The following is a 72,089-nucleotide window of genomic DNA, read 5'->3' as shown; positions in this document are numbered from 1 at the left end:
ACCAGCTCCTACCCTCCAGGAGTTTCTGTTTTGTCAGAGAAGAACAATAAATACTGTACTTAGATACAAAATATGTACAGAAAGAATACAAGATAATTTGGGGGGGGGGAGAGGAGGAGCAAAGCAGAAGGCATCCAGTGTAGGCCCAGCGGGAGGTTTGCTGAAATGCCACTAATGGCAGCTGCAGAAATAGACTTTCCAGGCTCAGCCGAGCTTTCTGAGATCCAAGGTGTCATCTCTGGAGCTGTGCTTCTGTGTAATCCTGATGCGATTGACAGTCTCCCTAATGCAGGGGGGGAGATTAATTGGAGGCACTTCATTATCAGTCACGTCAGTGACTGCCGGGCTTAGGAGGAGAAAAGCCACCTCGTCTTCCAGTCTCCTTTTATTCTCTTCTCTTTTCTAACAAGCCTTTATCTAAATGCAAATGGGATTCTGGCTTTCTGATTAGGACATTATACAGTCATCCATTCCCGAAAACCACAATTAGCGGCTGATTTTATTTCTGACTCAACATTTCTTTGTTTAGAAAGTTCGTTTGTTGTGTGATGCTCCCGGCCCGCCCGAGCGGGAGCTGCTCTTTAGATGTGTGGGGAGCATAGCCAATTTTTCTTAGACTGAAGGGTGTTGGCTTTCTACTACAGGGAGGGGTGAGGGTGTGATATTCTAGCCTCAGATGGGTTTTTTTCCTCTAAAATATGTCGTGAAGCTAAATATGGCAATGTTTGGAAGGAGGAGACGTTCTTTGTTTTGTTGTTATTTTTTAGGGGAGACAGCTTGAGTGACAAGGCACGGGGCAAATAATATATTTAAAACTTTGATGATTTGTATTCTAAACTTAACAAATGCCAAATAAAACCAGCATCTCCACATATGAAGCCCAACAGATTAGCCATAGCTAGTTTTTTTTAATTTATTAATTTTATAATTATAATTTTTGACAGTACATATGCATGGGTAATTTTTTTTTACAACATTATCCCTTATATTCACTTTTCCAAATTTTCCCCTCCCTCCCTCTACTCCTTCCCCTAGAAGACAGGCAATCCCATATATAATAAATGTGTTACAGGATATCCTAGATACAATATATGTGTGTAAAACCAATTTTCTTGTTGCACGGTAAGAATTGGATTCCGAAGGTTTAAGTAACCTGGGTAGAAATTCAGTAGTGCAAACATTTTACACTCCTTTCCCACATAGCTAGTTTTTATTTGAGTGATCTCATTTGAGCTTCCCCACAGCCCTGTGAAGTGGGTACTATTAATATCTTTATTTTGCAAAAGAGGAAATTGAGGCAGGAAAGGGTTCTGTGATTTGACGATGGTCACACAGATTTGCACTTGGATTTTCGTGGTTCCAATTCCACTTCTCCCTCCATGATACAATCTGCCTCTTGCATGAAATCACAAATCTCTATTATGTACAGTTTTGTGTACAATATATTGTTGTCTGATAATTGTATAAAGATGTATGCATATAATGGATTTAACATATATTTTAACATGTTTAACATGTATTGGATTACTTGCCATTTGAGGAAGAGGTAAGGGGAAATTTGGAACACAAGGTTTTGCAAGGGTTAATGTTGAAAAATTATCCATGCATGTTTTGAAAATTAAAAAATCTTTAATAAAAATCTAAAAATAAACAGTATGTTGTTGTCTAGGAAGATACTTTCTAGGGTTATGTGTGCTGGAAAGATTTTAATAGAGGATTCCAAAAGGAAGTTCAGATATAACCACAGAGGGACTACTATAGATTTGTTCCCCTTTAAAATCATTGAATGAGTTGGGTCTTCATATCCGGATGAAGATCCTGGCAGATCTGTCCCTTTAAGAAGAGATCGAATGAACAACAACAACGCATTAAAAATGGAATGCTGTGAAATTGTGGAAACTAAGCTTAGCCCCAAAGAACAGATATGAGACACACTCTAGTTCTTTGCAAAGGTTGAGGACTATGGATGTGAAATATTACATACAATTTCAGATTTGGTTGATGTATTGATTAGTTTTGATGAAATATTTCTCCTCTATCTTTTAGTCTTTGTTATAAAAGATGTTGGGAGAAGACTTATATATTAGGAAATCTAGATTACTTAAAAAATACATCAATAAATTAGAAAAATAATAGAATGGAGCATGGCAGCCTCTGAAAGGAGGATGGTCAAGTGTTTATATTGAACATCAATATTAAAATCCAGTGATCGTCTTGAGCTCTCATTCCTTAATTATTTTTTCCCTCTCTTCTCTTCTTTTTTCCTCTTTTCTCCTCTACTCTTTCTCCCCTCCTCTCCTCTTTTCTTCTTTCCTTTCCTTTCTTTCTTTTTCTTTTCTCCAAGTATAGGATAGCTATTTATTTTTCCCACACAAAAGAAATGCTTAAAAAGAAAGATTTACAAGTGCATATTGACAAAGACTAAATATTCAGTAGTTTTGTATGAGTATTATTATACTCTTCGAGGAGGCTGATACTTAAACCACTGAAGCATGAAGAGTATTCTGGGACTGCTGAATAGGTTTGGCTTTGAACCATCCAAATAACAACTTCCAGGTCCAAGTTTTAACTAATTAATTATTATGTTTCTTTTGTGAATCAAATGGGATTAAGTGACTTGCTCAGAGTCACACAGATACGAAGCCGGTTCAAGTCTTTTGGTAAAATAGATTAAGGGTTTGGTTTATTCTCTTTCTACTTAATAATTTCTCTAAAAAGTACTCTAGTCGTTGCTAGGTAACTTATCTTTTCTGACCTTGACTTGTTCTAAACTCCATGTGTTCTCTACTCAGTTCTGTCTACCACCTTAAGTGCTCCCACTTACATTGCACAAGGTTCCTGGAATCTCTACAATTGTACCTGAGAGAACAGGGAAGGGCTCTGAAGGTGTTGCCAAGGGGGGCTTCCATCAATGGTTCCATGATATACTATCATCAGAGCTGGATTTTGTGCCTTAAGACTTCCAGTAATAACCTCCTACAATGCTCAGATATACGTAAAAGGTCACCAAGTTGGGAAAACTTCCCTGAGTTACACCGCTTTACCCAATAAAGTTCCCACTTGGCCCTTTTAATTTCACATCTCTGCATGGAGGACACCAGGAAAAAGATAGCAATTCTCCACATGGAGGACGCTAGGGAACTGTTTTCAAGGGAATCATGATGAGGATCACATAAGGGACATCCCTTGGATAGACAGTTAGCATACATAAATATGTTGTAGCTGGTACCATTTGGCTAAGCACGTGATGAAGAGAAGCTCTTTGATTGACTAAAGAGTCATTCACGAAGGCCTGTGAGCTTCTCTTGGCCCCATTGCTACTGGGAAATCTTGGTGACTGGTGAAGGGAATAGAGACTTTGATCTCGTGAGTTCTAAAAGTCCAGAGTTTTTCCTCAGCATCCCATTGTTCCAGAGCCTGGGTTGTGTGGAATGCAGCATTGGGGTTTCCTTAGTATCTTATTGTTCTGTGCCATCATCAGTTATCTTGACTTTTGCCTAGTTATTCATGTCTGATGACTCCAAAGGAGAAAGTGGGGCTAATGATTATAGCAGGTCTGCCTCACTTAAACTGAATTCTTGGGCAGGTCAAGATACTACTCTTCTCATTCACCAACCTTTTGAAAACGAAAGACGAAACACAATCGTTGCAGCTTTTTCAGTTAGCAAGGAGTAAAGAATGACTTTTGGGAATGACTTTCAAGACTCCAGACTAACAGTAGCTGAGATGTAGGCTTATCTTGCAGTCATGTCTCATCTGGGCATGAACTTGATGGAACTAATGTTATATGCCTAAGTTGGAAGCTCTTTCTTCCACCATCACTCTCAGAAAAAGGTGGTACAGGAGAGAGTATTTCCATGAGATATCTGAAGGAAAAAATGTTCGTGACTTGTTTGAGACAAATATCTCTTTGTCTTGCTGTCTAAGGGGAAAGGGAGGGAGAAAAATTTGGAACACAAGGTTTTGCAAGGGTGAATGCTGAAAACTATCTTTGCATATATTTGGAAAATAAAAAGCTATTATTTAAAAAATTAAAATTCATCTGATATTCAGTAGCTATAAGGACCTAGGATGCTATTCACTGGCTCCTTAATACATGGAGGGAACACTGTCTGTAAGGGCCAGTCAATTGCAGAGAAAAGATACAACCATGAATGTAAGGGGAAATGTGATAGGCTTGCACTGGGAGGGGGGGCACCAGAGTACACTTTGTTATACAACCATTCATGATTTCCTGGCTCTTATCTATCTGTGGGAAGTAATGTCCTGTGTACTTTTTAGCTGCAACACAGGAATATGTTGTACTAGTTGGGAGGATTAACAGTGAGGGCTTAATGATGCTTCATGCATACTAGGTACTAAGTAAATGTTTTAAAACTTGAATTAAAGATGAAACTATAAAAGACCGCCAAAGGGTGATTTTTAAGAATCTGAATTTTAAAACGGGAAGATACTTAAGAAATTGCCTTGTCCAACTTCCAGGTGAGGTTTTGGTCTGGGAAGTCAAAGGAATGGTGAATGAAGAAATAGGGTAGTTGGGGCAGCTAGGTGGCATAGTGGATAGAGCACCAGCCCTGAAGTCAGGAGGACCTGATTTCAAATATGGTCTCGGACATTTAATATTTCCTAGCTGTGTGACCCTGGGCAAGTCACTTAACTCCAATTGCCTCAGCAGAAAGAAAGAAAGGAACAAAGAAAGAAAGAGAGAGAGAGAGAGAGAGAGAGAGAGAGAGAGAGAGAGAGAGAGAGAGAGAGAGAGAGAAAGAGAGAGAGAGAGAGAGAGAAAGAGAGAGAGAGAGAGAAAGAGAGAGAGAGAGAAAGAGAGAGAGAGAGAAAGGAAGGAAGGAAGAAAGAGAAAGAAAGAAAAAAGAAAAAGAAAAGAAATAGAGTAGTTGACAGATATTCCTTTCCCAGTAGCAGAGCCATTATTGATTTGATTTGAGTGTTAGAGCAGATGAGTTAGGAAAGGGAAGAAAAGAGAGGAAAAGGAGAAGGGGAAAAGAGAAGAAGGGAAAAAAGGAACAGAGAAAAGGAAGTATAGGAAAGGAGAAAAGAAGAGGACAGGAGGAAAAAATGAGAGGAGAACAAGACAAGAAGATAAGGATTGGAGAGAAGAAGATGAAGAGAAGGGAAAGAGGAGAGGAGAAGAGATGGAGAGGAATAGAAAAAAAAGAGGAGAGGAGAGGAGAAGAAGAAGAGAGCAGAGAAGAAGAAGTGAGGGGTACCAGTAGATAGAACTGGCAAGGTTCAATGATTCAGAGAACATGACAACAGGCAAGAGAAGGTAGCAACTGTAAAATGGGAACCAAGGCTGGGACTGATTAGATATTATGGACATCAATAAAGACAATTGAGGCATTGTAATGGGAGTCCTAAAGACACCTTCAATGATAATAACTAACATAATGTTTACATTATAATCTGGTTTTCATCAGGTGCTATTGTTATCCTCCTTTTACAGACGAGTTAACCAAAGCTGAGAAGACATAAGTGACTTGACCAAGATCATTCAGCTAGTACTTTAAACCCCAAATCTAGTGTTCTTTTTTATCTCATCATGCTCCTCCTCTGCTCACAAGTATGTAGGATGCTGGGTCCAGAAGCACTCTAACCTAACCCTCTCATTCTGCAGAGGTAAAACTTAGATCAGGAAGTGGAGTAGACTTACCAAGATCCCCGAGTCCCTAAATAGCAGAGTAGGGATTTGAATCCAGATCCTTGGATTCCAGACCTCTATTCTGTTATCTGTGCTGTCCTTTGCAAAGCGAGAGGCTGAGAGTCCAACCTCATAATTTTTAATGGAAGCTGTGACGTCATTTGCCCAAGGATACAGAGTTAATGGAGGAGCTGGACCTTGGCATCCTGACTGTACTTCACCAACTTTTCCTCCATACTGGACCCAACCCCCCTTCCCCAGCCCTAGAAGCACCCCTTTTTCAGCCGGACTGCAGAAATCATGAAATGGAGGAGAAAACAAAGCACCCCCTCTCTGTGAATTTCTTTTCACCCTAAAGTCCTGAAGCAGCCCTTTCTGCCCAAACTGACCATGTGTTTTGACTCCTAGGAATGTAGCATCAGAATCAGCAATCAGTACCTCACACTGGAAGGGGCCCCTGAGGTCAGCTCGTCCAAGCCTCTTATTGTACAGAAGGGGAAACTGAGACCCAGTGACTTATCCAGGCCCACTCGGGAACTAAGTAAGAATGAAAGGAAGAATTTGAATAAAGGTCTTTGATTCCCAATCTAATTCTCTTTCAACAGGGAGCCTGTTACTTATTTAGCCTCAAAAACTGAGGGAGAGGGTTGAGTGATTTGTCCTGAGACATAGAGATAATGATTGAGGAGGGGGCGGGGGATCCACCTCTGGCCTTCTGGTGCCAGAGCCAGTGCCCTTTCTCTCCATGTGAGATCTGTAGATGGGAATGGCCCGTGTACCTTGGCAGCCTGAGCTACATGTTGAAAAGGCTTGGGTCAGCTGGCTGCTGTGATTAGCTGCATGTCCCAGGATCAGTTCCCATGGCAGACTGGGCTGGGAGGGAGGGGGCAGTCCGGGCCCAACCCCATGTTGTTAGGTCTTGATGGGGGCTGGGGGGGCTGGGATCCTCTTCTCTCCGGGAAATCAGCCCCTCGCTGAGAATGACCATTTGTAGGGATCCCTGGCCCCCTTCCTTTGCTTTCCATCTCTTTTCTTATTCATGTCCTCAAGCCCCCAGAGTTCCCTGCCCTCCTGGGACTGAGCCGCTTTCAATGAGAGGCCGTCCTGATCCACTGCCAATGTGAGAGGGACCTTGGCCCCCGTGACAGCAAATCCATCCATCGCAGCCTTCGGTTTAATTAGAGCACAATGACAGATGATTAGTTTACACATCAAAGGTTGAAACAACTCAACCAGTTGGCCCCAGCCCAGAGCCCATTAATGGGATGGAGACACTGGGCCAGTAGTTTCTGCTTCGGAAGGGAAGCTACCTATAAAAAGCACAGAGAGCCCATGCAGAGATGCACAGAAGGAACTCTGTTTTTCAAATGAAGAGCCAGGATCCCAACTGTTTTCTAACCCAAATTGTGCAATTACATCTCTAGCACCCCCCTCTCCCCTTCCCCACCTTCTAACTCAGAGCCCTTTTCGGAGATTTTTACATAAATTTAAAGTTCAAATATAGGCAATTAATTCTTAATGTTCCAGAGCACTAAAGTTTCCATTTTTATGTGAACCACGACCCAGGACCCTTCCAGAATCTATGTTTATAAAGATCAGCTTCTCAATATGGTACAGTGGAAAGAACATGGGCTCTCAGGTCAAAGGATTTGGGTTCAAAGCATCTCTGATTTTGTTCAAATTCTTCCCGATCTCATTTGTGGATTGTTGGGGTTTTTTGGCAGATATTGGAGTAGTTTGTCATTTCTTTGTCCAGCTATTTCTATAGATGAGTAAATTGAGACAAAGAGGGTTAAGTGATTGATTGCTCAGGGTCACATAGCATAAATCTGACGTCAGATTTGAATTCAGAAAGATGAATATTCCTGACTCCAAGACCAGTATTCCATTGGAATTTGATCAAATCACTTCAACTCTCTCAGCCTCAGTTTCCCCCTGCCCACTCCTCAACCAGTCAATGTAAGAAGATGCTTAATCAATCAAAGGGGTAAAGTAGGTGTGAACAATTCTTAGCCTTTATTGAATCAATTAATCAAAGGGTAAACTGGGGACAAACTGAATGAAAGCAAATGACTCCATCCAGTAAATGCCCTGTGATTGGTTAAGGGAGTAATTCATGTCCCATGGGCTTTGGGTAAAACACAAGCATATTTGGAATCCAGAATATCAATAAAAGGTCAGACTTGTGGTAGAACAGCTCCATCTAAGCACCTGGGGGGAATTATTGAGTAGGGGTGAGGGGAGAGAAAATCTCCTCCTCTTTCCATCTCCCTTGACCAGATAATGACCTTGTGAACCCCACAAGGTCAAAGATTCAGACTTTCCACCATCACTGGAGCAGTCTCAAGAATAGGAAGCATGAGCCAAGGGCAATTTGTACAAATTGTTCTCATTACCCCACATCAGCAGATGTCCCTCTCTCAAAGCTAATTAATCCTGGCTGACAATTGATTTCAACTGGTTAATCAATATTGGGGAGAAAACCAGATGGGGGCTCATAAATGATTATAATAAGCCCACACTGACCCCTCAGAGGGGATCTCTGGCTTTCTAATGAAGAAAGTAACGTACCATTCTCCGGAAACCCAACTTACCAATACAAATAAGAACTGTTAAAAATTACAAAATGCAGGGGTTGAACTAAATGGCCCTGAGGTCACTTTTAGCTCTAGAGATAAAACCTATGATTTATAGATGAGAAAATTTCGACTTGGTGTCCATGATTATAGAGCTTATAAATTTCAAAGATGGAGGTTAAAGCCAGATTTCTATCAATTTTCTTTCTATTATATATTATACATATGTCTTAGGTTCCTCTAGCTCTAGATTCTACAATCCACTTCAGCTGTATGGTTAGTCCTTTCCTTCTCTGATTGTGGAGTTGGAGGACCTGAGCTCAAACCATCATTAATCTATATGACTTTAACCCTTCTTGGTCTCCAGTTTCTTTATCTGTAAAATGGGGATTGGGTTAAATGGCCTTTAAGGTTGTCTTTAGCTCTAAATCCGTAACTATGATTCTGGAGTCTGACACAAAGAGAGTTGTTTTTGATTTTCTGCTCAATGCTCCTACCTACAATTTCTCTACGGAATCTTCAAAGTAAAGTTTAAGTTTCTTCAAATGTGGGTAACGGGGCCACTAACTCCTTTATAAACACTCAAGGTAGCAAGTGCAAATTAATTTTGGGATGGTCTTTATTTCACTTCACAGAATTTTCAAAAAAAATGTAATGGACTTACAGTAGCTTACAAACAGATTTAGAAACACATAAAACAATCTGAGTACTGAATCGGCTCCCCCAGCCTCCAAAAGAAAACTGAACTTGGAGTTGTTATTAGTCCAATTCTCCAACATTCTGGTGAGACATTTTCCCAGAGAGACTCCCATAATTCCCCTAAGACTTATAGTACCACTTTATAGCATAGACTCCCCCAGAAAATAAACATACTTTGGGAGATTACTTAATAAACAATCCTCTTCCTATAGGACCAGTTTTATCCAAATAACATCTTGGTCCTACTCAGAAATTATGTGCATAATTTTCTCCCATCTTTAAGAGAAATCCTTTATAAGGAAATCTCCTTCTCTTTCCCTAGAAGGTCTGATCCTTGAATTCTTGAATGTGGAAACGCTGGAGCATGAAAACTCTTGAACTTTGCATTGACCTGAATATATGTCTACTTTTGCAAGACATTAACCAGCATAGGTGGATTTTTTTTTAAATACAAAGAAGAGAACAGAAGAAAGGCTGGAGGAAAATAAAGACAAATAGGACCATTTTGAAAATTACATATTGAATATGTTATTTACTTAAAGGAAAAGCAAACTGTAATACAGATTCGTTGTTTTATATACAATCTGCATTTTTTTGTTCTATTATGCATATGGAAATGCTTGTTTTATTTGGTGTTTGTTAAGAATGAAAAAAAAAATCCTAAAATTTATTCAAACAGTAACAAAGACAAATGGAGATAGAGAATCTCAGCTGGATCAGGCCCCCCAGGAGGATGCTTAGAGATTTCAAACATATCTAGTGGCACAGAAGCAGATCCATTCTGTAATGCCTTCAGTGCTGTTGTATCCTGGTTAAATTGGTCCATTGTGCAGAGAAGATATTAGAGAAGCCAGAAGGAAGGTTTAAATAATTTGGTTATTGGGGTCTGGGATTTTCTCTTAGGTGGTGCAGGGGATGGAGCACTCAGTCTGGCGATTGAATTCTTATTTGCCTCAATCTCCTCAACTGTAAAATGGGGGTGATAATAGCACCTATTTCCTAAGATTGTGAAGATCTAGTTCGATTTGTAAAGCACTTAGCACAGTGTCTGGTAAATTAATGCTTGTGTCCCTTCACTGTCTTTCTTCACATAGTTGCATGCTGCCATGGTTTCTGTGCCTCTAAAGAAGGCAGTAATTTAGAAATTCATGTAGTGCACTCAGGTTTCTGTGTTTCTGTCTTTTCAAAAATAACACATAAAGATTTGTTTCACTGACCAAAGTTAAGGAAAAAAAAAAGACATTAACCAGTGACCTAACTGCTGCTAACCCTTGGGCTGAGAAAGTCCTCTTAAAGATTTTCTCTAAATCCTATTTTTCTTGTGCATCAAAATAACTGTAATGAATATGTATACATATATTGTATTTAACATATTTAACATGTATTGGTCTACATGCCATCTAGAGGAGGGAATAGGGGGAAGGAGGGGAAAAGTTGGAATAGCAAGGGTTAATGCTGAAAAATTACCATGCATATGTTCTGTCGTCAATAAAAAGCTATAATAAAAAAATTGCAAAAACAAAAAGATTTTCTCCTCTCAGAACACATGTAACACATGAATGCTTTGGCTATTTGCTTCTGCAAGAACACTGTCAATGCTCTGGCTTCCTCTGTATCTTGGACAGGGAAAATCCATTTTCAGTATCCCTCGGTGTTGAGCCATGTTTAAAAGTGGGTGAGCACTTGTAACCCCCATGTCTTAGTGGGGAAGGGAAAAAAAGGGAAGAGATGGAATAGTTCTGCTAAAATACTGAGTTTCTATACTACTCATTGGTCTGTCTTCTGTGCAGGGGAAGGTGAAAAGGAAGTCCAAGAGTAAGGGTGAGTTGATCTGTTCTTCTGGTGGCTCCCCTAATAAGAGTTTTGCTTCTGAATTCCTTTCAGGGGTTCTGGCTGATCCTGAAAAAAGTGTCCAGAGGATATGAACTTAGCCCATGGGAAAGTATCCCTCAGATTCCCTCTGCCCCTCCTCCTGTGATCTCATCAAGATAGATCATGAATCATCTCATTCAAAAGATCTTGAATTTCCCAGATCAACACCTCTTTATAAATGTTTTATCCCAGGTCCTTTGACCCTCCTCCCCTTCCTTCCTCCTATTCTCTCCCACTAAAAAAATGTTATTCATTAGAAAACCTAGCAAAAAAAGGATGATCAGGAAAAGGGACCAAAGGCAAATTTCAAGTAAGGTCACTTTTGCTTTGAAAGAGAGTTTCTTAGCAAAAGTTTAATAGGGGGAGGAGGTGGAAACTATGGGCTAAAATGAGTCTGAAATTAATTTTAGGTTAAGATTTATTTATTAATTATCTCCTATGTTCCAGGTACTGTTAGAGGCTCAAGAAGATAGTGGAAAAGAACAATGGGTGTGGAGCCAGAGAAACTGTATTCAAATCCCTCTTTATCATATATGCTATTAACTCCTTGAATATATGACTTAGGCAAGTCACCTTTCTGAACCTCAGTTTTCCCATTTGTAACATGAGAGGATTGGATTGGATGATCTATCAGGGCCCTTCCTGTTCTAAATTTGTGAAACTGTGAAACAAAAATTAAACAGTGCCTGCCCTCAAAGAGCTTACATTCTACTAGAGGGAAATAGCACACAGAGAACTCATTATAAAGTGCACTGTCCCCAAAGTCTTAGTGTGTAAAATAATGCAGCTAATGTGTATATGTGTGTTTTTACACACACACACACACACACACACACACACATATATTTATGTATATATATATATAATATACATATGAAGTCCTACATAAATGCTACCTATATATGCAAAGGATACATTTATATAGTGCTTTAAGATTTGAAAAGCATTTTATAAACATCTCTTTTAATCCTCATAACAGTCCTACAATGTAGGTGATATTGTTATTTATTGTTATCTATTATTACATTTGAGGAAACTGAGGCAAATAGTAGTTAAGTCACTCGCTCAGGGTCATATAGAGAGTAAGTGTTTGAGGCCAAATTTGAATTCAGATCTTTCTTATTCTGAGTCAATTGCCTGTACCACCTTTAAAATAATTCAAAAAAGGTAGAGGGATATTAAGAACTTGGGGTATCAGAAAAGGAGTACTCGTGTGTGAGGTGGCACTTGGGTTTCTCTTTGAAGGAATGGGGAGAGGCTCTCACTCATCCCCATTTCCCCTAGTTTTTGTAGATAACTAAGGGATGGTACAACTGCATGCAGGATGAGTCTATACTTCCAATCACCTCCCCATTTCTGGCTGTTACCCATCACACCTGAGGTGAAGAGAAGCTAAGTGTACCAGGGCACAGGAGCCATTTGATTGTTTGCTCTGAATTGATCAGTCAGCTCAGTTAAACAATTGGTTAATTCAGTTAGAGGGAAAATCAGTTGGACTGAATTGATGAATTGTCTGGCTCCGTCCCCCTTTTGACTTTGTCTACGTTCTTAACAGTGGAACCGGTTGTGTGCAGCCTGAGTGAGATCATAGGGTTATAGAATGTTAGAACTGGGTGAATATTTGGGTTCATCAAGTCCAATTCCTTCATGTTGCCTGGAATTCTTAACCCTATTTCCCTAATTTAATTTAAGTCCCCCCCCTTAGAGAAAGAGCAGGGGATGAGATCCATAGCAGAGAAATGGCTAAAGGGAACCTGAGTCGCTTTCCTTCTTCAATTCCAACTTGTGGCCAAAAGCTGGGAGTCCAAAGATCCACTTAACAACTATTAATCCTCTCTACAAACCTTTTGCTCAAACCATCCCTTGTTTCCATGAAGGGTTCTGCAAATTTCAATGTCTACAGGGCTTTGCTGTGCCCTTCCCTCTCCACTTTTCTCCACTTCTAGCTAACTGAATACTGACACCTGTCAGTCTTTTTTCTCTATAAAGTTGCCCTAAGCATTTCAGCCTAGCACCCTGGTTTGAGAAAATCTTCTTCAAGAAATATTAGGCAAAGCAACAAGGATCAGAGAGCATTAAATGTCAAAGGTAAAAGAGGTCAATCACGTCCTTTTATAGATTCCTGTAAATTTCCTTACTGAGATCTGGAAAAAGTGTGACTCACCTAAGATCCCATTGTTCAGAAATGTTGGTTGACCTTTGAATCCTTGGCTTCCAGATTCAATAACTAATCCAAGGTGACCGATGGAACTGTGACTAAAATTGAAATTTGGGAGCAGCTAGGTGGTGCAGTGGATACAGCACTGGGCCTGAATTCAAGAGGACTGGAATTCAAATTTGCCTCACATGCCTGCTAGTTGTGTGACTGACCAAGTCATTTTACCTTAGTCTCCTCATCTCTAAAACAGAGATCACACTAATACCTGAATCCTAAAGTCGTTGGATCAAATGAGACAATATCTGTAAAGTAATTGGCATAGTGCCTGACATTTGGGTACTTAAAAGATGCTTATTCCCTTTCCTTCCCTTTTCCATCTTTGAAGCTCTGATCTCAAGGACCTTCTGTTGCTTCTGTCCCTACTATGTTTATTTTCCCCTGCTTAGGTAAAAAAGTGTTTAAAATGGAAAGGAAGTTGGATGAAACTTTGTAAACTTGGAAACGTTGTGGGAGGTGCAAGAATTGGAGTCTTTACCAGAGTTCTGGAGTAGTCAAGGCCAGTTTGGGAGGACATGTTTACCCTTCTGATGTCGCTGTATCTTCTCATTAAATATCTTTTTTTGTAAAAGTTATTGATGATCACTTGGCTAAATGACATCAGGGTGCTAATAAAAGGGGACTGATGATATTGAACTTGTAAGTAATGATTAATTTTGGGACTTGAGATTGAGCCAATAACATTGGAACAGAATCCCAAATTCCCCAAAGGTATCCCTAGAACCTTGAGGGGGAGAGGCAGGCGGCCTTACTTTGGTGATTCCATTAGTTACTTCGAGCAGGCAATAAGGACCCTCAGAGCTTATTCAGGCTACATGTGTAAGAGGCAAGTTTTGTTTAGTTTGTGAAACTGAATGTATCATATGGTATATAGTGGGTAAAAAAAAAAATTACATTGAGCAAAATTATTTACAAATTTGTCTGCAATAATATCCAAAATTTTGCTACACATTAATGTGGAACTAGATTTGAATCCTAAATCTCTGCCATGTCTAGAAAAAGTCATCTATAAAACAAAGGGGCTGTACTTAGCTTGCTAAGGACCCTTCCAGCTCAAAATTTATGACCCGAAAGGTCAGAGGCAAGATTGAAATGCAGAGCTTCCTGATTCTGATCATCCACCACACTACACTGCCTCATTTGATCCCCTTGAAGAAGCCTCATGTAGGCCCAACTCCTTGTACTTCCCTGCAGTGAAATCTCATCCCTTGTAGGATTCTAGCTCTTACCCTCTCTCTTTAAATAAGTCCCAGAAAAAGTTCTCAGAAGGAGTTGGGTTTTCCTCCTGTAACATGGGATGCGTGTTGGGGAGAAGGGCCCAGCACAGTAGCCCCAGCTGCTCTGAGCCAAGCAATCCCCCACCACCCTAGATGATTATCATAAAAGGAGCCCATTGATCTGGCGAATTAGGAAGCCTTCTCAGGCACTGGGGTGATTAGCACAATTTACAGCTAAGCAGTTATCAGCTTCATTGCTTAATTAACAATGTAAATATCTTTCTAAATGACATTTTATAATCACGAACAGACCCTCTAGTATTTGCCCTGTTCTGTGCTAATTTCTTCCCAGATGTGTTGATAGTCTATAATCTGTCCTCTGTGCTGACCATCACGTCTTGGATCCTATAGGATAAAGTGATTGTCAGGGCCCCACAGGCTCCTCTTTCTTGAAATACCAAAGGTCTGTTCTGTCCTCTCCCCAGCCCAGAATGTACAGTCTGCCGATTGAATTGCCAATTAAAAGCACTTAATTAGTCGTGAAAGGGGCGTTCTGTCATGTTCTGGATTCCCAACTATTTATTTTTTTATTTTTTTATTTATGTGCTGAGCAGGATAAGTAAGTCATCTTAAATTAGCGTCACATTTTCTCTCTGAAGAGCATGTGAGAAGTGAGCTATTAGGAGGAGAGGCTTAACACAATATTTGCGTACACCAGCCACGGACTTGCCGAGAATCATCGCAAACGCATATGCTACCTTGGCAAATGGGATTACTTTTCAAATTTATTTTGCTTCCTTATCACTTCTAGTTGAATTGATGTTTGTGATTGAATTAGCCGAGGGTCATATTTGGCTCAATGGTACATAGATGTAAAGTATTTGCTGGTAGCTCTAATTTTTTAAAAAAAATTTTAACTCTTAGCTATTACTTTGAGTAACAGTATCACACCATACCATACAACAGTACTGTAACAATAACATCCCACAGTCTTCTGTCTCTTTATCTGAAATCCAAAGTCTGTGTGCAATTAAATCTTTGCCGATCCCTGGATGCAGAAAGGTCAAAGAAATTTACCATTACGGAAAAAGATATTCAATCAATCCTACATTATTCAGATGCTGTTTCAGCTTTTATAATTATTCAGGTTATTCCTCATCTGTCTTGTTCCAAATGTCTGTCTCTGTGTGGTGGCAAGTACATTGAGCACCTTCAAGTTCTGATCCCAAGGGAGACAAAATTCTAGCATGAAGGGATATAAAGGATCTTAACTACCTCTGTATTCAGTCTCTTCCTTTGGCATTTTAACAGATGACAAAGATAAAGCTCGGAGCCTAAAAACTGACTTATAGGGAGCGAGGAGCAGGGTTGAGATTTGAACTCGGGTCATTTCTCTCAAATCTAGTTCTCTTCCCACTAGGCCTCATTTCTTACCTGTGTTTAGGAGTAAGATCATTATCCACAGCTATCATCTTAATGATATATAGGCTATTAAAGTTTTTACAGCACAGGAGAATGAGAGACAGAGACAGAGAAAAAGAGAGGATAGAGAAACACACATACAGAGAAAGAGAAAGAGAGAGAAACACACAGAAAGAAAGAGACAGACACAGAAACAGAGACAGACAGAGATAGAGATGAAGACAGAGAGAGAAACAGAGACAGAGAAAAAGAGAGAGATAGAGAAACACAATAGAGAGACACATACAGAGACAGAGACCAAGAGAGAGAAACAGAGACAGAGACAGAGATGAAGATAGAGATAGAAAGATAAACAGACAGAAAAAGACCCAGAGAACAAAGAAACAGAGACAGAAACAGAAAAACAGACAGAGATAGAGCTGGATGGCTAGAAGAGAGAGTGAAGACCAAATGGAGGCACCAGATTTGAAGTAAAAACCAGGAATCATGAATCAGGGATGACAAAAGGGTGTTAAGGTGGTGTGGAAAGGACCAATCAAATGAGCAAAAGGACTGAAAGGAGAGGCTCAAAGGATCCCAGATCTTGAGTTGGAAGGGACTCCAGAGGCCATTACCTCCTTCTCCTTTTACATATGGAGACCAAGATCTGGGAAAGCTGACTCGCTCAGGATTACTCAAATAGCTTGCATCAGAGCTGGGAGAAGAATCCCAGATATTTGCATTCTTGAGTCATGGCTGCCAAAGCCAAGGTCAAAATAGTAGAGGAACAGTTCAGAACTAAGGAATCCAAGAGTTCAGTATGGCCATAGAAAAGTGACATGGGTTATATAACATGGCCTCTAGCTTAGCTTTCTGAATAGTCAAAGGAAATGATCTTTGGAAGGCACTTTACAAACCCTAAGTTGCCATATGAATATTGGAAATTATTGTTATTCTTACCTAGTTTTTAATCATCAAATGAGCATTGTTGCCTCAGACAAACTGAGACATGGGAAAAATCTTCACTTAGAGAGGCCAAAGTCACTCACTTTGTCCCAAATCATCACCAACTGTCCTGGCTTTTGCCTTGCCACTGGAGTTTCATGACTTTGGAGGACAGAGCAAGCTGACTTTGTGGTTTTGGGCCTTGCAATTCATTTGTAAATCAAGATATCCCCTTCATGACATCATCAGTCTTCTTTGAGAATGAAGGATGAACAATCAATGATTATTCTCACATGAGCCATGTCTCTCTTTTGTTACTTAAAGGTATTCACTTTTCATAAGATGCAGTGTGGAAGTGTTGGCCAGGAAGCATGGAAGAATTTCCATGGCCAAAGAATCCATCTCTTAGTGGTTAGTCTGCTGATAATGAGCCTCTCCATGCTTACAAAGGTTAGTCTTGGTCAGTAGAGGCACTCTGTCACTAGAATTGTTTTAAAACCCTTTTGGCTTGATGGAACCTGCCCAAGGCCTCGTCTTCGAGAAGCTATAGTGTCCTCCATGCCATACTGAGTCTGTGGAGGGACCCTTGCCAAACTTCTTTATCACCATTGCTAAGGATGCTTACGATGGAACCCACAGGGTGATCATGGTAGTTTCAGAGGAGAGAGGAAGACATATTTGGGAGATGTTAAGGATCATAAAATTGACATATGTAAACAATAAATGAGCCTGGGGGACTGGGAGTGAAATTTGGAAAGGGGGATGCCTTTCCTGGTCCTCTCTACTGATAGTTCCTTCTTACCGCATCTAGGTGGGGGATAAACTTCTGGACTTGGAATCAAAAAAGATGAGTTCAAATCCAGTCTCAGATACTTATTAGCTATTTGATATTGGTCAAGTCACTTATCCTCTGTTTACCTCAGTTTCCTCAATTGTAAAATGGAGATAATGATAGCACCTACTTCCCCAGGTTATTGTGAGAATTGAATAAGATAATCATTGTAAAATGCCCACCACCTTACCTAGCACATAGTAATTGCTATATAAATGTTTATTTTCATCATTATTACTATTATTCCTTCTGGGATTACCTTCTTTCCATATGTAGCCTGGCTACCCATTTTTTGTCTTCCCCGTGACAGAGTGAGCTCCTTGGGGGTAATCACTCTAGGTTTTTTTTTTTTTTAATTTTCTTTGTATCTAGTTTTTTACTAATTTTTTGTTTTCTTTGTATCCCAGTATCTTCTTAGCAATTGCTTAATTAATGCTTGTTGGCCAAGGCTGCTTCTAGTTTTAAATCGTAGAGTCCAGCTCACTATCATGGCTTGTTGGACGTCCCCTTGCACTATAACTCCGTGCTTGAGATGTGGGGGCTTAGATTGAGGAAGGTGGCTATGTGGACCTACCATCTGTTAATTGCCCAGGAATCTCTGTCGAGGGTGTGGCATCTGTGTCTCTATAATAGCCAGGCTTGTGTGCCCTCTTCTGGGCTCTGCAAGGGTTGCAGGATGGGCTAGCACCTCTTCGGCTTCCTGCAGGCCTGAAAACCAGTTTTTAAAAAATGTTTGCCAAAATCTCTGGTCAGATTTGGTGGGAAAGGTTAAAATAAAACTCGAGGGATATCCAACTTTCACTATTCCAGCTGCCTTTTGCTCATTACCATGACTGATCAGGAGTTAATATGATGCCATCTCATGGAACATAGTTTTATTCACAAAGTAATATGCTATAGTATAACAGACAAACATGGAATATGGAGTCCTAGCACTTGAATTAAAATCCTGACTGTTACTCTCATGAAGTATTTGACATTAGTTAAGTAATTTTATCACTCTGGAACTCAATTTCCTTATCTGTAAAATAGAGTGTGGACCAGATGTTTTCTGAGATCCTTTTTCTTTTTTATTTATTTATTTATTAAACTTTTTATTGAAGTTTTTTTTATTTTCAAAACATATTTTTAAGTTTTATTTATAAATTTTTTGACAGTATATATGCATGAGTAATTTTTTTTAATAACATTCATTTTTCCAAATTATCCCCTCCCTCCTTCTACTCCCTCCCCTTGATGACAGGCAATCCCATACATTTTACATGTGTTACAATGTAACCTAGATACAATATATGTGTGTAAATCCCATTTTCTTGTTGCACGTTAAGTATTAGATTCCTAAGGTATAAGTAACCTGGGTAGATAGACAGTAGTGCTAACAATTTACATTCACTTCCCAGTGTTCCTTCTCTGGGTGTAGTTGTTTCTGTCCATCATTGACTGAGATCCTTTTTCAATTCTAAATCTGATAAATGGTTTCTTATTTGTGTAGATATAAATGTGGGTTTTAGGAAGTCAAGAGTAGATGGGTTGTGCAGAAATGTTTATGGCAGCCCTTTTTGTAGTGGCAAGAAACTGGAAACTGAGCGGATGCCCATCAGCTAGAAAATGGCTAAATAAATTATGGCATATGAATGTTATGGAACCTTATTGTTCTTTTTTTATTAGAGCTTTTTATTTACAAAACATATTTGTGGGTAATTTTTCAATACTGACCTTTGCAAAATTTTCTGTTGAAAGTTTCCCCTCCTTCCCATCCCCCTATGACAGGTATTCCAATACATGTTAAAAATATATGTTAAATCCAATATATGTATACATATTTTGCTTATCTAAAAAAGAGAAAAAAACCTGAGAAGGAAAACAAAAATGCCAGCAAACAACATCAGAAAGAGTGAAAATGTTATGTTGTGATCCACACTCAGTTCCCACAATCTTCTCCTTGGGTGTAGATGGATCTCTTCATTACTGAATAATTGAAACCAGTCTGAATCAATTCATTGTTGAAGAGAGCCACATCTATCAGAATTGATCATTATTGTTCTATAAGAAACGACCAGCAGGATGATTTCAGAGATGCCTGGAGAGACTTACATGAACTGATACTGAGTGAAGTGAGCAGAACCAGGAGATCATTGTACACGGCAACAATAAGATTATACTGATAGATGTGGCTCTTTTCAACAGTGAATGATTTGGGCCAGTTCCAGCAATCTTGTGATGAAGAGAGCCATCTGCACCCAGAGAGAGAACTTTGGGAACTGAGTGTGGATCACAACATAGTATTCTCACTTTTTGTTGTTGTTTGCTTGAATTTTATTTCTTTTTTCACTTTTTCCCTTTTTGATCTGATTTTTCTTGTGCAGCAAGATAATTGTGGAAATATGTATACATATATTGGATTTAATTTTTTTTTTTACCGTATTTAACATATATTGTATTACTTGCCATCTAGGGGAGCTGGGGAAAGGGAAGAGAAATTGGAACACAAGGTTTTGCAAGGGTCAATGTTGAAAAATTGTTCGTGCATATATTTTGAAAATAAAAAGATTTAATTTAAAAAAAAAAAAAAAGAACACATGGGTTGACAAATGGCCATCACAGTCAGAAATGGTTGAAAGGGAGGGTTTTGAAAAAGACATGGTATATCTGGGAAATTGGATAAAATAAATTAAATTATGATGAGATGAATTAAAGACAGAAGAAGTTTGGCCTCAATAAGACAGGCACTGGAACAAATGAAATAGAGAAGGGGAAAGGGCAGTCACAGAGTGATGGAGAGGTGATCAACCTAATGACTAATATCTGAATTGACCCTTCTGACTGTTTTCCTTACTCTCTTCTAGAAAGGTCCTGACAATTAATCATTCTGTGAGTGCTGGGATGTCTATGCCTTAGAATTGGCTCTTGTCCTTCCAGGAATCATGTAAAACTTTCATGGATAGAATAGAACTGGGTCTCAAATACTAAGCACTATGGTTCCCTATAACATGTCCAAATACTTTATTTGGGCTCCTCTCCTACCCTACAATCTAATTTATTTGTTGGTGTTAAGACATCCCCAAGCCTGTTGATAAACTTTCTGGTTTTTGATTCATTGCCTGTGCCTTGCTTTACCTCTTAGTTTTTGTATCTTCCTGGTTCTCATTGATAGGAGCTTAGGACCATGGGATGGAAAAGAGATAGGGTTGCTATTGTCTTAAGTTGATTCCTTTAGCATCACTTGCTGTTGCTGAGATGGCTGGAAAGGCAAGTGGTTGCCATTTCACAGGGTTCTTTAAGAAATGTTGGATAAATGCGGCTAGAGGGATAGATGGAAGCCAGGCTGGCTGCTGTTAGGATAGAAGAATGGAAGGAGAGGCAGCGAGTGCCATGAATATGAAGAACTGACCTGGTAAAGAGCTGAGGGCTCTACTCGCTGGGACTTGCTATATATTTCTTTCCTTTGTAATCAATTCAATAATCATTGATTAAGCACCTATCTGTGCCAGGCACTACATGAGGTAGTAGGGAGAGGAAAGTTAGCAGTAGGTGTGAGAGGGAGGTCAGCCTGGACAATCACACCCCCCCCCACTGCACTTAAAGTGACAAGACGCTATATCTGATAACCAGATGAGAATACATTTTAATTGATCATTAGGTGTGAGCAAGACCTAGACACCTCCACTGAATTATCAATCAGCCAATCAACAAGAGCCTCGAATCCAGAGATTCTTCCTCTTTCTGTGTCCTGGAACTCCGGGATGAAAGCTATGAACTCCTTGTCAGAATAATGTTTCAAAATACATAAAACAAAACATATAAAAACAAGGGTAGGGAACCTTTATTCTGCCAAGAGTCATTTGGATACTTATAATATCATTTCTGGCCTATACAAAATTATCTACTTATAGAACTCAAAGAGTGGAAGCTTGTTATACCTAGCTTTCAGCTCATCATCACCCGCACTTACCTTAGCAAATAATTTAGTGGACCTTATATGACTTTCCCCACCCCTGATACAAAATTACAAAGGAAGTCAATTATACTGAAATAGTTGTCAAGATACATTTTTTTTAATTTATAGAATTTTAAGTCAAGAATCCCTGCTGTAGATTATTGTGTAAAAATCCTTGATCAATCGATATGCCTGTGAAATCTACTACATGAACTGGACTGATGGTGCTCAGGAAATCTGTTCCAGTTGAGAGATTTGGTCACACCCTGGGAGCCTTGTTATAAAGCCAATGCACTGATAAAGTCAAGAATGAAACATCCAGAAGCTTAGAGCTGGAGGGCTTTAGCCAAGCCCTTGAGAAGTATAACTTAAGTGCAGAAGAAAATGCTAGGGCCTTAGCCTTAGTTTTCTCCTTGACCTGAGGAAGATCTTGTTAACTTCAGAGGGTCAGAAGATTTGGATTTTTTCACTAATACCTTTGCAGAGTTTGAGGGACAGTAGTGGCTGGTGGTAGTATTTGTATTGGGAGGTGAGGACGGACTGAACTTGGTAAAGACAGGTAGATTCAGAGCTCTACAAATCTCCAAGTCTAACAGAGGAGCCAGCCTATATCTAAGGGAAACATTTTAGAGGCTGCTGCAAAAAAGTGGACCGGGACTCGTCTAATAACTCTTTGTTGTATACACTGATTCTACTTTTACCTGAACTCTCTACTATATACTAGTGAGGGGGGAAGGGAAGGAACGGAGAGGGATGTTTTATATGAATTCTGTGTAGTAAGTGCTAGTTTCTAAAAGCTATTTAAATCTGACTAATTGCTATCACCTGATAATCATGGTGGGGAGCATACCAATGGAGGCTTATTAGCTGTAGATTGAACTCCCAGTATACACAAAACCTAGAAATAAATGAGATAGTTCTGCCTCGAAAGGAGGTACATTATAATGGGGGGGAAAGGAGAGGACCAAGTCAGGTTTTCTGACTTAAAATCTAGCACACGATGCCTGTGACTTGGCTGCTGGAACTTTAGATAGATTGATAGGCAGACAGACAGACAGATAGATAGATAGATGGATGGATAGATAATGCTTATAAGATATTATGTAACACAATATATTATATGAAATAATATATAATATATAATAAAGAGAAATGTGTGGGACAGGGAACCAAAATGAAAATCAGAGGCTCTCAGAGTAAGAAAAAAAGCAAAAATGGGTTTATTACCATCTCGAGAGAAAGGTCATCTCCCACCTGCAAGGTGTTTGTCAGTAAAGGATTGCCAAGTACAAACTGCAAAACACAAGATTAAATACCCTGGATATAGAAGCCCCCCCATCTTGGCCTTTTCTCCCATTGTTTGGGGAAGTCTGGGCCTATATTCTAAATATGGAAATCTATCCTAGAGACAAAAGAATAAATTGCCAAAAATGCTAATTGAGGTGGTAGGAAACAGGAGGGGACAAAACACCTGCAGTTTTTTAGCTGTTGCTCAACTTGTTATTGCAAAGTCTCAAGTCACTATTAGGACATAGTTTAAGGCCATATTCCCATGAGAAGGTCTTCACTCGGTTTATCCCATACATAAATATGATAGAAAGTTTCAGCAGCCAAGTCACAGACATCATACTCTCTCTCTCTCTCTCTCTCTCTCTCTATATATATATATATATATATATATATGTATGTATATATATATGTAATATGTATGTGCAATATATATGCATATAATATATAAAGTGCCAGCAGCCAAGTCACAGATATTATACAATACATATGTAATATGTATTTATAACATATGTACATATAATATTGTATATAATATAAAATTCCAGCAGCCAGGTTGTGTGTGATAAACACATATCCATATATGTATGCATATGCATGTGTATATTGTGTTTTTCTTCTGCATTCTAGTCAGAGTGAAAAATGAAAATTTATTAATATGAGAAAGCAGCAATGTCAGGGAAACAGATTCCATTTGAGAGGAGAGCCAGAGCTTCCCCGCTACAGGCCGACAGACACGAATGAATAAATTCATTTCAGATGGCATCTGTTCTGTTTGATATTCCAACGTCCTATCTTACACTGAATATTAATCTGTTACAGAGAAGTAGCAAGCCAAGGCTGACCCTGGACAAAACTGGGAAGCCCAATAACAAGCTCACCTCAGGGCAACCAGCCACCTGGCATCTTTTATCCCCAGGTATCATTTGTTTCTTATCTCTCTCTGACACTCAGCATCCCTTGCTCTCAGGGGCTAACTCTTGGACCATCTTTCTAGACAGCCCTGCCCGGTCATACCTTCTACACATTTGGTCAGGACTGTCTAGAAGGGAGTCAGAATCAGAAGTCTAGCCAGGTAGAAAAAAGGAAAAGTTTAAAGAGAGAAGTAAGGGGGCCTCTAGAATGCACAGTGCACAGAGTACCAGCTCTGACATCAGGAGAACCCGAGTTCAAATTTGAACTCGGATATTTAACATTATTTACTAGCTGTGTGACCCTGGGCAAGTCACTTATAAAGTGACAGTGAGTAGCAAGTTCCTCTGGCTTCAGTCAGAACTCTTTTAAAGAACAACTAGCATTTCTATAGCATGTTTGTTTCCAAAATACTTTACTTATCTTCTTTGATCTTCACAATGACAGAGGTATTATTGCCCGATTTTACAGCAGAGGAAACTGAAGCAGACATAGATGAGGTGACTTGCCCAGCTGAAGCTGGATTTGAACTCAGCTCTTCCTGACTCCAGGTTCTTTTCTCTTCACTACCTCTTTTTATACTTTACTTTGACCCTTCTCAAGGCAAATGACGTGGATTCCAGGGTCTAAGAGGGCAGAGTAAGAAAGAGGAGCATTCGGGTGCAGGAGGCAGAAGAGACTGGTCTGATTACAGAAAAGATGCTTTGCCCTTCTCCAATTCTCTCTGCTCTAGAAGTAATTTCAGTGACTCACATAACTTGACAGTCTCTACTCACCAGTGCCAGCACTCACTGTGGATGCAAAGAAAAACACAAAAACAATCCCTCCCTTAAGAAGCTTACATTCTAATGGGAAAGATGACCTGTATCTTCTCTCTGTCTTTCTGTGTGTCTCTCTCTATCTCTGTCTCTGTTTCTGTGTCTCTCTCTTGTGTCTCTCTGTCTCTGTCTCTCTCACATACAAGATAAAAACAGAATAGTGGATGTGGGACATGGGAAAAGACTTTGGAGTCTGGGAACTCTGTGTGTGTTTCGTCCCACCAGTAGCAGGAAAGCTCACTGAGGGTAAGGATCATTTTATTTTGGTCTTTGGTATCTCAGTTACCAGAACAGTGCCTCATGCATAAGCAGATGCTTAAGAATAGGCTTAGAAAGGGGGCCTGGCAATGTAGCTAGGCTCTGGACCTGAAGTCAGATATAAATTCAGATCTCATCTTAGATGCTTACCAGCCATCTGCACTTGGGCAATCACTTAAGCCATTTGCCTCAGTTTCCTTGTCTGTAAAATGGGAGCGAGTAATATCACCTACCTCATAGGGGTTTTGTGAGGATAACATGAGGTGTGTGGGAAATGTTTTTTGGTGTAGTGGAGAGGGTATTCCACTCAGAATAAAGAAGAGCTAGGTCAGAATCACACTTTAGGTACTTACTGGATTTGTGATCCTGGGAATATCATTTACCTTCTCTGTACTTCAGTTTTCTCACCTGTAAAATGAGAGGGTTGGACTAAATGGTTTTTAAGCTAATCCATGATTGTACAAGATGCTCTTTTGAAATTTTTTAGGAGCCCGAGACAAGGGTGCCTAACAGTATAGGGGTTGGCAGTTAGCTTTCAAAGTCAGAAATGACAAACTGTTTCAAATAGAAGCAGCTGGATCACAGGATATAAAGGGCTTATGAGGCCCGCAATGAACCTTCCTCTCCATTTTATATGTGAAGAAACTGAGATCATGGCATAAGAGTGGGGATTTTTCTGGGTTCTCATCCATTCTTCTTTTGTGGGTTCAAACTCATTGCTCTCTTTTGGGTCCAGTTTCATGGTATTTACCATATTATACCACATCTATTGAGGAAGGAAAGAGTTAAAGAGGGGGGCAAGCTGTACCACAGTAGAAAGAGTATTATTCTGTAGCTAGAAATTATGTTTAAGATCTAATTGCCCAATGACCAATCTTCGCCTCGGGTTAAAATTGGTGACACAGCCTACAGAATTGACATATGAGCTGAGGTCATTCCAGAAGGGGGTTCAGGCAATCTTCCCCTAAATTGATCAAAACTATAGCTTAAATGAGCCACTCTTTCTTAGGAAGCAGATGCTGGAGAAAAGGCAACATTAATTAGGGGAGACCTCATTTTCATGAATGAGGTTATCTCCCGGAAAGAAATGTGGATTCAGGGGGTAGATAATAGACCATTTAAGCTCCCTGTGGCTCAACTTGAAATTAATGGAGAGAGAAGAAGAAATGGTACGATGTGGTCATAAATAAAATCCAGAAAGTACCAGTCCTTTGGTGGGGGAGGGAGGGGAAATGGATGAGGGCCTGATATGCTTCAAACTGGGATCTGAAATTGCAATCAAAGAGCCAAAATCTCTGAAAATCATGAAAGGAAGAGCCATGTGTCCAATTACAAAGTGTAAGTTAACCATTTTCTCATGGAAGGGCTAATTCTAGCCTTATTTATCATCACCATTGATGTTATTCCTAGGTCTAGTCCATACACTTGGTCTAAAGGGGAAAACTAGTGGCATTTCTTCCAGTCGTGCCCAACGGGGAAGACGGGGAAGGTGGTGTGAGGGATTCTACCATGACATAGGTAATTACTATTAGAGTCACTATCCTTTGAGGAAGGATGTTGACAACTTGATGAGTATCCAAAGGATCCAAAAATCAATCAATCAATCAACCAAACACTTTATGAGCGTTATTTGAAGGAATTGGGCATAGTTAGCCTGGAGAAGAGAAGGCTTAACAGGGGTGGGGGAAACGTGATGCCTATCTTCAAAAAAGTGAGACTGTCACCTGGAGAAGAAATGAGGTTGGTTCTTGATGGCTCAACAATCAAGAGCTATTCAAATGTGAGATGTGCCTGCGTCTGGAGGGCATCATTTTCCCTTGCTTGAAATAAAGTCTTGATAACTGGGAATGTCACAGAACTTTATTTTCAGTCTGGGGAGAATAAGATGGCCTTGAAGGTCCCTTCCATGTCTGAGATGCCATGGTTAGGTGACCTGATTTTACTACTAACAGCTACATGACTGAGTAAATCACTTAGTTTCCCTCAACCTATAAAAGAGAATCAATCAATCAATCGCTAAACATTTATTAAGCACCTATGTGCTAAGTGTTGTGGATACAAATAGGCATAAAACAGTTCCTACTTTTAAGAAGCTAACAATCTAATGGAAAAGGGTTGGACTAGGTGGGTCTCCCTTCCTACACTAGGTTTACAACAGTTTGCAGCACTAGGTTTCCTGTAGATGCCGTCTCCTCCCTCCAGATGTATGTGTATTGCACACATGTATGTGTACATGTGTGTGCGTGTATGTGTGCATATAGATTATATACATATACACACAAACTCCCATTTATGTTGCAATGGGGTTGTGAGGTGGGTGAGTGCTTCCAGTGTAAGACTTTCCCTAAATGGTCTGGACATGGCCATCTCCAGGAACAGCTGCCTCTCCACATTTTTAGATAGTCAGTCAATAAAATCCACAATGACTTTATTGTGTTCTGTCCATGGGCTAAGGATTGTATTTTTATCTTTTATCCATCTGGATTGTGCTTCAGCCCTGAGCAACACAACATAGTGGGACCTTCAACCTTAAATAAAAGATGATCATGAAGAGATGTTTATTATCTTAGACTTTGGAAAACAGTTAATCCTATTAACCAGAACATGTATTTACTACATTACTGAGTATTACCACTTATTACTTTAAAATATCTATGATTTCATTGGCTGGAAACTCCTTCCACCACCACTAATCTATAATTTAGTTCTTTAAAAAGGTTTAAAGTTCATTGAGATTATAAACTAGCTCATGGCCATGCAAATAGTAATCCTCAAAGCTGGGATTTGATCCTTGATTTTTTTTTTAATACCAGATGCTCCTATGACCTAGCACTAGGCTCCATTGCTTCATTTAATGGAATAATAAAACAAAAAAACAAAAAAACTTTTCAGGGGGTGAACATGGAAAGAATGGTGGAGCTGCACAGCCTGGTAGTTCTTAACTACCAGGTAATGTTAATAGGACTGGGGATTTCATAGACATGTTTTGTTTTTGTTTTAAATTGGAGAGAAAGTCAGGAATAGTGCACAGAGAGGGGAAGACCAAGAACAAATCTGTATGGGCAGTGTAACCACTGGACAAGGTAACTTCTCAGAATTTTTGCATGTTTAAGAAAAACAAACTGGAGAGAATGTGGTGGGACCTTAGAACAAGAAGACCCACATTCAAGTTCACTCTATGGCACTATTACCTGTGTATCCTCTGGGCAAATCACTTAACTTTACAGGGGTCTAAATCAGTGGTACCAAACTCAAATAGAAACCTGAGTCACTAAATCATAATTGCAGGTTGCATATTGACTTAAAAAACCACATATTAACATTATCTATGTTTGGTTAAAAATTTCCCAAATACATTTTGCTGGTTTGGGTTCCACTCCAAGCATTGAGGACCACAATGCATCACAGTGAACTTCTCCAGGTTAGTAAGAGTCTTTTTTTCCCAAAAAATATCTTGATGATTGCACTTCAAGTTTTTGATTTCCTATATATTTTATTTCATGAATTTAAAAATATGGGAAGGTGTCCAGAGGCATCCTCAGAATGTCAAAGGAGTCCAGGACACAGTCATGGAAGAATAAGATTAGATTGCTGACATGTATGACCTCTATCACATTACTTACCATCTCAGGGAGAGAGAAGAGAAAGAAAAAAATGGGTAGAATTTAGAACTCAAAACTTAAAAAAACTTATGTGTAAATTTTGAGAAAATAAAATATTTTTTAAAAGACTAAATTTCAGAGAAGGAAGTGATCTTCATTAGCAAAGGGAGTTTTCTTAGCTGGGAGCGAGTTCTCTAGATCCTTGCAATTACTAGTCTAAGATCTATCCTTTTAAAAAAAAATTAAATCCTTATCATTTCATACCATCAAGAAGTATTTAGTAAGTTCCTATTATATTGCAAGCACTGTGCTAGGCTCTGAGAGACAAAAACAAAAAGGAAGCATCCTTTGCCCTCAGTGAGTTTTCATTCTAAGATGCCAGTGGGAAAGATACTAGAGATCTTGGAGATTTTAGCTGACTTAAAAGCCAGCTAAAATCTTGACTTAAAAGTCAAGGTGATAGTAATAGATGCTTTAATTTGAGCCTTGTCACTCTCCTGTGAGTTAGGTGGTTTGTCCAGAGTCTCACACAGCTATTAAGGACACCTAGGTAGGGACAGCTAGGTGGCCCAGTGGATACTGGGTATTCTGGTACCCTTACCAGCCCTGACATCAGGAAGACCTGAATTCAAATTTGGTCTCAGACACTTGATGCTTCCTAGCTGTGTGCCATGGGCAAGTCACTTAACCCCAATTGTCTCAGAAAAAAAAAAAAAGTACCTAGGTGATATACTAGATGTACTAGATAGAGCATCAGCCCTGGAGTCAGGAGGAACTAAATTCAAATCCAACCCTAGACACTAGCTGTGTGACCCTGAGCAAGTCACTTTATCCTATTTGTCTCCTTTCCCCCATCTGCCAAATGAGCTGGAGAAAGAAATGAAAGACTACTCAGGTACCTTTGCCAATAAAATCCCAAATGGGGACATGAAGAATTGAACAAAACTGAAATAACAATACTTTAACTAATAAGACCTTAAGGCAGAATCAAGGATGAGGTATACCACTAGATCAGGACCCTGCAACTTTCTCATCTTTCCTGCAACCATTTTCTCCCAGCTGTTTGACCTTCTAAACCTTCAACAACTAAATCACTCCCTGGAATTTTGTATTCCCATCCTCTCCCAGGCCATTTTCTACAGAACCAAATTGAGAATAGATTACTATAAAATTCTTAAGATCATCCAAGATTATTCCTTTCCCTTCACTGGGACATCTCTTTCCTCACCTTCCCAGTTCTGAGATCCCTAATTGAATCAACATTTCCAGCATCTCTTATAAGAGATGCCCTTCTGTTGTTCTATTGGTCACTTTGGGGAAAACAAATTTCTTGCTTGAGAATAAATTTCTCGTCCCTGGAACCCACTCTTGTAGACATTATTTTCCTGTGTCCTTGAGAACAGAAGCATGTATCCTAGACTAAAGTAAGCCCTAAATAAATATTCTGCCATTTCTTTATTCACAGTGCTCCTCCTTATTTCTCCTACTCCTGCTCCATTTTACAGATGAGAAAACAGAGACCCAGTAAGCATCAGAGAAACAGGATGACCCCAGAGCCAGTTTTCCTTCCACTGAGCACACTGCCTCTCTGACTTGAAATCTAGCATTTCTGTGAACTACACCGGGCTGCCTTCTCCTAAGGAAAAAAAAGCTGCCATTTGGGACACACAAACATGTTTTGAGTAGAAGCATGGAATTCTGGAGCTCTGAGAGGCCCTCTAAACCATTTACATTTGGGGATGTGCTGGGGAAAGGGAGGATGTACTTAACTCCCTGTGTTTTCCTTTTTTCTCCCCAGCACTCCATTTTGGCACATTCATTCCTCACCCCATGCCCCTTAAATGCCAGGCTCTGGCAAGATCTGAGACATGCAAATTGCAAGCGGGTAAATAGCAACTTTGCATAATTTGAATGGGAGAGAGCAACCAGACTTGGGTTCCCTGGGAAATCGGAGATCCTGCAGAGGAGGGAGAAGCTGAGTGTCTTAAGTGCTTTCGTCAAAGGGTTTATTATGCTTATTAAATCTATTCTATATTGATGAATTCATTTGAATTATTTACATGGTCAGCCTTTGAGACAATGGCTAGGTTTAATCACTGGATGCAAATGTAGCCTGGCTTCTTTGAAGCTGAAGTGTGGATTTAAAAAAATAAATTTCAAAAGACATACAACCTAAACTCTTCTGCCAGGAAACATCTTGAATTTTTATTTTGCTTTAAATGTGTGGTTGTAAACCTGTGGGTGTCAATTTAAATGATGGTGTCAGATTTCCAGAGAAAGCAGGGACATTTTTCTTAGCAAAGCAAATTAACTGCCCTGCAAGAACATGACTTGAACACATAACTCTTAGGTGACAGATTCTTCAAATTTAACATTTAAAAAAAGCTTCCCTTCCTTTTGTTTATGTCCAGATAATAAGGCGAATGTTTTTCTATGCTAGAGAGTAATACAAGAAAAGTCAGTCTGAACATGCAGGGAATAGCTTGGGTTTCATCCATGGGAGTCCTGGGTGAGTGCCTGCAGGATAGCAGATAGAGAGGTACAGCTTGAAGCCATGTGTTCAAATCCTGCTTCTGACATATTTGAAGTTAGACTCTGAATGAATCATTTAACCTTTAAGTGGTTCAACAAACACCTTGGGACTTATTTACCAGGTAATGAAGAATAAGAATAGCTAGCATTAAATGGCCAAGCTCTTTTAAGATCCTATCTTTTTTTTTTTTTTTTTTTTTTTTTTTGGCAAGACAATTGGATTTAGACTTACCCAGGCTCACACACAGCTAATAAATGTGAAGAAGTATCTGAGCTCATATTGATTTCAGAACTGGTGCTCAATCCACTACACTATCTTTTGATCCTCATGTCAATTCTAGGAAATAGGAGCATCATTATTATTATTATCCTTGCTCTATAAATGGGGAAATTGAAGGGGCACATGTAGATCCTTCTCATTTCCCAAGTTACAATTCTTTTCCATCTTGCAAACACTGATATCCTGTTTAGGAGAATAGTTGGATCATACCCTCTCCAACTGCCCTTCTCCCTCCATTTCTTGTCCCTAGGATATAATACAAAATAATCAGGAGGGCATTTAAAGCTCTCCACAATCCAATTCCCTATCCAGACTTATTTCATATTTTCCCCTTTCAGCCTTTTTCTTTTTCAGTCAAATAAGACTGTTAGCTGCTCCATTCAACTTCCTTCCCTAGCCTCTGCCTAGGGATTCCCTCTGTCTGGAAAGTACCCCTTCTTTATCCCTTATCCCAGAATCCCTAGCTTTCTCCAAAGTCCAGCTTATGGGCTGTCTGCTGCATGAAGCCTTTTTTGATATGCCTCAGTTATTTTACTCTTCTTCTCTTGAAATTACTCATGATAAAAACTTAATAAATGTCAATAGAATTCAATTATTATTGTCTTGAAAAATATCATTTTTAAAACATAAAATCCCTGTTTATCTTTTTATTTTTTTGACAAAAATTTGGAGACTGTGGTCAAATCCAAACTTACTGCTCTTCCTTTTTAGTTGATTTTTTTTTGGGGGGGGGTGGAGGAAAAGTGCATTTTTGATCTTTCTGTAGGAAACAGTTTTCTAACCAGCACTATGTTTTGTGAATGGTAGCATCTCTTGTTTATTCCATAATGGCAGAACTGGAGGGAATGAATGACTCTGAAGGTTCGGCCTCTCCAAGGTAAAGGGAACAGCTTGCTTTCTGAATATTTTATGAGATTTTGGTATTAGAACAACGTTTTTGATTCAGGAACATGGTGATGTGGGAACAAAAGAAGAAGAGATGAAAGAACCCATGGTAAAATTTCTTGCAAAATATTAAGCTTGATCAAACAAAGCAAAAGAAAGATCTGGCGCTTTCAGGAAGGTTAAACAAAAGAGAAGGCATCAAAATCTGTGAGCCTCTCCCTTCCTGCACACAGTCCTAATAATGGCTCAAAAAGCTTAAGGATTTGTCGATGGTGTATCTTGCTTGGGTGGAAATAAGAGAGGCTGATTTGCAGGAGAGTTCCATTAGTTTGAATGTATTCCTAAAACATTTATTTCTACATGAGGGAGTTAATCTGAAAGTAGTGCTGGAAGGGATAACCAGCCCTATTAGACAATGTACAGAATTTGGGATTTGGAGTTAGAAAAGACTTCTTGCTTTGGACACGAGGCTAGCTGTGTGATCCTAAGCAAGTCACTTAAACTCTTGGGAAAATTATACTAGCCAGCATTTACGAGAGTTTTGCTTTTACATGCATCATCTCATTTGATCTTTGCAACATAATCTGTGCAATTATTATCCCTATTTCACAGATGAATAAATTGGGGCCAAGAGAGATCAAGTGATTTTGCCCATGTTTACCAAGGCAGTATGTGATAGAACAATGATTTAGTTACTTTGACTCAAAACTTTGGAAAGGATCCTCTTAGATGTAATGCTTACAGGTTCACCCTGTGATGGCTCCAGAAGCCATTCCAACATCTCAGGCACCTGTAGCCTCCTCCATACTCACACTGCTATTATCCATCACCTTCATTGCCACTACCTTCGTTCAGATCCTATCCAGCTCTCAAGGTTGACTATCATTTTTTGTTGTTGTTGAATGATATTTCAGTCATATCCAACGCTACATGACTACATTTGAGGTTTTCATTTCTTCTGTAGCTCATTTTAAAGATGAAGAAATTAAGGCAAGCAGGGTTGAATAACTTGCAAAGGATCATACAGCTCTTAAGTGTTAAGTACCTGAGGCTAGATTTGAACTCAGATTCTCCTGATTTCAGGATTGGTGCTCTATCCATTGCCACCTAACTGTCCCTGTAATTGTCTATGGACAGATTTAAATTCAGGTTTTCCTAATTCCAGGTCTGGCACTCTATCTACTGTACTACCTAGCTGCCTTAGACTATCATAGCTGCCCACTAATTAGTTTCCCTGTTCCAGTCGCTTATTCAGTCTTCACTCTGCTGCCCAAATTATTTTTCTAACATCTCACTCTGATAATGACACTCATTGTCTAAAAATAGTTCAGTGGCTCCTCATTATTTACCAAATATGTAATAAATTCCTGATTCTTATGTTTTGTGCTTAATACATGTTTTCCTTCATTTGTCCACCCATTTCTCATTCAATAAACAGTTTAAAATTTTTGTATTCAAAACACCTCAAATAAAATTGAGATTGTCATATAAAAAGTGGAATAGAAAAATTAGGATTAATTCAGTTCCAATTGATCAATGATGGACAGAATCAGCTACACCCAGAGAAAGAACACTGGGAAATGAGTGTGTACTACTTGCATTTTTGGGTTTTTTTCTCAGGTTATTTTTACCTTCTAAATCTGATTTTTCTTCTGCAACAAGAGGATTGTACGGATCTATACACATATATTGTATTTAAGATATACTTTAACTTTTATGAGACTGCCTGCCATCTAGGGGAGGGGGTGGAGAGAGGGAAGGGAAAAGTCAGAACAGAAGTGAGTGCAAGGGACAATGTTGAAAAATTACCCATGCATGTTCCGTCAATAAAAAGGAAAAAAGAAAAATGAGGATTGTAATAAAACCATGAATCTATATTATATATAGTTTGTTCTTCTTTTACAACATAAATAATATTCTAAATAATATCATAAGAGATGATAAATTTAATTGCACAACTTTCAAAGCTCTCATGCTTGTCTGTGATTCTTTCTGGCTTTCTTTTGGTTCATTAAAAAAAACACTTCAGTTGCCCTTTTTAATTTTTTTTCTGGGTGTGTCTGGCATTTTTTTGTGGGGGGATTGTTGGATAGTGGGTTACTGATTCTTTGACACTACACACACATACACACACACACACACACACACACACACACACACACACACCTTTTTTTTCTTGATAAAGTGATTCCTGGATGATTTCAAAAAGGCCTAGGCAGTCTTTACATGAATTGATGCCAATTGATGCTAAGTGAGTAGAACCAAGAGAACATTGTGCACAGCAACAAGGTTATGTGATGATCGACATTGATGGACTGGGCTCTTTTCAACAATGAGGTGATACAGGCCAGTTCCAATAGACTTGTGATGGAGAGAGCCATCTGTACCCAGAAAGTATATCCAGATATGTACATATTTTGTGTTCTAAACTAGGTTAGGTATTTCACACTGGCAAATACAATACCTTTTTAATCTTTCTATAGCCTTTAGCACATGGCATAGAGTCCTACATATAAAAAACAATCAATAAATAGGCATTTTACTGACTAATGAAAAAATGCCTGCTCTTAGAATTGAGAATTTCCTTAGAAATTCTAATAAAAATGCTTCTATTATAAATGAATATTCCACATGCATGTTAGAATAAGAAAATGAATTATATGAAACAACACTATTTACCAAATCTTTTTGAAAAATGGACTGCTAAGTCTATTAGCTGGTTTAATAATTCAACACTTTACATAGAAAATAAATGACAAATGTCATCTATACTACAGTGAGAAGTAAGTAGAAAGCCATGGCAGAGTGTTCTGATTGTAAGATAAGATAAATAAATAATTTCTCAGTATTAAAAAAAGTGATTCTTGGGGTATAATTCCTATTTTCCAGAATAGTTGGACCAATCCCAACTCCACCAACAATGTATTGATATGCCTGCTTTGGTCTTAACTGTTGAAACAACATTTGTCATTTTGCCAATTTAATAGGGGGAAGGTGGAACCTCAGAGTAATTTTAACTTGCATTTCTCTACTTATTGATTTGTTGAATTTTTTATTTATTGATAACTTGAATTTTTTCCTTTGAAAACTGCCTGTTCAAAGTTGTGGTATGTGAATATAATGAAATACTATCGTTCTAAAAGAAATGATGAGCAGGTAGATTTCGGGAAAACCTGCAATGACTTTCACGAACTGATGCTGAGTGAAGTGAGCAGAACATTATATGATGATCAACTATGATAGACTTGGTTCTTCTCAGCAATACAGTGATTTAAGCAATTCCAGTAGATTAGGGATGGAAAATGGCATCCACAGCCAGAGAAAAAGCTATGAAGACTGAATACAGATCAAAGAATAAATACTATTTTAACTTTTTTTCCTCTTAGTTTTTCCTTTTTGTTCTGATTTTTCTTTCACAATTTTACTAATAATGGAAATATGTTTAACATGATTTTACATGTATAACCTATATCAGATTGTTTAATGTCTTGGGAAGAGAAGAGTGAAGGAGAAAAGAGGAAAAATTTGGAACTTAAAATCTTACAAAAATGAATATTGAAAACCATCTTTGCATGAATTGGGAAAAAATAAAATACTGTTAAGAGGAGGAAAAAGAATGCCTTTAGAATAAATTGTTGCCAAACGAGAATTAAAAGTTAACTAAAAAAGAAAAGAAAAGTATCCCAAAAGAAATTGGAAAAACTTATATCACTGTAGTAAATATAATGACAAATGTGGTTTCATCAGTTAGGACCAGAGGAGTTATATCAATACATTGTTGGTAGAGTTGGGAATTGGTCCAGCTATTCTAGAAAATGATTGGGGATTATACCCCCAAAATCACTTTATTTCTTTTTTAATAGTGAGAAACTCTTTATTTATCTTACCTTACAATCACACTGTGTCATGGCTTTCTACTTACTCCTTACTGTAGTATATATGACATTTGTATAGTATATATTATGTAAAGTGTTAAATTATTAAACCAGTTAATAGAATTGGCAATCCATTTTCCAAATAAAAGTGGAATTTAAACAATTTTTTTTCTGAGGCAATTGGGGTTAAGTGACTTGCCCAAAGTCACACAGCTAGTAAGTATTAAGTATCTGAGGTCAAATTTGAACTTAGGTCTTCCTGAATCCAGGGTTAATGCTCTATGCACTACGCCATATAGCTGCCCCTTAAACAATTTTAAAAAAAAAGAAAGAAAGAAAATTGCCTGTTCATATCCTGTGACTTTATGAAGAATGGCTTTCAAAAAACATTTATTAAGTATCTCCATCGATGTTACAAAGATTAAAAACAAACAAACAAACAAAAAAAACCTGGAATAAACCCCTGTCCTCAGTTTACATTCTATTAAGAAGAAAAAAGAAAGAGAACATGGAGAAGCAAATACAAAATATTACACAAAGTAATGTCTTGTAGGACCAAAAGGGTGATAACACCGGAGCAGATTAGGATAACCCCCCCTGTAGCAGGTGGGCTTGGGCATAGCTTTTCTGAGAGGCAAACACCAGGAGGAATTCTTGTCAGAGATTGTTGAATTGAAGAGCAGAAAGAAGGGCTGAGCCTGGAAAATCAGTTGGAAAAAACTGTGTTCATACTTTCTGTTCCCCAAAGGTCATGTCTTCCTCTTCAAAAGGCTACAACATGACTCACTGAATCTAAATGGAGCCAGAAAAAGATGATGAGATAGAATGATGCTTTTTTCTTTTTTTCTCTTTTAAGAAAAGGATACTAAATGTATACTCAAGGGTGCATGGAAGGGAAGCTACTTTGTGGAATGACTGTAGCTTTTCCTATTAAAAACCCTAGAGAAGAGGGAACTCGAGAGAAGCAGAGATAACAACCCAGCTCTCAAATCCCTATCTCACCAAGAGCTGCAGCGTCACTGAGCGCTGGGTTTCTCTTAGCACAAAGCTTCATCTTTATTTCTTTCAGGATATAAAACTTGTATTTAAATCAATTCAAAGAAGCACTTTAGCTTTGAACATTAGTGAGCTGGGAAGGGCCTCTTTAATAAGACAGTATTATTCCATTTCCAGAGAGTGGTCGTGGAAGCATTTCTGCCTCTGATGAAATCCCGCAATTCTTTCTTCTCTCAATTATAATTATAGATGGGTCTAAAAAGAAACACGCCTGCATTACTGTCGCAGTTATTCTTCTGACAGGTGCTATGGGACCGTGATTTGATGTAATGACTCAAAACCAAAGAGAGGCACAGGATCTTTGCTTGGCAGGACTCCCTTTAACACAAGAGACTTGGGGAAAGGAGGAATTTGGGTCTTACAAGCCTCTGCTTTTAGCACCTTTGAAATTTTGGTGTTAAGGTTCAGAGACTGAGAGGGCATTGATGTGCAGGAAATTTGGTTGGCAGAATTTGATGGGGGAGGGATAAAGAATTAGGGAAGTTTGTGGGGAGGAAAATAGAGAATTTGGAAGGGGGAAGTTGGAAGGAAGGAAATTGGGGGATTGAGAGGCAGAAGAAGCTGGGGGAAAGAAATTGTGGGAGAGAAGTTAGTGTGGTGAGAATAGAGATTACGGTGGGAGAGAAGTCAGTGAGGTGGGAATGGAGATTACTGTGGGAGAGAAGTCAGTGAGGTGGGAATGGAGATGACGGTGGGGGAGAAGTCAGTGTGGCGGGAATGGAGATTACTGTGGGGGAGAAGTCAGTGTGGCGGGAATGGAGATGACGGTGGGGGAGAAGTCAGTGTGGCGGGAATGGAGATTACGGTGGGGGTGAAGTCAGTGTGGCGGGAATGGAGATGACGGTGGGGGAGAAGTCAGTGTGGCGAGAATAGAGATTACTGAGGGGGAGAAGTCAGTGTGGCGGGAATGGAGATGACGGTGGGGGAGAAGTCTGTGAGGCGGGAATGGAGATGACGGTGGGGGAGAAGTCAGTGAGGCGGGAATGGAGATTACGGTGGGGGAGAAGTCAGTGTGGCGGGAATGGAGATTACAGTGGGGGAGAATTTTGAGAGGGAAGCAATGGGGTGGGAAAGTTGGCTGGCAATGAGGGGGAGGGGGAGGAGACAAAGAAGTAGGTAGAAGTTAGGCGGAAGGGAAGGAGAGAATATAATAGAAAGAGGAAATGGGAAAATTGAGGGGGATTGGGTCAGGCAGGGAGGAGACTAGGAATCTTCTGTCAGGGATGTTGGGAAAAGGAAAACTGGTGGGAATCAGTGACCAAGGCGAGCTTAAAGTGCCCTAGTCATATATGGAGATGAGGAGTGTGTGTGTGTGGGGGGGAGAAATGGGGGCGGGGCGGGGAGGTGTTTGGTGATAAGGGCCTGGGCCGGGGAGTGATGGGTGGGGAAGGGAATTGATGGGAGAACTGGGACTAGAGAACTGGGGCAGGAAAGAGTTCATTGGAGAGAAACTAGGGAGTTCGTTAGTAAGGGGAAGTGGGGGAAGGAAAATCCCTGAGAAACGTTGGGGGAGGGGAACCAGGGCAGCACTTAAAAAGAGATGTAGGGAATCTGGAGAAGTTGCTGGGGAAGAGTTAGTGGGGAATTCGGAAGGGAGAAGTTGGGGATGAAAAGGGGAGATGAAATTGGTTGGCTGGACAAGCTGGCACAGAGTCCGGGGGTGGGGGGTGTCCCCTCCCCCCACGTCTTCCAGCTTCAGATTTGATTGACGGGTCCTCAGAGCCCCCGAGGCTAACAACTGGGCAGACACAACGCAGCGGTTCCCGCGAAAGCCCGGCAGAGGGCGCACGTGTTCCTGTCTCTCTCCCCGCCCAGAGCTGGAGCGAGCCTCCTCGCACGCGCGCACGACGGTCCGGCGCGCGCCCGCAGGCGCCAGCGCCCTTGTGCGCAGACGCGATCTCGTCCCGCAGCCCCTGTAGCCGTTGTTGCCGCCACCGCTGCCGCCGCCTCAGTCGCCGCGGCCGTCCCAGCCGCCTTCGGCCCTACGTTCCAAAGTAAAAGGCGGCGTCACCCGCCCGCGGAGCTAGGTCAGAGCCAGGGCCCGGGGCGGGAGTGGACCACGGTGGGGGGAGGGGCGGGGAGCTGTCTTCCCGTCGCGCGCACGCGCCCTGCCGTCCGCGTGGCTCTCTCCGTGAGGATATTGACCAGGCCCTTTCAAGTTCTCCCGCGGAGGACGCCCTGCGGGGCAGCAGGACGCTCGGTGGGGCGGCAGCGCCGTCCTGCCCGGGGCTGAGACGGTCCCCCAGGGCGCATCGCCCGGGGGCGGAGAGCTAGGACCCTCGAGAGGCCTCCCCGTTATCTTATAGATGGGGACCCTGAGGCCCAGGCTGGGGATGGTCTGACGCGCATCCCAGGCAAGATTTGAACCCAGCGGCCTGGGCTCCAGGGTCAGTGTGCCTTCTCCCGTGCTACGCGGCCTTAGGCCCTGCTCCGTGACCTTGAGGGGACTCGTGACCTTGGCTCCCGGGGCGGGGTTTTGGGTGCCTGGAAAAGTGACTTAAACATAGCATTGAGTGAAAGCTCTTGCTTCCGGCGCCCCATTTCCCACCTCACCCTTTTCTCCGACTGCCTGAGAATCCGGACAGACGGTGGGTCAGTCACAGGGACTTGTGGGGGTCAGAGCTGCGAGTGTCGAGCTTTTATGCGGAGCTTTTTTTAGGCTGGCACCCGGACTGGGGCCTGGGGGAGAGCCTGCCTCCGACACTTTGTAGCACTGAGAATGCCCGGCGAGTCCGAGAAGGGTGGAGTCAGTGCAGCGCCCTCCCCTGTCCGGCGGCTGTTATTGCAGGGCCTGGCCACGGCAGTCGCTTCTTACCTGCCATGGACTGCCGGCCCTGCCTGGAAGCAGATTGGTGCTTTACTTCTTTTCTCCTGGGTTTGTAGCAGTCCCGTTAGTGGAGCCCAATCCCAGCCAGTGCCCTTTCCTTTCCTTACTGCGGTCTCCCCACCCGCCTTTTGGCGGAGGCTTCCCAGAGAATAACCCTGAGGGATTAATATCCCCTGAGGCAGATGATCCTGGGCTGTTGTGCAGGCCGAGAAAACCGAGGAAAGTGACCTAGAACTTTGGAGTAGGTGAGGACGGCGGGGCCGGACGGAACCCCACATAAACTACATCGGGGCGAAACCCGCTCTCAGATGAGCTCAGATGCGTCTAGTTGGGGGAACCACAGAACATTGGACTCGGCCTTTGACCTTTCTGGGTCTGATTTCCTCATCTGTAAAAGTTTGCAGGAGGCCGTCCCTTAGGCCCTTCCAGCTCTAGAGTTTCACTCGGGGCGCAGCGGCCCCCGCCACAGGATGGATCCAGGCTTCCTGACAGATTGATATTTTACTCATATTTGGTAACTAGAGGCTAAAAGTTTCTGTGCTTCTGGAGTGTAAGAACTTCCAGCACCCTCTAAGTTTTCCCGCTCTAGGACAGAGTGCTAGTGGCCCTGCCCTAGTTACCGGCCCCTTTCTCCTCTAAATAACTCCGAGCTGGTTGGGAGAGGAGGAGGATCACTGTAATTTGGGGCTATGGTTGGGGAATGGTGCGGTAGCATCTAGGGCTACTCAGCTCCTCACATACCCACATGCTAAATTAGCATTTTTTCTTTTTTGGTTCAGATCTTTAAGTGAACCCACATGGATCAGCTACTGGATATTATTCTAAGTATTCTAATTGAGACCAAAATAACCTCCCACTCATACTTGCTGAATTGGCTCCTAAGGATTGCTTGCATCTTTGGGTAATATTTCAAAGTTATACTCTCTCCAAATGTTCATTTGGAGGGCTCCAGATGGTAGCCATCTGTTACGTGACTGGCAATTTACAATATTTGATTAGCACTTTATATGGCGAGGGGAGACCTGCCAGTGCAGCCTCGCGGGCCACTTTGGGAGAGGCCGGCTTGTGCTGGGGCCGCCTCTGACAGGTTGGAAGCTGGAATTGGGACCTAGTAACCGATCCCTGATTGTTAGGATTAACAGCTGTGAAAACTAGACTAATTCCATGCTCCTTCATGCATTTTCCTTTGAAGCGTCACGCCCCATATCCATTAGGGAGTTGGATTTGTAAGGTGGATGTCGAAGCCAGGTCCCGGAGGGCTAGAGAGGCTGTGGCTTCCACAGAGCGGCAGTTCTTGACCTTTGTTGTGTCTCTGATCTTTCCGTCAGCCTGGTGCGCGATGACCCTCTTCTCAGAATGATGTTCTCTTAACTTCCTAACATAAAACTAGAAGATTCCAAAGGAAATGAATCATGTCGGAATACAGAAATTAAATTATTTTTATTAATACATTTGTTTTATTCAGTTTTTTAATCTGTAGACTCAAATAATTTTTGCTTGCCATAAAGTGGGAATGAAAAAGCATTTATGAAGTATGTCTGTATTGTGTACACAAGTACCTTCAAGGAAGTTACATTCTCGGGGGAAATGGAGGCAGGCTACTTTGGTCTGGAAAATTAAAGGGAGAGGGGAAGAGTGTTTGTGAGGAGGAGCCTTCACCAAGGGTACGACTGAGTTGACTTTAACAGGGTTTCAGAACTGGAGTTTGGGGGGCAGGGAATAGAGTGGAAGCTGGAGAATGGGAACAAAGGGGAGCTTTGGGACTGGGGTCAGAGTGGCCCAGGAAAGATGGCCATCCTGGGCAGCCGGGAGAGTGGCGAGGCTTTGAGACAGATGGCCCGAGAACACCCATTAAAATGGTGGCATTCAGGAATGTGTTGAATGGAATCAGTCCATTTGTTGTATCTGTAAAAGATAAATTCCCTTAAGACTGAAAAGGTTTTGTTTTTGTGTTTGCCTTCCTCCCCCCACCAACCCTGGGTCTTTTCAAAACAACCCCCTTCCCCATCTGTGGTACCTCAGTTATTGTCATCCTTCTTTTTCCAACAGTACTAATGATAACATGATTCATGAGCCATGTCTTGACTTTTGAGTGAATTGGGTTAAAGTGAGTCAAGGTTGTGCAGTTTCCTTCCCTTTTTTCTCCTCTCTCTCTCTCTCCCTTTCTTCCCTCCTCCCTGATTTTCTCCCTTCCTTCTGTCTTCTCTCCTTTCCTTCTCTTTCTCTCTCCCTCCTTCCCTTCCTCTTCTTCCCTCCCCTTCCTTTTTTCCTTAGCTCTCTCCTTTCTTTCACTCCTTCCTTTCCTCCCTCCCTTCCTTTAGGCTTCTCTTCTTGCCTTCCATCCTCTCTCTATTCATTTATTCACTACATCCTAGAACAGGATGTGGAACATAGTTTGCATATAATAACTCTTTTAAAAATAGAATTCTGGGAGAACAAAAAATTACTTTTGGTGTAGGTAGTTTTAGGGGCCCCAAATGTTATATAAAATCAGAAAAAAAACAATCACTAGACTTTTTTTTCTTTGGACTGAGATCTTGTTTTTTTCCTGCTACAATCTATACAGTCATTTAATATCTGACCCTTGATTTCTTGTTCTTTAAAGTGGGAAAAATTATTCTCATGGGATGGGAAAGAATGGTGAGTGGCTTTTTTGGGGGGGTGGGAGGGTGTCTCAAAATGCTTCTGTAGAGTTCCATTGTTGACATTTTGTTATTTTCTATATCTCCTGCTAGAAATTTTTTCTTGAATCCTAAGGAGAGCTAAAAATAAGTCTCTTTGTCAAAAGCTATGAGATGATCTCATGGCTTGCTATGAGAAAATAAATTCTATGATTATTTGTTATTATAATTCATAATAATAGATTCAGCTCTCTGAGTTTTCTACTCACATATTATTCTTTGATCAACATGACTAGACGTGGTGAGTAGGTTCCTGTCTTGTCTCTGACATTTACTGGCTGGCCAAGTTGCTTATGTAAAATGAAGTGCTTTGGCTCGATGACTTGCAGCTTTTAATTTCTGATCCTACTGTCTGAGGGACCACACACTGGACATCCTTTCTGGGCCTCCATTTCTCCAAATCTAAAATGAGGGGGTGGATTTGACCTCTGAGTTTCCTTTCACATTTAGAATCTTTGATCTTACTATCTCTGTTTTCTTGAGTAATTCACTGTTTCTCTAAGGCTCATTTTCCATCTAAAAATGGCGATAAGACTTGTAGCAGTTCGATCGCAAGGTGTTTGTGTGAGGCTGAAAGGAGATGATGTCGGGCGAGTGCTTTGTGGACTTTAAGGCACTAGAGAGTGTCACTAACTTCCCTGTCCAGGTTGAAGTACGGAGTGTCCCCCTTTTGGGCAGACACATGCCAGGACATTCTAGGGCAGCTGCTTTGAGTTGTTAATGTTCCTAAGTACTTGGGCTGGCTGGTGTTGAATCATCCACTTTCTCATCCTGCCTTCGTCGGGACCACCTTGGAGAGGTAGCCAAGGGCAGTTATTTTCTCTCCCTTGCATTTCTCATTTGTTCTCCCTAGCTCCTTAGTTCTTCTAGGGAAGAAGCTGTTTGTTTGTTTTGTTTTTTTTGAGAAAATAGGAAAGGGAGAGAGAAGGTGGCGTTTCTCCCTTTCCTTTTATTTGGCAGCAGTAATCAGTCAGTAAGCATTTATATAGCACTTATGTTGTGCTAGATATTAGAAAACTGTCTTGCGAGAATAATAATGATGATGATAATAGTACCAATAATAATAATAATAACAATAACAATCTTACACAGTGCCTGGTAATGGGCCAGTGCTAAGGGCTTTACATTTATATTTGATCCTCACAACAATTGGGGTTTTATTATCCCCATTTTATAGAAGCGGAAACCAAGGCAAACAGAGGTTAAGTGACAGTTATGGATTTGCTCAGGTTCACATGGCCAGGATGGGTCTGAGACCTGAGAACTCATGTGGTTCTGATTGGACTCTCTTCACTCAGGCCCACCTAACTAGCTGCCTGTGTGGCCTTGGACAGCCTCTTCAGTATGTTTGAGCCTCATTCTGTTCATCTGTAAAATGGTTAGGGTTGGACGAGGGCATTCTGGGAGCCTTTTCCATCTCCAGTTCTGTGATCCTGTGAAAGATAGCCCTGGGAGAGACCTTAGAGATAGCCAGTCCATTCCTTCCTTGTATAAATGGTGAAGGCTGAGCCAAACTCCTAGGTCTAGCATTGGAAGGAGCTGAGACTCCTGGCTCATCCAGTAGCTGGTCCCCCCTGCCCCATAGGGATCCTTTTTCTCAGGGCCTTGGGGCTTCAGCTGGGTAGGAAGGGCCCCCCTTCCCAGAACTCTCTTTATACCCTGAGGTGTCCAGGAAGCCCAGATGTGCAACAGCAGGAGGCTGCTCAGGCCAGTCTCAGGTCAACTTTTCAGCCTACAGGAGTATTTGGCTCAATCCATAGGGAGGGGACAGGGAATCATGGCCTGACACACTCAAGGAGTTGAGGATGTAAGAGCCTTTGACCCCAATCCTGATTCTCTGGAAGCCTCTAATCCAATCCCATCCTTTCACAGATGAAAGGAAACAGAAGTTGGGGAGAGGGTCAGTAAAGTGACTTGTCCGGTAACATGTAGGGCCTTTTCCTCAAAACTGAGAGGCCCCAGACACTTAGGGGTTGTGTGATCCTGGCCAAGCCACTTTCCCCACTGCCTCAGTTTCCTCAACTGTGAAATGGAGGTCACACCGGCACCCTCTCTGGCAGTGTGAGATCACATGAGAGAAGCGCTGCCTGGCCACAGCAGCTGTTCCCTGCCCCCCACCCCCTCACCTTGGGTCCTCTCTCCCATCCTCTCTAGGGGAAGAAGGTGACGCTGATGGGCCCGTTGCCGGGCGCCGAGTTAGTGCAGAAGCCACTGCAGCTGTACCGTTACTTGCTGCGCTGCTGTCGCCAGTTGCCCGCCAAGAACATCCAGGAGCACTATAAACATGCCATCAGACAGGTGGGAGAAGGACCCCATGAAGGACACAGCCTCTGTTTAGGTGGCTCCCTGCTCTGGGGGGGCAGATTGCCCGCCATCCAGTGGGTCCCAGCCTGCTCCTCACCCTCGGGGGCCAGGCCGGCCTTCCTGCTCTTGCTCAACCATGGCACTGTGCTCTACCCCTGCCTCTTAGCTGCCCGCAGAGCTCAGTTGAGGCGTGACCTCTACTACAAGTGCCTCCCTCACCCCCAGCAGCCTTGTTACCCTCAGTCTGAATGTCTGTAACTTTGATGGGTACCTGTTGTCTTCTGAGAGAATGTCAGCTTTGTGAAGGCAGGGACAGTGTCCGGCGCAGAGTAGGCGCTTAATAAATACTTGTTGATGGATTGATTTGTATACAGCCAATGCTTAATAGATTGTGTTGTACTTCACTGCTAACAATGTTTAACTTCAAGCTGTCTTCCCAGCTTTTCAGAATGTTCCCTCTGCCAGCAGTTGTTGTGAGCTTGGGAAATGTCTCCTCATTTAATGCCAGCCAAAGACAGTCACAGTTACAGAGTTAAGTTGCTGTCAGTGCTGCTGCCAAAAGCAATGACAACAGCAGCCCCCAAACCCAGACTTGGAAGCCCCAAGGCCCACCCCTGCCCTTGCTCAGTGCTTACTAATAAGTGAGCTGCCTTTAGAAAACTCCCTGCAATCCTTTTGGTCCAGATTGTTCACCATGGCTTCCTGTGGTCATTCCATTTTCTTAGAAAAGGGACTAAACTTTGTATCTAGATGTTAATTTTACAGATGAAGAAACTGAGGCACCCAGAGGTCAAATGACTGATCCAGAGTCATATTGCCACTCAGCATCAGAGATGGGATTCAGTCCCAGGGCCTGGGCCAGGACCCAGTTCCTCCCACACCCCCTCTCCTTCCTCCCAGCCCTGGCAGCTGTGAGCCAGGTTTCTGAAATTTGCTGACCCTAGGGCCAATAAGCTTCTTCCTGTCAGATTTAAACACAGGTCTTCCTGCTGTCCATTCACTGTCCATCTGCTGTTGGGGCATACTTCAAAAAATCATCTGATCGATTGACATAGAACATCAGAGTGGCAAGGGACCTTCGGCAGCTTAGCGGGGTGTGGTGGATAGAGCTCCAGGCCTGGAGTCAGGAAGACCTGAATTCAGAACCTGTGACCTGTGCAGGTCCTTTTTCTCTGTTTTCTCAGTTTCCTGACCTGTAGAATGGGGATAAGAACAGCGCTCGCCTCCCAGGGTTGATGGGAAGACCCCAAGAGATGATAATTGAAAAGCGTTCCTATTGCTTTGTCATTTTGTAGACTTGGCACCAGAACTGAGATCGCCAGTTTCTGGTCCAAGACTGTTTCTGTGCAGCCTCTCCTGAAAATATTTAGAGTGGGATTGCTGCTACGTCCCTCATACTGCCTATGTGGACCCTTCCCCAAGGGGAAGTGCTCTGGAGCACCTGGGAGGACCTTTGGGGCTTAGGTGCTGACAGAGCAGCCTGAACACTCAGGGGTTGGCGATCAGCTGTGAGGATGGAACTTTCACAAAATTCTCTGATGCCATGATCCTCATTTAAGAGCTGGAAGAGACCTTTTGGTGGGGCAGCTAGGTGGTGCAGTGGATAGAGCACCAGCCTTGAATTCAGGAGGACCCAAGTTCAAATCTGCTCTCAAACACTTAAGATTTTCTAGCTGTGTGACCCTGGGCAAGTCACTTAACTCCAGTCTCAGAAAAAAAAAGAGAGAGAGAGACTTTTTGGGGCATTCCTCCCATTTTACAAGAGGAAATGAATTGCTGGTGGTCACATTGCCCATAAACGGCAGGCCCCTTGAAGTCCAGCGGCCTTTTTGATACACTGCAGTTGTTTTTGGCTGCTTGTCCCCACTTCCTTCATATTATCTCAGCACTGCAGTAGGGCTTCTCCTCTCCCGCCTACCCACTAGCACCCACACCAAGTTTATTTTTAATTACAGGATTCCGCACTAAGTAATAACAACAGTAATATTAATTGTATCTACATAGCTTATATTTAGAGTTTGAAAATCTCATCTGAGCCTCACGGTAGCACTGTGGAACAAAGATATAATTTCCATTTTACAGGTAAGGATACTGAGGCTCATAGGTGCTAAGCAACTTTACTCATAACTTTGCAACTTACAAGTATAAGAGGCAGAATTTGAACATAGGCCTTCCTGGCTCCCAAGACCAGCGCTCACTTCAGTATATTGCTTTGCTTCATGAAGGGAAGGCTCCTCATCAATCCAGGATAGGAGTAAATGGGCACTTAGCAGCCTCAGGTGTCTTTCTGTATTGTACTGTGGGCTGAAGGAATAAGGGATTCATGTTCTTTTTTTTGTTTGTTTTTGGATGAGGCAATTGGGGTTAAGTGACTTCCCCAGGGTCACACAGCCAGGAAATGTTAAGTGTCTGAGACCAGATTGGAACTCAGATCTTCCTGACTTCAGGGCTGGTGCTTTGTCCATTGCGCCATCTAGCTGCCCCTAGGGATTCATGTTCTTATTAATTATTATGAGATATCAAAGAGAGCATGAGTTATTAAGAGATTGGAGTCTTGTAATTTCTGTTGGCCCCAACTACATTTCCTAGTGCTCTTTTTCAACCCTTTTGTAAAAATAAACCTGTTAAAATGAAACCAAAGGGAAATTGGCCCTAAGATGTCTCTTGGGCCCGCCATCTAATTTTCTTACAACATGGCTTGGCTCTCCAGCACATGGCCCAGCCCACAGATCCTTACTTTCATGGAGAATTCTCTGTATCTGTTGTAGTCTAGTTACTGCCTTGGCGCAGGGAGATTCCACACTGGGAGCTCCCCACACTTTTTAAGGTTTAAGTCTGGGCTGAGCCCTTCCTCTCACCCCCACTGCTCACAGACCCAAATCTCCTATGATAAATCAGCCATCATTACAAATTCCATTCAGTTATTTCTTCTTGTGCTTCTGTCCTTCAGAGTTTCCGAGTCCATGCAGATGAAGACAACCCTGAGAGGATCCAACAGATTATCAGAAGAGCTATTGATGATGCTGATTGGGTCATGAAGAAGGTATGCTCAGCCCCCTGGTCAGAAGGCATGGTGGGAGATGGACCTGGGGGGGACACTCCTCAGCCACTGGGGGGCACCCCTGCTGCACCCTTAGCCTGGGCCCAGAAAGGTTGTCACCAGGCTCTAGATGCCCTCTAGTCCAGAGCCATGGAGGAGAAAACTGAGGGCTCCCTAAAGCTGGGCCCAAGGCCACAGAGCCAGCACTGCCAGCCTGGGTCCTGGGGTCTGGAGTTGGGTCCTAGGGCAGCCTTTCGCCACCAAGGGGCGCTCTTGGCTTGGACATAGGCCAGCCAGCTTGAGATACAGGTACTCCCCGAGTGAGCTGGTCCCTGGGCGGCATCCTCTCATAAAGTGGGGTTACGCCCCCTCCCCTTGCTGTTGTGAGGTCAGATGGAAAAGCTGCAAACCTGGGCCCTCTGTAAATGGGCTTGTGCCGGGAAGCCCTGAGGTCACGTCCAGGTTCAGACACTCCCTGGTGTGCTGTTCGGAGGCTGGCTGTTATGTTCTCCTGGCTGCAGAGCATTCGGGAGGGAAACGCCACACTGCTATGCAAAGGCCGGCAGCGATCCAGGCTGGGTGAGCAAGAAGGGGAAGAGGAAGTGAGGTCCTGTCTATGGGAATAAGCTAAGGAATGAAAACCTCCCCTTCCCCTGGTGAGCCTTTCTCTCATCAGCCCGCATTTAATCAGCACTTTCTGGGTGCTGGGGGTTGAGGACTTCGTCTCCTTTCCCCACCCCATCCACCTCACTCTCCATTAGGGGAGAGGACGGCTGCAGGTAACGGAGATGAGGGAGATGGCGATAAGAACGGTTAGCCTTGTCCCACCTCAGCTGGTCAGGAAAGGTCGTAAATCAGCTTCTGTCCATCTGCACTTGGATCAGACCAGAGGTATGAGTGCATTAGGAGGAGCTCCCAAAGAGGGATGGCCTGTGCCTTTGAGAAAATGGTCTTAGATAATGACTTCGTCACTGAGAGGCCCTGGGGTCAGCCAGCCAGTGTGGGTCACGGGCCAGACTTGAACTCCCAAGGTCAGCTCTTTCCTCTCTAGCAAGCTGCCTCTTAGGCTCTAAGACTGCTCAGGCTGCAGCAGAGTCCTCCCTCTCATGGAGCTCCCAACCTGAAAGAGGAATTAATACAGAATCAACCCAAGGTTGGGAGGGAGAGCAGTGGCAGTGGGGGAGGGGCACCATTTATTTGGCATCTTAGAGTTTGTAAATCATTTCCTCACAACAGACATGCCAGGTAAAACTTAGTGTGAGTACTATGTCCATTTTAGAGATGGAAAAACTAGATTGGTGAAGATGTATCTCCATTTTGCTAACAAACTCAGCTCATAGGATCATAGAGTGGAAGGGACGTAAGAGACTGTGGAGTCCAGCAGTTCATTTTACAGTAGTGGAAGCTGAGGCACAGAGCTGTTTGCCTTGCCCCAGGGTCAGGATATCTTTATCTGAAGTGGGGTTTGACCTGAGGCTGCCGAGCTCAAGTCCCGTGCCCTATGTGCTCAGCTCAGTGTGAAGTCACAGCCAGGAGGGAGAGTGGGAGTGGGGCATTCAGGACCTTTGAGCTTGGCAGAGCAGAGACCCTTCTCCTGCGCCGTGATTGTGCCATCCTCACCTCCTCATGCTCTGTCTCTCTTTTGCAGTATCAGAAGCAAAACTAAAACACTTCCAAGGACTCTGGGGCCCGGAGAGCAAAACCTGTTTGCCAACAATGGTGGCTCTGAGATGCCAGCAGGGCTGGCATGCCCTATTGGTCACATCCGTGAATACAGAGATGCCTGGTTGACCCGGTGCCAGCCGAAGGGGAGATGTCTCCAGAGCCACACTCGTGGGTTCAGCGGCCTCCTCCATGCCTGACGTGGCTTTGGGCCACAGCTGCCTCCGGGGCCTCTCTGGGGAGGGAGTTTGCAACTTCATCCCTAATTTTGGCTGCCTACATTTGCTTCTCAAACTCTTTATCAACAATCTAGTTAGAAACAAGGAGACAAGTATTTATTGAATGTCTCTTGTGTGCCGACCACTGTGCTAGAGAGGAGAAAAGAGAATTAGAAATCTCTTGCCTTTCTTTCCATCATCCTCAGTGATTAGCACAGTGCCCGGCATAAAATAGACCCTTAATAAATGCTTATTGATTGACTGACTGATATCAGAGTCAGTAATTCTTCCACTGTAACCCTTGTATGCATGTGTTTGTGTGTCTTCCCCTGAAGAACCCAGGTTTTCTACCTCATGTCCTCCCACCCAGAAGGAGGGAGTTTGAAGGAAGGAAGGAGATGGGTTGCCAAGGGCAGCCAGAGCTGAGAGAGAGAAGGAAAGAGATGGAGGAAGGATTTAGAAGCAGTATGAGTACACCAGTCACTTCTGTGTGTCCCATCTAGAAAGAGTTGGCTTTTCCAAGCTTTTTTCTCAAATGAGACTGTTAGTTGAACCTCACAACAGCCCTATGAGGGAAGGGGGGAAGTTCTTTCCATTTAACAGAGGGAAAAAATGGGACTTGGTTAAATGACTTGTTTGGGGAGGTTTTGAATAAGTTTCTCCCAGTAAGTGTTTTTTCCCCTCATTTAGTCATATTCTCATTTATCCATACAATGTGATTTTATTAAAGTACAAGTGAAGTTGTATATGAGTTAGGTTAGATATTAAAACAAAATTAGTCCCCCTTGCTTTAGTGACCCTGCAGGAAAACACTTATTGCAGATCAGTGAATATGGAATTAGGACTGAGAGTTGAATTCTTAACCTTTTTTGTGTCTTGGCAGCAAGCTGCTCCCTTTTTCAGAAATAATTTTTAAAAGCATAAATAAAATACATAGGATTACAAAGGAAACTGATTATACTTAAATAGTTACTAAAATATTTTTTAAAATCAAGTTCATGAATTCCCAAGTTAAGTGCTCCTGACTTAGGGTGCTACCATCAAATTATAGACACTAGTTTGCTGGATTTTTTTTTGGGGGTGCACTATAGTTTATTTATTTCATTTTTTAAAAAGCTTCATCACTTTGGGGATTCCCCTGCATGGAAACTTTCCCTGTTGCACATGAACACTACCTCTGTAACTAGGGTCTTAAAGAATTATTTAGAGAGCAGTGAGAGAAGTGAAGTGACTTGTCTAGGATTACACATCCAGTGTGGGTCAGAAGCAGTACTTGTACCCAGGTCTCCTCAGCCTCATGCATATGAACTCATAGTGCAGAAGCTGTTTCATGCCAGGCATGAGATTGGGTTCTTCACCATGGCAGCTGTATGACAGCACCCTGAAACCCCCTTTTCTCCCTCCTTCCTCTCCCCCCCCCCCAGCTAAAACACCCATACTTCCTCTTGTGCTGGAATTGTATGACTTTAACTTCTTCTAACAAACCCTTCTATGTGAAATGGGGAGGAAGGAGGTGAAGAGAAAGGTCACTTATTTTAATAGGTGTCAACCTTGAAGTTCACCAGGTCTTAAGACTTAAGAAGTCTTTTGTGAGTCATGGACCCTTTAGCACTAGTCTGGTGAAACTTATGGACTCATATATATATATATATATTTTTTTTTAATAATGCTTTTAAATGTATAAAATAAAACACAGGATTTCAATGGAAAACAATTTTATTGAAATTCAGTTACCAAAATGTTTTTTTTCCTATCTACATTTATGTACCCCTGAAATGTATCCATGATTAAGTACTTCTGATCTAAAAGGTAATTAATTGGAGTTAATTAATACCCAATCTGGAGTCTCTTACTTAAGGAACTGATTATTTGGAGTGATGAAAGAACAAGAGGTTTGGGATTCTGGCTCCTTTGGCAAGAGGCAGAAAGGGAAAACAATGAAAATCCCTTCTTGCCCTTTTTTTTTTTTAATAGGGTACATTGATGCCCTTTGTTTTTAATATCAGTCCTTTTGAGAAATGCCTTTCCCTTTCTCCCCATAATTTAAAAGCATTAATAGAAAATATCTAATACAGTGACCTCATCTGAGAGTGCATTCAACATTCTGCTCCAGTTGTCCCCAATCTGAGATTACTTCCCATTTATAACAAATGTGTATCTTGTGTGTACATAATTGTTTGCATGTTGTCTCTCCCTTTTTTGCCTTTTTTTATGTTCCTGAACTTAGCACAGTGCCTGGCAAAGAGTAAGGGCTTAAATGCTTATTGACTGACTTGCCATTGATAGAGCAGCACTGTCTCAATTGTGAGGATCACAGAAAGTAGATTTAGAGCTGAGACAATCTACCTTAATTTCAGTCATGATGGAACTGAACAAATCATATAGCCAAGATTCTCCTTTTATAGCAGAGGAAATTAAGTTACCCCCCCCCTTTGAGTGTCCAGAAGTATTGCTCATGGCCTCCAGATATGGCCTTGGGCTTTTCACCACGACAGCTGCACAATAGCTCCTTTAATATCAAGTTAAAGGTAAAAGCTGGTGAAGATGCCATTTTGAAAGGTCTACAGTCAGTGTCTGAAGAGCACATAGTAACATAATCCATAGCTAGGAGGATCGTGGTTATTAGCAACCCACATGAACAAAAAAATGGCAGTTTTGACAGTTTGAGAATCTTCTCGCGGAGTTGTGGGTGGATGTATGGAGTTACAGCTGTGACATGAAAGGAAGAGAAGAAATTTGACAAGCCACCAAACAAAGTAGGAGAGGGAATGGAAGAACTGCCATGGTGATGTTGGAAAATTAAAGTGATTGACAGCCATCCTTTAATGACCATTGAACTATAGCTGATGGGCACCTGATTGGGTATGGCATAAATGGAATAGCATGTGATGAAGATTCATTTTAAAGAACTCTAAAATTCTGTTCAAAGCAGTTGAGAAATATTTTTGTGCTCATTGGAGATAACTTGAGGTTTCTATAAGCTAAGAGGGCCAGTGGAAAGGAAGGTAACACCAGCAAAGAAATCCAGATTCTGAAGGGGGAGGTGAAAGTGTCCCTCTGAAACAGTCACATTGGAGCCTAAGATTATCACTACGGTAGAGGTTTACCAAATGGTGACTAATAAATGGAAGAAATACACATGTAAGACCTGGTATTGTCTTTACAATCCTAGAGAGCTCCATCAGTTTCCAAAAAAATACCATCTTCTAGTACTAAAGGAAATAAGGTCAAAGAAGAGAGAATAATGATGTGATGAATAGTCTGACAGCTGCTCCCATTCCTCCATCCCCACAGGAAGATGCTACAAGGGAATTTTCTCAGACTGATTCTTGACCTTTTGGTGAAAGGATTGAAACAGGTTGGAAATTATTTTACACAGAATAACTATCCATTTGAAGTTCAATGAAAAACTATCTGGCCTCATGTGTGACATTATGGGTGTTTTTACGTTGTCTGGGAGAAAATAGTCACGTAATCCATACCTAGAAGGATCATTTGCTTGCATATTGCCACCTTGAACCCAAATAAATTAATAATTGCATAATAAAATTATTATGGATTCTTAACCTGGAATCCCCTCCCCAAAAGGATTTATGAATAGATTTGATAGGGGGTATGAATTTGAATAGGAGAAAGATTTGGTTTCCTTTGTAAGCCTATGTCAGTTATATGGTACATTTTAAAACATTCTGAAAAAGAGTGAATAGACTTGGTAAAAGGGTCCAGGACACCAAAAATGATTGAACCCTTGCTCTAGAATGATGTTGCAACTAACTATGCTATTGTTTGTGAATTCTTTTAAAAATTTAGCTTTAATTTAAAAGACAAATGAAAAATGTCATCCATTTTGATGAAATTTTTTTGAAAATGGATTCGTTTAATGTATTTTGCATACTTAATGTCCTTAAGCTCAGTATATTTAACTTCTTAGAATATGATTCTTATCTTTTTCTGTTTTAGGTTGTCATGGAACTTTGTCTATAAGATGGACTAGTCTGGGGAGTAGGAGGAAATGGAGACATCTTAAGTTGTTTCATTTCCTTTTTTTTTTTTTTTTTTAAACTTTGATCTTAAGAGATGTCCAGAAACAGATTTTTCTTTTTCAAAAATTTGAGAAATGTGAGTTTCTATTTGAGAAATTGGGTTAAAGGAGAATTTAGGGTTGAATAACAGTGCTTCCATGGTTTTTAAAAAATTGCTCTATTCTTTAGTTCTAAAAAAAGCAAGCTAATAGCTTGTGTTATTGTGTTTCTGAATATATAGTTAGTTTCATTAATCACTGGTAATACAGATATACTCTGCCCCCACTCCCATCTGTCTCATATGCTTTTACATTTTTCTTGTAAACTTGACCTGAGATTAGCTACTTCTCCCTTGGCCCAATCAAGTTGAAAGTCCAAATCTGTTCCCTTTTCCATCTGATAGGAGATGGTGAGAAGAGCTCTCTGTACTCTCTTGCCTCATCTAGACATTAACAAGAGTACATTTATTTTACTGAGATACTGTGACTTAGTTTTATGTAGAAGATGACAGTACAGCAAAAATCATCTTACACTTTGGGGGGGTGTTGGTAAATCTTTCCAGGGTTGGCAGTTCACAGGTGACAGTACAAATTCAATTAAATTTGTTGGAATTTCAGAGTTAAGATTTTTTTTCTCTTGGCCATACTGATATATATTTTTTGAAAAAGAAAAAAAAAGATGATTATTTGCCAATGGAACCAATTTATTTATGGTAAATTAGCTATAAGCTAGGAGTCCTGGGATCCACAGACTTCTAAAAAGTCTGGGTAAGATTTCAAGGATTTGATAAACTTGGGATGGAAAATCACATCATTATTTTCATTAACTTCAAACTGAAATTCAACACTTAAAAAAAAAAAAAAAAATTGAACTTAGGGTCTGTAGGCTTCATGAGACTGCCAGAGAAGTCCACAACACAGCTTTGCTTTAAGTTCATTTAAAATGAGATATTTGGTATTACTTTTGTGTCTGGAGTGGGGGTGGGGGGTAGAAGAACTACTTTTTGGAATACTTGAGGGAAATTAAAAGCATCATTCTTCCAAGATTCAGCCTTTATTTCAGAATATAATTTCTTTTAAAGACATGGTGTTTAATTTCTCGATATATTGGGGCAAAAAAAGGAGAGAGAATGTGTTCATTGTTCCCATAGATAAATATATAGCATAAAACATGATGTAACTAGAACTGTCTAACTTAGAAATACTTTTTATTGTGTTATTTGTATATGAAACATGTTTTGGACAGCCTTTGTAAATGAATAAGCATGTCTGAGAATGCTTGCAGAACAAAGGCTGGGTATAATGTTTACATATATATTGATATGTAGACATTATTGATGCACACACATACAATTATACACACATAATATGTAACAATGGCATTCTAATGCTGAAATGCTGTTTGAGTTACAAGAGTGGAATGGGGATCTTTTTCTTTTCCACTGAAAAACTGACTACCACAACTGTGGAAAAGCAACTTGAAAAATTACTTTAGTTTATCTGCTACTGTGAATAGTGTGTCCGGTATCTAGGCATAATTTTGATTTTGAACTTGGAATTGTGATCACCCTTTGGGCTAAGGCAAGATGTCCTGTAATAAGTCTGGAGGAGAGATTCCACTGTAAAGACAGTTAAAAATGTGGTGAGGTTGTACATGGGGATGCTTGGAAATTATGTTCAATGCTTAGATACAAGGGCTGGGGGGGAGGGGGGTGGGGAGTGGGGAAGTGGGAGTGGGAGGGAAAGGGAAGAGGGAAAACATGTTTTGTGAAGTTAATAAATGTGCTTATTGTCCCTCATTTTTCTACTGTCATTATTTGAATGGAGAAAGAATGACATTTTAAGCTTTTGAAAATATTTTGTAGTTTCTTTAGAAAGAGGCCTTCGAATTCTGAATATTAATAATGGTTTTTTTTTTTTTTTTTGCTATTGCTGAAGATGTTCTGAAGAAACATTTAAAGATTGAAGTGCTGTCATTTAGAATTTATTTTTAATGCTAATGTATAAATTTTACAATCCTATTGCCTCTGTAAGATATGTTTTTGAATGGAACTCACTCTAGATTTTTTACAAGAGGCACATGTAAACATAAATTATGAGCCTCAGTTCTATCCCCTTCAATAACTACTAAGAATCAGTTTCTCTTGTATTCTTTGTACCTAATGTTACTTCCGTTTAAAATTGTGATTAAGTATTTTTAAAATACTAGATTAAATAATGATTAGACTGTGCAAAACTGCTTGAAAGATATTGGGTATATTTGAGCACTAGGTGGGAAGAGAAGATATGACAAATAATAATAAATGTCAGTCCAGAGAGGATACATAACCTAAGGCCATATGAGCAGTTGCTGGTGATCAAGTTCTGGTCCCATGATTCTGGCTTCTGAGTCCTAGGAGACGAGAATATCTACCATTTGAGACCATTACTGGTTTTTCCATTATTCAGAGTTTAGCTTCCTTTCAGTGACTTTTTCATTTCATTTATGTGAATTATATTATTATATTACTTGAGTTCTGATCTTTACACTTTTCATCAGTTTATACACTTTTTTTTACATTTTCACTAACTTTCATTGGTACAGGGCATCTTCTAGTGAGGAAATTCCTTCTACCAATGGATAGTGATAATTGTTCAGCAACCTATGGGTTTAGTTTCCTGGGGAAATATGAGGTTCAGGGATTTGCTTAGGGTCACCCAATCTTTGTGTGTCAGCAGGAGGACTTGTACCCAAGTATTCCAGATTCCATAACCACTGCCCCATGCTGCTCCTCTTTGTCCAACTTAAAGAGCTCCTTGCCTTGGCTTTTGCTGCTTTTTTCTCTGTCAAGGAGAATGATCTTTGCACAGAAGATGGCAGAACAAAAGTGCTAATGGAGTTGATACCCACAATAAGTAAAGCGTACCTAGCTGCCCTAGTTGAGTTCAAGTCCCTTGGTTCCTCTTAATGAAATCCCTAAATATTGAAAAGAATTGGCAGATAACATTGCTGAGCCTCTGTCAAATGGCATTTGCAAGATCATGGAAAAGGGAAGTGGATCACGAGTTTCATTCTATTTTTCAGTTGTGTTGAACTCTTCGCGACCCCATTTGGGGTATTTTTGGAAAGGATACTGGAGTGGTTCGCCATTTCCTTCTCCAGTTCATTTACAGATGAGGAACTGAGGCAGACATCCCAGGCTCACACAGCTAAAAGGTATCTGAGGTCACTTTCAAATTTGTGAACTCAGACCTAGCACTCTCTCCTGCATCACCTTATCTGCCCTTGCCACCAGATTGAAGAAAGGCAATGTTTTAATTTTCAAAAAAAGGGAAGAGAACAGAATCTGTAAATTATAGGCTAGTGAGCTTGATTGATTCCTAGAAAAATCCTAGAACATTTTTAAAAAGATGGTTGGTGAACATCTTAAAAAGAAACTGGTGATTGCTGACAGCTAACATGGCTCTATTAAAGCTAAGACCTGCCAAATTAACCTCATTTTCTTTTCTGACAGGACTACTAAATGTATAGACAAAGACAGTGCTGGAGATTCATTTTGCTTAGATTTTAGCAAAGCTTTTGATAAAAGCATCTCTTATTCTTGTGGAGAAGGTTGTGAGATGTAGAGATGATGGTACAATTAGATAATTAAAGATGGCCAGAGTAGGAATAGTTAATAGTTAAGTGTCATTTTGGCTGGGGACAGTCCTAGGCTGTTGAATGTCAACGACTTAAAAGACCCAGATGTCTATCTCCCAGTTGACACCAAATAGGAAAGGCCAGCTAAGACACTGGACAACAGAGTCAAGATTCCAAAAGACCTTGGCAGAGTAGAGTAGTATAAACAAGTCATTAATGCAGCCATAAGGTCCCTATGGACCTCGTATTGATTTAATTTTCAAATTAATGTTTATCTGTGTTTTATTACATTTTTGTTTATTTTATTATTTCCCAAATACATTTTAATGTGGTTCAGGCAGTCTGTTGGTATTTGATATCTCTGATCTGGAGCGCTGGGCTGAATTAAAATAGGATGAAACTAAATGGGAACAAAGGTAAAATTTTATACTTGAGGGCTAAAAAAAAAATCAGTTACACAAGGGAAAGTGGGAGAATTATAGAAAAGGGATCCTTGAAACTGGGTGAGATATTGCCTATTTGGATAGACTGAAGCTTATTTATTACTTGAATTTGGGAGTTCTGAGCTCATCAGGGCCAAAGCTGATTGGGTGTTCACTCTTGTGGTATCAATATAGTGAGGGGACCTAAGCAGAGGAGGAATCAGCCCAAGTAAGAATAAGTCAGAGCTTTCATGATGACCCAGCATCAAGAAAAGAAAAGATCTGGGATTTTTTAATAGATTGCAAACTCTGTAAAAGTAATCGGGAAGTTGGGTGGTGGAAGCCAAAAAAACACTAAGGTGCTTTGAGTAACATTAAGGAGGGTCCCTCAGAAGAGGGATCCTATTGTATCCTTATTAGACCTCATTTGGGGCATTCTGCTCATTTCTGAGTGCCATGGTTCAAGAAGAATATTGATAAACTGAAGAGTCTATCTCCAAGATGAGTCAGCTGCAGGACAGGGTGGCCAAAAAAGCTGATGCAATTTCAGGCCTTGTTCCGAGATACCAGGGTCTGGGATGAGTCAGGTGATGGTGTCACCATACATCTGGAGATCCAGAATATTGTCTTCAGTTCTGAAGGCCATGTTTGAGGAAGGACAGTGATGAGCTGAACAGCCAGCCAGAGGAAGCGAGCCAAGATGGTGAAGGACCTTGAGTTCATGACATATGAAGGTCAGTTGAAGGAAATAGAGACCACAAAGTGATATGAAGCAGTTCTGAGTAATAAAGTCAATTCAAAATAACATGCATGGTGACTATAGTCAATCCAAAAACATTTATTTAGTACCTACTATGTGCCATAAGACAAAAAATAAGATAGTCTCTGCCTTCCCCAAATTCACAATCTAAGAGGGAAAACAACATACAAATAATTATGAGCAAGCTATAGGAAGGATACATTGGAGATTAATGATGGGAAGGCTCAAGAATTAGGCACATTGGGAAAGATTTCTTATAGGAGGCAGGATTTTTGCTGGGACTTAAAGAAAGCCAAGGAAGCAGAGGTGGGGGACAGTATCCCATGGATGGAGGGGAGTTGGGAGATGAAGCATTTTGTTCCAGAAAGCACCTAGAGGCTGATGTCACCAGATGGAAAAGGATGTGGTGAGATGTGAAAGTGTAAGAAGACTAGAAAGGTGGAAGCAGGGGAGGCAGCTTCTGGAAGGGCTTGGCATGATGGGATTTACTATGATTATAAAGATTCACGCTTGTCCAAGATCCCGGGATTCTGTTAATGTGGGGAATTCTTATATGAAACTTGCTCCCCCAAGGCATGTCATAGTCCATCTATGACTTTGGAGATAAATTCTAGGGAGTTACCTAGGAGAATGTAGAAGCTAAGCTCCTACACGCAGTATTGTTGAGCAACTGAGTGTCAGAAATGGGGATTTGAATTCAGATCTCTTCTAACTCCAAATCCAGCAATCTAGCTTGTCATACGGCATCTGCTACCTTTATGTAGCAGCAATAAGACCCAGAAAAAGAAAAGATAAAAACAGTTGAGGGGACCCCAAAACAAAAAGGATAGTTCTCTTAGTAGCCAATTAGCATACTTAATCCTCTTAAAGGAACAACAAATAACTGAAGTTTATGACTCCATGTATAATTGTTTATTCTTAATTGTATTTGTGTATACAAATTTTTATTTGAATATTTGGATTCTGTGTTTCTTATTAGTTGATAATTAAATAAAAAGAAAATAACTCCCTCCCTCCCTCCCTCCCTTCCTCCCTCCCTTCCCTCCCTCTCTTTCTCCCTTCCCTCCCTCCCTTCCCTCCATCCTTCCTTTCCTTCCTTCCTTCCCTTCCTTCCTTCCTTTCCTTCCTTCCTTCCTTCCTTTCCTTCCTTCCTTTCCTTCCTTCCTTTCCTTCCTTCCTTTCCTTCCTTCCTTCCCTTCCTTCCTTCCTTTCCTTCCTTCCTTCCTTCCTTTCCTTCCTTCCTTCCTTCCTTTCCTTCCTTCCTTCCTTCCTTCCTTCCTTCCTTCCTTCCTTCCTTCCTTCCTTCCTTCCTTCCTTCCTTCCTTCTTTCCTTCCTTCCTTCCTTCCTTCCTTCCTTCCTTCCTTCCTTCCTTCCTTCCTTCCTTCCTTCCTTCCTTCCTTCCTTCCTTCCTCCCTCCCTTCCTCCCTCCCTCCCTCCCTTCCTTCCTTCCTTCCTTCCTTCCTTCCTTCCTTCCTTCCTTCCTTCCTTCCTTCCTTCCTTCCTTCCTTCCTTCCTTCCTTCCTTCCTTCCTTCCTTCCTTCCTTCCTTCCTTCCTTCCTTCCTTCCTTCCTTCCTTCCTTCCTTCCTTCCCTCCTTCCTTCCTTCTTTCCTCCAACATTTTCTATCCAGGTGATATTAGCCTCTCACATACTCTCACATAGCTCAACCTTTTCTGTAGAGTGAGGGGTCTGGGTGATCTGTGTTTCTGTGACATGGTGAGTTATGGCTGGGTTGATTCTGATATTTGATTGGATATAATTTTCATCTTCCTTTCTGCTTGGGAGCCCTTGGGCTTGAATCATAGGCTCCCCCTAGTGGGCTTTTTACTGCAAATTTCTCCCCATTTGGGCTCCAAAACTGCTCTCCGGCTCTGTTCCCTGACAGCAGCCCACAACCTTTCTTGGTTTTTTATTGTTACCAAGCAGGCATTTAAAATAACGGAGGGCAAAGTGGCTGACCGAAAGAAGTGCACACAACAGGATATCTGACTTGCCTGGCTCTGCCTCAGTTACTCCTGATGGGTCCCAGTCTGCTGCCAGAATCCCCAAGACAGTTGCCTGCCCACCAGCCAGTGGGCCTGTGGCTGCTGCTCCCTGATGCTGATTGCCTGCATCTCTTACCAGCATTATATTCAACCTAAATCTCAAAAACTGTGAAATGGATGAAAGAATCATTTCCTCTTAAAAGAATTCCAGGTATCAGTGAGGGGGTTCAGAGGAGGTCCCATCTTAATGTCTCTTGAACTTGTCCCAGAACTATAGGCTCTGGTGCCCAGTAGGCACTTAATAAGTGCTTATTGATGCCAGAAATGAATGAATGCTCTTGTTTTGTCACAATTCTGCCAGCACTGAGTTTGGTAGCTTCTAATTCTCAGTATCAATCTGATGAGAGAGCCCTTCCCATAATGCAGTGTTCATTAGTATTTTTTTTATTATTAGCATGGCTGAGCATTTTCTTGTGATGATTTAGTTTCCTCTTTGAGGAGGGATTAAGTCCTTCTCTTTGAAAGCTGTTTTGCAAAATACATGAAAAACATCCTTTTAATAAAAAAAAAAAAACACTGATGATAAAGCCATGATTATACTCAGTAAACTCACCATAGCACTATTTTTAGTGCCCTTGTTGTGACAATAATTTAAAAGGGGTATGGTTGATAGATGGTACAATGCATAGCGCCTGGACTTGCAGGCAGGGTTTCTGCTTGACTCAGTTTCCCCATATATAAAATGGGAATAATTATAAGATCTACCTCTCAGCATTATTATGAAGATAGAATGAAGTAATTACAAAGTGCTTAGTACAGTGTCTGACACACAAAAGCACTTATTATGCTTCCTTTAAAAAAAACAAACCACCAGGCTTTTGGATATTCGTTAAATCTTTGAATTCAAGATGAGTTCATCTTTTCTAGCTAATAATGTTAATGGGTGATGGGTCCCAAGGATGATATGCTAATAACTGTTGCAATCTCAATCACATCAATAAACCTCCATCATCTGGAATCCATGAATACAAAATACTAAAAATAATTTTTGAAGGCTTCTGAACATGGGATCATAGATCTGGAACAAGTTTTTAGTGGCCATCTAGTCTAGCTCCCGCATTTTAAGGAGGAGGAACCTAGAACACAGAAAAGTGAGATGATTTGCCTGTGGTCACAGAAGTGCTTAAATGGCAGAGATGGCCCTCTGGTTCTTTGCTCTGCTTGTTGACTGACTTACTGACCATCACTTTACTCTGTTGGATTTCTTACTTAACAAGGTCACAGTGGGGTCTCCCTAGGCTTCACTACCTCCTGCTGATGGGTGATCAGTGACCCCATATGGGATTTTCTTGGCAAAGATACTGGAGTAATTTGCCATTTCCTTCTCTAGTTACAGAAGAGGGAACTGAGGTAGTCAAGGTTAAGTATCACACAAAGATCACACAGCTAGGAAGTCTCTGAGTGTCAGCATTTGAACTCAGATCTTCTGCCTCAAGGCCTACTTCCCTATCCACTGCACCATCTTTTAGCTCCAAGCCCGTCCTAGAATACTAACCCTGTCATCATGCACTTACAAGCTGTGGTCTCCAGGTGGCAGTGCGGCGCAAGGCAATTTATCTATTGTCTCGGGAGTCCGGGATCAGAGCCGAGCATTCCCGTAGTCCCTTAAGAGAATTTGCAACCTCCAAAAGACAGGAACATCCTCCTAGGCAATTTTGGAACTTGCTGTTGACTCATTTGGATGGACACGTTCTGAGGGAGGTGCTGGGCCGAATTTGGAGTCAAAGACCTGAGTTCAAAACCTGATCTGTTACTGGGCACTTTGATTTTCTCGTGGATCAGTTTCCCTCTCTGTAAAATGAAGGAATATTCTGGGCGTCACAGAAGCTTGTCTGTAATTTAGTGAATTAGCCTTAGGGATTTGTCTGAAGCTTGGAGTGGTGAGCTTATTGGCCATCTTCATAAAGAAACTGGATTTGAATCCTATTCTTATTTTAAACTATTGCTCTGACCATTCTCCATCTAACTTAATATTTATATATTTATATAACACATTCAGGTTTGTGAAGTACCATACCTATATTTGAGTTTCACAACAGTCCTATGATATAGATGCAAATTATTCCCATTTGACACATGAGAAATATGAGACTGAAAGAGCCCAAGTCATTTGTCGGGATTACAGTCACACAGCTAGTAGGTGTCTGAGGCAGGATTTGAACTCAGGTTTCTTTGACTCCAAGTCTAGACTCTCATTTCCATTAATTAACATGACATGGGACACAAAAAATTGGAAATGAGAGTCACTCGGCAGACAACAGAAAAATGTCTAGTGGGTGCAAGCAGGCTTCCACATAGAATTAACTAGAAATTCTGAAGAACTTGTGAGGGGGATAAGTTTGAAGAAGAAAAGAAACTGAACATTAATTTGATCTGAGTTAAGAGATAACAGGGATGTCATCAAGGAAAATTGAGTTCAGAAATATGGATTGGTTCCATAATAATAGGGAAATATAGCAGTCATAGCCAAGAAGTAGGGATACGTGGAAAAATATCTGGGAATCATCTGCCCAGAGATGACCATTGAACCCACTGAGATGACATGGTGAGATAAAAGAGAGAGAAAGGAGAAAAACCAGGACAGAGTCTCTCATTTCCAAATCTTTGGAGATTGTAGTGTTCCAATACAATATTGACCCTTGTACAGTTCATGGCATCAGGATGTCCAGGCCCCTCTTTTTACAGATGAGGAAAATAAGTGCCATTTGACCCAACAGATCAGAGATCTGGAGATGGAAAAGATCAGATAAGACATCAAGTCCAGCTCCCCCACCTTACAAATAAGGAAACAGATTTAGAGATACAAATGGCTTGTGCTTACACAACCAGTGAGTATCAGAGATGGATTTGAAATGAGACCTTTTTGACTCCAAGACCACCATTTTAGTCACCAGTATCTGCGGCGGTTCTTAATTAGGGTCTGTGAATATTTTTAGTATTTTGATAATTGTATTTCAATATAATTGATTTTTTTGGTAATTTTTATTTTATACATTGAAGAACATTAAGAGCCAAGAAGGGGTCCATAGGTTTAACCCTAAATTGGCAAAGGGGTCCAGGACACATGAAAAGGTTAAAAACCTTGTACTAACCAAAAGGACTGTAGTCCCATGTTCTAGTTTTTTTTAGACCTTTTGGAATCTTGTTTCTTCCATTCAACAATTTATCTATCCTTCCTGATTTGTGGTCATCAACAAAATGAGAAGTCTGCTATTTATATCTTTATTTAAATCCTTGAGGAGGAAAAGTGTATACACACACACACACACACACACACACACACACACACACTATAGTCATATGACTATAGTATTAAAATGTTTGACACATAGTAGGCACTTTAAAAAATGCATTTTGATTTTGTGTTCCAAGCCATATTTTCCCACCTTGTTTACAAAGTCAATCATATTGGGTCTTTGCTTACTAAGGATTATTTAAACTGAATTAAATAAGCATTTGTTGAGCTTCTACTAGGTACCAGTTACAGTATGAGGTATTGGGAACAAAAGAAGAAAAACAGTATTAGTAAATGCTTATTGAATCAGATTAAATTGAATTCTATTTTCTTCATTCTGCATCAGTCCATACAACCCTTCCCAGGTTTGTTATTTCTTGCAATAGTACTATTTCATAGTATTATAATTTGCTTAGTCATTCTCCACTTTATTGGTTGCTTAGGTTGTTTCCAATAAATAATATTGTTATGAATACTTTTGTAACTTTGGGTCTTTGCTTTCAATAACTTCCTTGGATGCAGTCCCAGGAATGAAATCTCTGAGGCGAAAATATAAACAACTTAATAACATTTCTTGCATAAAACCAAGTTGTTTTTCAGAAATTGAACTGATTCAGAACTCTTCTAGAAAGACATTCATGAATGTGACTACCTTTCAATAACTCCTCCAACAATGAGTTCTTGCCTCTTGGTATTTTTCTGAATTTGATGCCCCGGAAATGGTGTCTTAGGCTTGTTTTTATTTAATACATTTTTCTAATTATTAGTGATTTCAGATAACCATTTGATCTTTCAAAAAACATTCATATCCTTTGACCACTAGTCTATTAGGTAATAATTTTACTTTTCTACACCTCTCCTTCCATTCTCCTTTCTACTCCAATTCTTAAAGAAATAGGAATATAAGAGGACATGGTAGGGGTAGGGGAAGAAAATATTACTGTAGTTTCATGATATGATCCATTTAGTCCAGATTAGATCTGTATCCTTTATTTTAAAGCATGAATTTCCTTCTATAGATTAGGAGTCGTGTCCATTGATCTGAGCAGCAACTCTGCAGAGCAACTTCAAAAAATTCTTCTGATGGTTATAATGATAGCCCAAATATTTCCAAGACTAGGGGTCATGTTTCCACACAGAATAACGTGGCTTAGTAGAAATAGCACTAGAAAGCTAGTTTACATACCTGTAAAATAAAATTGATTACTTGGCTGAATAACTTTGAATAAATAAGTATACCTCTTGGGGCCCCAGTTTACAAAAATGCAAAATGTGAAGCATCATTTGTGTCCGGATTCCTCACCGAAATGTTGGAAAGATTGAAATTCAGAAGTATAAGAATGCATTGAAATGAAACAATCTTCTAGAAACTTAAGATGTACCATGCACTGAGCATTTAAACAAAATCAAAACTGTCCTTGCCCTCATGGAATAATTCAACATTTGCACAGGTAAGTAAATAAGCAGTTTGAGGAGTTAGAGTACACAAATAAAAGAAGGAAATCTAGGCAGGCTTCCCACAAGAAGTGGTATTTGAATTGATCTCTACATAAAGATAAACATTTTGGGAGGTAGAGGTGAGAAGGGAATGAATTCCAGCCTGTGCAATGGTATGATAATAAGGAAGGGAGTCAGTTTGGGGAATGTATCTAGGAGAACAGTAGTTCCCCAAATTTTTTTTACTCAAACCCTTTTCAACAATAACAGTAACAAAATATTTTGTGAACCATTGTGGTAATTTAGTTTATTACTCATAATATTATTTTCTGTTTATTCACTAAGTAGTTATAACAACAATAATTTTATATACCAAAGCTCCCAATTAAAATTACATTATATAATTATCATTATAAAACATAAAATGTTATCCTGTCCATAATTATGAAAATTCTAAATGTAAAATTGTAAAAATATTTACAAAAGAAATATGAAAATTTTCATTCTGTAAGGATATTCTGTAAGTATTAAAAGAGATAATCCACTAAGACCTCATAGGTTTACTATCATCTGCAAGATTTCATACTGAATTTCTTTATTTTGCAAATTTTGTGGAACGTAAATAACATTTTTAATGAAATAAGTCACAATTTGAAATAAATTATGAGTTACATGACATAATAATTAATTTCAATGCCAGACTCTTCTGTTTAAACAAAAGTTTTCAATATTTGATTGAATATCAGATGCAATTGTTTTGGGGAACGACAATCAGGATTAAAGAATTTGATCAAGATCACACTGCTAGTAAGTGGTCTGAGTCACATTTGAACTCAGGTTCTCCTGCTCCAGGGCCAATGCTATATCCACTGTGTCCCCTAGATGTCCCCTCCTCCCAATGCAGTTTTAAATCTGGTTCTGCAACGAGTTTATTAGATTTATGAGATTTTGTTTTAAGATGAGAATAACTTGAAAATGCTTCTTCACACAAATGTAAAAAATGTAAGACTTTTATAAGTGCTCTTACCAAGAGAAGGGAATAAGTTTTAAAATGATTTTTAAAATTATTTAATTTAATAAATTATTAATAAACAAAAATGATTAACTAGTTATAATAGAAAAAAATACTTTTCTGGCTAATAATAAGCACTGTGTTGAGTATACTTAAAAGTTTATTGCATATATTGCTTCATTTTTAATAGTGTTTTCAAGGAAATAATTTTTTTCATATGTGACATTCTTCTCTTCTTCCACTGAAACACTAACTAGACTCTCATAGAAATTCTACTGAATGATTGATTAGTGTCACCAACCAGTGCATTTAAAAATCCACCAGATAGGAGAATAATGTACCATGAAGAAGACAAGAAAACAGCCTTAATATTGCAACAAGAAGCAATATGAGGTTTGTATGTGCAAAATATATGATGGTCTTTGATGGTTTCAAGATAGTGCTTGTATTTTGCATGTCCAGCCGCTGCAGGTTGTGGGGATCTAATTCTGACCAGCAGAATAGAGTGTATCATGTGAGAACACGAGAACCACACAAGGAAACATAAGAGGCAACACTATGTCAATGAATACTTCTAGTTTATTCCATTGCCCCATGCAGAATATATATGTTTTCAAGGAATAGCAAAGTTATTATCAGTTAAAGAAAAGCATACATTTTTTGCAAGCAATACCTGTTTTTTGTTAGTTTTATGACATCCAGACATTTATCTACAATTGCCTGGATCATGTTGATTCCAACGTGTCTTACTTAATGGTAAGATAATAGTAGAGATTGATTTGCAGCTCTTTACTCCCTTAACTCTCAAAGTGTGTAATACACAGTTGAAGGACTGTGACAACTGATCCGCCTTTATGTGCAAATCCCTGATAACCTTTTTACTGACTGTCTGAGTTTCCACTACAGACCAGTCATCAACATCCAGCCATCATGATTTTCAAATAGCCAAGCATTTGTGCTGAAAATGGTCATAAGGTTTTCATAACATTTTAGGCATTTGAGTAGGTAGCTAATGAGATATGAATACAAGGTAAGAGAGGAATGAGGAAAGTACTGTGGTGCAGTTATTGTTTGTCCTTTATTTTTGATGATATGGAGAAGATGTTGCTGAATTGGATTTAAACAAGGGAGATCTGTACAAAGTCACCAATTTCACTTTCTCCTCTAGAATCATCTGAGTCAATTGGGATATGGGAGTGCAGAAGCACCGATCCCCCCAAAAATATAATAGGGTTTCAGGAATCTCCCTGAATGGTCCACCAAATTTTGGGTATTAGAAATTTGCTACAAAGATAAGAAAGACTCAAGAGTGTATGAAGTAAGTTGGTTTATTTGTAGTAGTTGCCAGAAGCAGATGATGGTCCAAATAACAGTCCCTGGAAAGACACCAAAATGAGCCTTTTATTGTAATGCTGGAGAAACCAAGGCAGGACAGAGATTGGTTTTTAATCATTTTAATGTGGAGAGTTTTAGGCTAGCCGAGACTAGCTGGCTGTATGGGATCCTTGACCAAAGCATTCAGCAGTGAGTAACTAAGTCAGGAAACTTTTACAGCTACACTCTTATAGGACAAACAAAGGCAGATAAAGGGGGTAAGGACATTGGGTGAGTGGACAAGCCATAATTCCAGGAAAGGATCATAACTTAGTCCTGACAGGATAAGGGTCAAGATAAGAAGGTTGAGGACAGGAGACAGTGAGGTGAGTGGCAATACTCAAACAGAGAGGGAATTATCCCAGCAAGGATTGAGATGACACCAGGAGTTTTATGACTCAATGGTATGTCGAGGCTTCATTTCTGTCTCAATTTCTCCCAATCCTAATGGCAAGGAAAAAGGAGTGGGGCTATAATAATTTCATTCAGGGCATAATAATTCAGAGCATATCATTATTTCCTGTCTCCGAAGGGCAAGGTCCATCCCTTGTCACCCCATTGGCTGAGGATGACAAAAATAACAGACTTCTCAGCCTGCCTATTGTATGTTCTTCCTTGACATGTTCCCCCTCCTGAGTCATACAATCCATGTTCAAAAATGGCAGAAAACTCCTCCCTTGGAGAGTTAATTAACATTAATTACACACTCAGTGCTCGCAATTACTTTTCACCCATTTCTTGGTTTTGGTTGATTTTTATCACTTTATCAGTTCAGTGGTTCAATATCTTGTTTTGTATAATTAACTAGGTCAGCTGATGTGGCCTTTCTCTAAGACTTTGTCCCAATATGGAAATATAATTCTATAGGTTGCTCACATTGGGTTTGAACTCCCAAAATTTACTGGGGCTATGGGCAGTGCCATGAGATGTCTCAAAAAGATGTCTTAGACCATCTCCAAATCAAAGGAAAATATTTTGTTATTATGCCATTAACTGGCAGACAATTAACAAGACAGAACACTCACTTCTCTAGTGGACCTTACTTACCATTAACAAGATGCCATTAAGGGAGAAGACACCATATAGGCAGACTAAGTTCCTAACGAACTAGCCATCCTGACACTTGGTAAATAGACTAACCCTAAAAGGAGTTAGTAGCCTAAAAGGAGTTAGCCAAGAAGTGGAGTACTAGTAGGTTCTTTTATAGAAGAAATATAACCTTGGGGGCAGGAGGTGATTAACAACATAACTTGGCCTTCTGGTTGAATACAGTAACCGTAGGGTCTTGATAATTTTGTCAGTACAAGGAATTTGACATGGAATTCAACTAGGGCCTACTGCACTTAAGGAATACAAAAGGCCTACTTAAGAACAAAAAGTCTTGAGATAATTCTGTCAGTGCTCCTCCCAGTATGTTTCAGGGAGTGGTTTGACTTCCTGATTTGTATATAATTATTCAGATCCTCTCCTTATGTGTATATATATAGAGAGATATAGAGATATATAGATATAGATATAGATATATAAATATATCTATATCTATATATCTATATCTATATCTATATATCTCTATATCTCTATATATCTATATATATATGTAGAAAGGGAAGACCCTCAGAGTTTCTGGCCAAAACAGGAACAATTGTTATTTACACTGACTGAATCATTAGAATCCAAGCAATGATCAAGTGAGAGAGACTTGGGCTGGTCCCTACTGTTGACCATTCATTGAGAGCTAGAGCGATTTGAGCTTAAGGCACGGACAATAAAAAAAAGTCTAGTCTGTAAACCCAATATATCTTGCTAGGCTCAAGTGATCAAAATTTATGTTTCTTTGGAAAGAATACCACCAAGTAAGGGTAAGATACTCTATGTGGACAGAGAGAGAGAAGGAAGATGAAGAAGGAAAGGAAGGAAGGAAGAAAGGGAGGAAAGGAGGAAGGGGGAAGTAAGGGGGAAAGGAAAGAAAGAGGGAGAAAAGGAAGAAAGAAAGGGAGGGAGGAAAGGAGGGAAGGAAGGGAAAATGTAAGAAGGGAGGAAGGAAGGAAGGACGAAAAAGGAAGGAGAGAGGTAGAGAAGGAAGAAAAAAGGGAGGGAGGAGAGGAGAGAAGGAAGGAAGGAAAGAAGGGAGGCAGAGAAGGAAGAAGGGAGGGAGGAAGAAAGGGGGAAGGAAAGAAGGGAAGGAAGGAAGGAAGGAGGAAGGGAGAGAAAAAAGGAAGGAAGAAAGGGAGGTGAGAAAGAAAAAATGAGGGAGAGGGGAAGGAAGAAAGGAAGGGAGGAGAGAACAGAAGGAAGAAAGGAAGGAAGGAAGGAGAGAGTAAGAAGAGGAAAAGAAATAATGGAGGGAGAAAAGAAGGAAGGAAGGGAGGGAGGAAAAAAGGAAAAAGGAAGGAAGGAAGGAGGGAGGGAGAGAAGGAAGAAAAAAGGAAGGGAGGAGAGGAGAGGAGGAAGAAAGGAAAGGAGGAAGGAAGGGAGAAGAGGAAGGAAGGAAGGAAGAAAAAATGTAAGAAGGGAGGAAGGAAGGAAGGAAGAAAAAGGAAGAAGAGAGGGAGAGAAGGAAGAAAAAAGGAGGGAGGAGAAGAGACAAGGAAGGAAGGAAAGAAGGTAGGCAGAGAGGGAAGAAGGGAGGGAGAAAGAAAGGGAGAAAGGAAAGAAGGGAAGGAAACAAGGAGGAAGGGAGAGAAAAAAGGAAGGAAGAAAGGAAGGGAAGAGAGAAGCAAAAAAGGAGGGAGGGAGGAAGGAAGAAAGAAAGGGAGGAGAGAAGAGAAGAGAAGGAAGGAGAGAGTAAGAGGAGGGAAAGAAAGAACAGAGGGAGAAAGGAAGGAAGGAAGAGAGGGAGGAAAGAAGACAGGAAGAAAAAAAGGAAGGAAGGAAGGAAGAAAGGGAGGGAAGGAGAGAAAGAAGAAAAAAGGGAGGGAGGAGAGGAGAGAAGGAAGGAAGGGAAGAGAAAAGAAAAAGGAAGGAAGACAGGAGAGAGTAAAAGGAGGGAAAGAAAGGAGGGAGAAAAGAAGAAAGGAAGGAAGGAAAAAAAGGAAGAAGGAAGCAATGAGGGAGGGAGAGAAGGAAGAAAAAAGGAAGGGAGGAGAGGAGAAAAAAAGAAAGGAAGGAAGGAAGGAATGGGAAGGAGGGAGGGAGGTAGCTGTGTTGTCCAACTGGATCTGGCCATTTAAGTCCTCAGTGGGGCAGTTGATCATCATCTGTTCTCAAAGAGGACCATGACAAGTGCAGTGTACAAAATGCAAAAGACATTATCCACATGTGCTTAATCCTTCCATTGGGAATTGGTTTGCATTTGAGTATTAATTGAATCCTTATGTTTGTTTGGAACGGATCTGATAATAGGTTGGTAAATGACAGAAATATTCTTAGTTAAAAGTGGTCAATTTAACATAATTGCTGCACAAACACAAAAATCATCATGTACATAATCATTTTATGTACATTATGTACAATTTTAAATTGCTGAAGAAACTATATAATGTTTTAGACCTGCTCATGTGTATTGTCACAGAGAAAAATTATATCTGTAACACAACTGGGTGATTATTTACTGCTGAAGGCACCATTAAAGAATTTTTAGCATGAGCTCCTTGGAATATTATCTCAAGCACCTAAAAGGATTGAGAGCCCCTGATGGGAACCACTGTAGTACATGAATATAAAGGTTATGAAGAAGATGTGAGATAAAACTAGAAGGATTAGTTGGATTCATATTATAGAGTCAAACTGCTTGCCGCAGTTTACAGAGGAGGAAACAGGCCTAAGATCACATAGACAGTAAGAAGCAGCATTTGTATTCAAGCCAGTACCTGATTCCATTCAAGCCCAGGATGTTGTCCACCATGTGAAATTTATTACATAGATAAGGAAATCTCGGTAAGGATGATGACTTTGGATAACTGAATCCTGTTGGAAAAAGGAGTCTATTTCCTTTTCATAGAAAAACTGAACAAAGAGAGGAAGGAAGGTAGTCTGGAATGAAAAACTCAAGGTATATGCAGATAGTTCAAAGTCATTCAGGAGTGCAACCTGTGTATCACCTTCAACTCCTCATTTTCTCTCTTACTCTCTAGCTCCATACCCAGTCTGTGGCCAAGTCCTATATATTTTGCTTTCATCACATCTCTCCTATCTGTCTCCTCTTCTCTGACATTGCAAATACACCAGCATCACCTCACGCCTGGATTGTTACAATGGCCTGCTGATTGATCTCCCTGCTTTGAGCCTCTCCTTACTCAGAATCTGTTCTTCCCTCAGCTATCAAATTAGTCTTCCAAAAACACAGGACTGACCATGTTCCTTCCCCACTCAATAAGTTCATGGCTCTGTATCATCTCCAGGATCAAATATAAAATGCCTTGCTTGGCTTTCAAATTCTTTATAATTTGGTTCTCCTATCTTTGCCATCCTCTTATACCTCCCCCCTTCCACATACCTTTAAGGAGCTTCCTTGCTCCAGACACATCATCTCTGTCCTGATATTGTCATTATCTATGACCCCATTCCTGAAATATTCTCCCTTCTCATCTCCTCCACTTTGCTTCCTTGGCTTCTTTCAAGTTTCAGCTAAAATCCCA

General features: G+C 40.6%; 1 protein-coding gene across 2 annotated transcripts; it reads left to right on the top strand.

Moving 5' to 3' along the window:
* Positions 1-38,701: 38,701 nt before the first annotated feature.
* LYRM9 (LYR motif containing 9) lies at positions 38,702-55,407 on the top strand. 2 transcript variants are annotated; one of them, XM_074263675.1, is made up of 4 exons: positions 38,702-38,882; positions 44,518-44,661; positions 47,618-47,710; positions 49,356-55,407. In XM_074263675.1, the coding sequence occupies exons 2-4, from the start codon at positions 44,536-44,538 to the stop codon at positions 49,371-49,373; spliced, it is 237 nt and encodes a 78-aa protein (XP_074119776.1). In that variant the 5' UTR covers positions 38,702-38,882; positions 44,518-44,535; the 3' UTR covers positions 49,374-55,407. The 2 variants fall into 2 exon arrangements, with proteins under 2 accessions (XP_074119776.1, XP_074119777.1); XM_074263676.1 differs by lacking the exon at positions 38,702-38,882 and adding an exon at positions 38,974-39,242.
* Positions 55,408-72,089: the final 16,682 nt, after the last annotated feature.

This window comes from Sminthopsis crassicaudata, chromosome 4 (genome assembly GCF_048593235.1).
Source record: "Sminthopsis crassicaudata isolate SCR6 chromosome 4, ASM4859323v1, whole genome shotgun sequence".
Lineage (NCBI taxonomy): Eukaryota > Metazoa > Chordata > Mammalia > Dasyuromorphia > Dasyuridae > Sminthopsis > Sminthopsis crassicaudata.
The sequence above is the reverse complement of the archived record's forward strand: the minus strand, read 5'-3'. Positions and strand labels throughout refer to the sequence as shown.

What these genes read in the sequence shown, in the direction of transcription:
- LYRM9 (XM_074263675.1), top strand. Translation starts at nt 44,536, where the DNA reads ATGGGCCCGTTGCCGGGCGCCGAGTTAGTGCAGAAGCCACTGCAGCTG. An exon ending in ATAAACATGCCATCAGACAG is followed by an intron (nt 44,662 to 47,617) that starts GTGGGAGAAGGA and finishes TCTGTCCTTCAG; the next exon opens with AGTTTCCGAGTCCATGCAGA.